Below are 71,416 nucleotides of genomic sequence, written 5' to 3' on the forward strand. Positions count from 1 at the left end.
TGATTATATACCTGTCATTCAAGCCACCGGTTTTATTCGCAATAGCTACAGCTCCATATCTCATGGAAATCATCTACAAAAGGATTTCCAAGATACTCTAGATAAATTATATCTCATGTAAAAGCAAAGACAACTCACCAGTGCAAAAAGTGGCGTTCTTGTTTTTGTCGTCTACACACAAATTGATCAAGAAACACGGTGCGGAGCATAGGATCCACTCACCATTGGTGCTTAATGGTCATCAGTGAAAACAAAATGGGATTATATTTTTCTGGACAATACCTATTTCACTATTTGTGCAAATCGCCAATAAACTCAAGCACCACATAGGATATGATGCATCAACTGTTATCATTGTTTGTTCTTTACCCATACAGTTTCAACCTATCCAAAATTTAGCCAAAGAGTGCAAGGAGCCATGGATTATACTTGTGTAAGACCACATGGCTAAAAAATTGATGGGATAATGAACATGTCAGACGCTACATATATGGAGTGGGAGAGAGCCTCATCATACTTCAGTGTTAATCGAATGTGAGGGTAACTCTGAAACTGTTTTGCAATACCCTCGAACTCCCTCTACAAAAGAAAGTAGTCGTGTTGAGAGTAAAAGATAAGTACATCTACGATAACCATATTACGAAAAGCTTTGCATTGAACAGCTATACTTTCGTGTTGAATATGCTGCCGAGTGCAAGAAGTCTGCAACCCCCTTTCTTTTAGGACATCTAAAACCCTTGGCTTCAAAGAACTCGGGCACGTTCTCCCGAGGACCTTGAATTGGTGACGATATATATGTCCGTCTGAAAGTAGAATAATATCATCGAAAAGATCATAAATTTCTGGTGTTGGCTGAAGTAGAGCAATTACTGCAGTTCCACCAAGAATGTGGACAGACTGCCGCAGGGAATTCACAATTTGGAGCTTTTCTACGTGAATTCAGAGGTGAAGAAAGAAGGTTTTCGGGGACTCGTGGGGTTTAGAATCTTATTTGTGGGGGACTCACCCGTTATAATTGTACTTTTTCCCTCTCCTAATTTTTTAGGTGGAGTAAAAGGGTACTTAAAATTTGCCTACGTGTACACCCTTAGAGACCAAGAAAAGGGACTGCTATCTTTATATATATTATTCATCAGGGGTATTACGAAAATATAGGATAGAAAAATGGAAGTTTGCATAATTCGAAAAAGATAAACATTTAAACCCAAAAAACCAATCGTCACAAACACTAAAAAAAAAACATTTCTTCTCCCGTCACTTATCGGATTCAACTCTAATAAAGAACCCCACCAATTATATGTACTCCAAACTCACATACTCATAGAAAAGCAAGGAAAAGTTGGTCACCGACAATTTGTGAATGCCTTTCAGATGCTGGGTGGCTCTCAAAGTAATATCCAATGTTATCAGACTCGGCTTGGCCCAGCACTAAACCGGTTAACTCGTTTAAGTAAGTAGATTGTTTAAGCTATTATTCATTTACTAGTTTTCGAACCCGTCCTAGGAACGGGTGTTGTTATATTATAGTGATCACTCATTCAATTTTTTTGCAGTGTGAAAACCCATAAAAAGAAACAACCCAGCTGCCGATTTCCCATTAATTATTCCTTAAATATTTGCTTTCAGTTTACGATTTCTACGATTTCCCGTTAATTATTATTTGAGGTTAGTTTGTTATTGTTGCATCCAGTTTTTAATTTCTCGTTAATTATTCTTGGAGATTAGTTTGTTGCATTTGTATCCTGTTTCGAAATCCTGTTAATTATTATTTTATATTAGTTCGATGCATTTGCATTCATTTTTCGACTTCTCGTTAATTATTGTCTGATGTTAGTTCAATGTACATCCAGTTTTCGATTTTCTATTAAGTATTCTCTGAATTTATAGTTCAATATAGTTACATCTAGTTTTTTATTTTTCATTAATTATTCTCTGAGGTTAGTTCTATGTATGCAGTTGTATCAAGAATTTTCCGTTAATTATTATTTAATGTTAATTCAATGATTTGCATTAAGTTTCTAATTTCCCATTAATTATTTTTTGAAGTTAGTTCAATGTAGTTACATCCAATTTCCAATTTTCAGTTAATTATTCTTTGAAGTTAGTTCAATGTAGTTACATCTAATTTTCGATTTCCCGTTAATTAATTTTTGAGGTTAGTTCGTTTGATGCATTTGCATTTATTTTCTGATTTCCTGTTAATTATTATTTGAGGTTTGTTCTATCCAGTTGCATCCAGAATTTTCCGTTCAATGTGTATGTAGTTACATCTAGTTTTCAATTTTTCGTTAATCACTCTTTGAGGTTAGTTGGATGCATTCGCATCGAGTTTCCGATTTCCCATTAATTCTTCTTTGAGGTTAGTTCGATGTATTTGTATTGCCCGAGTTCCAAAAGGATTGAAACCATCTGTTGTTAGTCCTAATTGAACATTACGAGCTTCAGCTGAAAAGTATTTATACTTCCGATTAATTAATTTCCAATTAGATGAGTTAATTGGATGCCCTATCTCTCCACCTTTCGATCGATTTTCCGAGTGGCAACACATATCCGATCCTTTGCCACCCATGGTACACTATACAACCTCTTTAACCTCTCCGTAATTGGAAAGTATCGGAGTATCTTTGCTAGAATCCTAATATGTTTCTTCCTTTGTTCGATATCAACATATTTATACCTCAACGCTCCACACGTAGTACAAGTATCCCTCCAATCATCATTATCTCTCCAAAATAGCATGCAATCATTCGAGCAAGCATCAATTTTCTCATATTTAAGGCCCAACTCTTTTATTAATTTTTTTGCCCTATAAGTATTCTCCGGAGTCTTGTTGTCACGTGGAAAAGCTACACGAAGTAATTCGAGGAGTCCCATAAAACTCTTGTCTGTCCACCCATGTGTAACCTTTAACCGAAACACTTTGACGACAAATTTCAAAACTGTAAAGTCCTCACAATCAGGATATAAGGGACTCAAAGCCTCATGAAAATTATCGGACTCAATTGTGTCAGACTCTTCCCCAACTATATGATCTTCCTTAACTATTCCTCGAGCACCATCTGTTGAACATTGATCAATAACAACATCCAAGTTATCACCGTCAAGTTCTTCTAGGACGGTACTGAATGCAACATTCTCCTCAAAAAAGGGGAAGTCCCCTCCCACCTCAAAATATAATTAGTGGAATTTGACCTTCCACCCCTTTCAAATGCCACACTTGGTGGCTGATTTGTCATTCTCCAAAATGTGTACTATTTGTAGAAGCCTTTTTGGTAACAATGCAATGTGACCACCTCATGGGTTAGTGCTCGACCCCTATTTCTGCAGTTATCGCATGGACATGGGATCACATCCTTGTGGTGACAGTTATCCCTTGCAAATTGTACAAATTGATTAACACCATGAATAAAACGATCGTCCTTTTTTGGTAGATCAATCCAACTTTTACTTTATCTATCACCCTAAACCCCTCCATATTGTAGTTCTTGCAATACGAATAAATAAAAAATAGTTAGAGTTGAAAATACAATGGTAGGTAAACCATACACATAATAGACCACCACATAAGTAAATAATGAACTCCACGCTGGGGAGAGACTAAAATAGCACAAGTACTATATCCGACAATCAATCTAACCTAGTTGCACCCATAAATTCAAATAAATTGGAAGCACACAAAAAAATGGATCGATTGAGGCATGCATAAGAAAAAAACAAACAATATTCTCACTTAAAAAAATAAATTGAAACTAGATAAAGAACAGTAACAACAAAGATGATATCGATCATATGCAACCAAGTAGGATATTATCTAGAAGAAATATAATTATACCGCCCACATTAGCAGCGTATTTGAGTTAACCCAATAGCAATATCTTAACTTGCATTCAGTATAATATAGAGTAGGAGCATCAAAATAAAAAAGAAGCAAGTAAAAAAAGGGTTCTCCTACTCACTTCTACCAACTACCACACACTTCAACAACATACTCGATATTAAAACGATTACTTCTTGAGACTACCGCGAACACTAGACTTTGGTTTAGAAAAAATATCAATAACAACAGTAGCATCCAAGTTACTAATCTTGGTATCGACAAATGGATTCTTAGGGTGCTTAGAATCATGATGAATTATTTGTATGTGAGACACTCTCACTTACAATATAATAAAATATTAAATTATTTATTCTAAAATGAATAACAAATGGGTATATTGGACCTTACAAAACATTGATTTGAATTTCATAAAAATGCCCAACACTTAGCTAATCAACACTACAACTTACTGCAATTAACATTCTGAACTACACCTTAGGCGACCGGATATAATAAATAGAGAACATAATGCAAGTACATCACGTCAACAAGTAGCAAATATCTATCATATAGTAAGTCATATACCAAACAAATGTGATTTTATTGAACTTAGTTATACCTAAAAAACTCAAACGACCAACACGATCCCATTTTAACTTAGAATCAGGACTAACATATAACAATAACACAACCCCATTTGGTGATAGAATCAGTACTAACAATATCTATAACCAAGAGAAGTAAAACAAAACAAATTTCAACTTTTCTAGAAAAAACCATTTCAAGTTAACACCAAACCAAAGATGGGAGAAAAACTCACCTTGATGTAAATGAAAAAAAACAATAATCCGGACCTGTTCACAACAAATATCATAAACCATGAGTGATATTATTTCATTTAAACTAAATTTTAACAAAACAAACCTTACAAACACTACATTTTCATCGAAATTGGTAAACACTAACTCTTAAAAAGAAAGAATTGTGAGAGGGGATAGAGAGACATGAGAAGAAAGACAAAGAACAATTATCTAGTGATTAAAGATGAAGTTTTTCTAAAAAAGATAACGATTTGGAGATGTTCGAAGTGAGATTAACAGAAGAAAAAAAAAATAGAGAAAGGGTTACTTGAGAGAGAGGGGGGTGGAGTGTCTATGTCACTGCGTGAGAGAGGAGAGGGAAAGAAAACCGAGACAGAGAGAGTATTTGTTGGGCGGTTTACATTAGGTAGAATTTTTGGGCCGGTTCATTTCGCGCTCCATCTATTTTTCATTACATCAACGGATAAGAAAAACACGGGTCTATATCAACAATCAATAGAGATAGAAACATGACCGTGGCCAAAAACCTAATTAAACTCAAACCGCACAGAAATTTGGCCACACTTGTCAAAAGTTTTAGCCACGACTAAAGCCCATGGTTATTATGCAACAGCCTATGACCGTGGCTAAAGCTAATCTGTACCTGTGGCCAAAAGTCATTTTTCTTGTAGTGTGACATGTGGGCAGTTGTATTGTAATAAATCGTTCATTTGAGAGTTGAGTAATGATACATACTCCATTTGAGAGTTAAAATATAGAGGTATTGAGAGTTGAGAAGTAGAGGAAAATTGAGTTGAGTTGAGTAAAGGAAAATTGAGTTGGATGTAGATAATTGGAGAAGGAGAGTATATTTTGATAGTGTATAGAGTTGCATAGTGCAAATTAGTTAGTTAAGGGGAATAGGAAGGTTACCACTATTTTTTATGGAGAGTGCCCTCTTAGAAAACACGGGTTTTAAGTTAGGACACAAATGTAATAACAAATTTCCGATCGGAGAGTGTCCTCTTAGAAATGGAGAATGTATTTAAGATGAAGGCCCAAAATATCGTCGATATATCCGATATATCGCCGATATATATATCATTTTTTTGGTACACCGATATGGATATATTCGATATATATCCACCGAATATTAAATCATTTTTTTCCGATATATATCAGAATTTCCGATATAACGATATATATCGATCGATATAGATGATATAAATTGTTGACTTTGACCGATATTGTTGACTTTGACCGATATATTGATGATATTTCCGATATAATCGACATACAAAACAAAAATTTTGACTGGTCAACAAAAAAAAAATATTTCTAATATTTCTGATATATCCGATATATATATCAGTTTTTGCGAATTTGATATTTTGAGCCTTGTTTAAGATTACCAAAAAATATTTCATGAGATTTTCATTAGAGTAGGTTACTCACTATCGGTTGGTTGGTAGTGTTGGGGGGTTTCATTTTTTCTGGTCGACCACTCAAAATGGCGATGTTAAGGAGGGTTTCTTCTTCTGCTACTCTCACTCCTATCTTGCATTCTCTTTCCTTGTTTCGTTTCAAAACTTCTACTACTACGTATTACCCACGTCAATCATCAAAAGACGACCTTCATTTTGATTTATTAGTAAATTTAGTAAGAAAAAGGTGTAAATCTGGAACACTTGAGCTTGACGAGGCATTGGGTTTCTTTAATGAGTTGATTCGGTATCGACCCTTGCCTTCCATTCACTCTTTCAATCAACTGCTAGGAGCCCTTGTCAAGACCAAACACTTTTCTATTGTTTTATCCATGCACAATGCAATGGCTTCCGCTGGAGTCCAACCGAGTATTGTGACGCTTAACACCTTGATCAATTGCTACTCTTGTATCGGTCGGGTGGATTTTGGGTTTGCTGTGTTGGGGAATATTCTAAAACGTGGGTTTCAACCGAATGCTTTTACTTTCAATTCTCTTCTCAAGGGTTTGTTTCTAGAGGGCAAATCAGCACCAGCTTTGGAATTGTTTGACAAAATAGCCCGAGATGAAGTCACTTATGGGGTTGTCATCAATTGGTTTTGCAAATCATTAAATTCAGAAACTGCCCTTCAACTGATGAGCTCAATGGAAAAGGAAAAACTTAAGCCTGATGTCCACATATACAATATGATCATTGACTGTCTTTGCAAGCAATATCAGGTGAATGACTCCGTCAATCTCTTTCAGGATATGATTGCTCGAGGAGTTGTCCCAAATGCCATTACTTTCACCTCTTTGATTCATGGACTATGCAGCATTCGTCAATTAGAAGGAGCCGTAAGTTTGTTTGAAGATATGTTGAAAAGAAGCATCTCACCAAATGTAGTAACATTCACCATTCTTGTTGATGCCCTTGGTAAAGAGGGTAGGACTAGTGAAGCACTTCAAGTGTTTGAACTGATGCTTCAAAGAGGTATAATGCCTGATGTCGTCGCATATACATCTTTGATTTATGGCCTATGCATCTCCAGTAATTTGAACAAGGCAACTGAATTGTTGCATGATATGATCAGTCGAGGAGTCTGGCCAAATGTGACAACATACAATATTTTGGTCGATACGTATTGCAAAGAAGGGGAGCTTAGTGAGGCACATCACCTATTAGAGGAGATGATTCAAAGAAATGTGGCGCCTGACACTATCACATACAACTCTTTGATGGATGGGTGTTGTTTGCAGGGTCGAATGGAAGAGGCTGGAAATGTTTTTGATTTAATGGTGGATGCTGGTCTAGAACCCGATATTGTTAGCTATAACACAATGATTAATGGTTATTGCAAGGCTAAGAGATTAGATGAGGCTATGCAACTTTATGAGAATTTGAAGTGCAAGTGTTTGAAACCTAATGTTGTTACATATAACACCCTTATTGGTGGGCTATGTAAGGTCGGGAGAGTTGTGGACGCAAAATTTTTTTTTGAAGACATGCAAACTCATGGACAAAGTCCAGATATTCTCACATATGGTACTTTAATAGAAGGTTTGTGTGCTAACAGTGGTCTTTCTGAAGCTATGGAATTGATTCATTTGATGGAAAGAAATGGGTTAAGAGCTGATGTTGTGATTTATAGCAGTATTATTCACCACATGTGCAGAGAAGGAAAGTTGTTGGAAGCAAAAGAACTATTTTACAGCCTTTCTTCAAAAGAGGTGCAACCCGACACCATAACATATACGACATTGATCAATAGCTATTGTAAAGAGGGGATGTTATATGATGCTCAAAGTTTGTTTCTTGAGATGGAAAAGAAGGGTGTGGCTCCAAATGACCATACTTTCAATATCATGGTTCAAGGATTTCTCAAGGAAAAAGATACTCAAAAGGCACTCCAATTTCATAAAGCAATGCTTGACAGGGGTTTCTCAGTGAATGCTGAAACCACATCTATGATACTACATGTGCTTGTGACAGATGATATGAACGATGAAGGTGGGGTTATTCTTCGTAAGTTCTTGTTGAGTGACAAATAAAGGCGTTAGTATGCATGTTGATTGATGGCTCAGTCTCCAAGGACTTATTCTTAATAACATATCCTCATGAAGATTCCAACCAATCCCACCAGGATGATAAAATCTGTAAGTTGCTATCTTCAATTCTTTTGCTAATTTATGTGTCAACAGAAAGTGTATACTTCTCTCCTGTCTCCATCCTATATTGTGTTTACTTTTTCATTTAGATTGTATTTATTCCTTGGTGTACATGTAATACCGAGGCTATTCAACTTGGGTCTTTTCTGGGATTCTGCATAGGTATTAATGAAAGACTGTATAGATCTTGTTTCTGTTTATAGGATACTATTAGCTCGTATACTAAGCGAGTTCTATGCTATACTAATATGTATATTATCACTTTTTCTTGAGATATCGTTTGAGTGCATAACAAGTCAACAAGTCAACATAATATCTATAGTAGTACAATTTATCACTTAGCTTGTCACGTGACATGTTTGATGTTCTATTAGGAGTTATCGAGAATATGTTTTGTATCTGTTTCGAGATTGATTATTTAGAAAACTGTGATATACTTTTCTTTTGGATGATTTCTTATGGTTAAAAGGATGTTGTTTGAATTTTCTTTGTTTTTGCCTTTTTTGGAGTTATGTAGCTAATCAACTATTGGAAAATTATGATGGAAAGAGGCTAGAGGACGATTCTGAAGCTAAAGCTACAACAGGAAGCAATGGTATTTGTTATGAAATTGTACTTACATTTCTTTCTAGTCTTTCAAGTTGATCAGATATACGCTGCTAACAGTAGAGAATGGGAATATATCAAACCATTAAGTAGACCATAGCACACTATCTAATTGTTCCTTTATACTGTTTGCACCACCCCACCTATTATTAAACCAGGTGAACTTTGAAACCCAAGTAGGTCTTTAATTGAGTCGTTTATGGATGTAGCATTGGGTTTTCTTAGGTTAAGACCTTTTCTTAGATGCTTTTGATTTCATTAAGAAGATTATGTCAGGCCTATTTTCCTAATAAGTCCTATTAGAATTAGAATTGCAGAGGGGAAGCCTATACCTCTGCAACTGTGGGCCAGCATTTTGGAGCATCAGTAGCTGATTTTGGCTCGGCCACGAAATCCTTTCAGTATGTGTATTGTATTCCGTGTTCCTCTTCAGTAGGATACAGACACAAAAAGTTTTGTGTTTTGTATATGTGAAAGATCAATATTATCTTGGTCGAACTGGGTTGGACTTTTTTTGGTGCATTTGTTTATATGAAGTTGAAAGGTTTTTGTGCAACTGAACTAGGCTTAGCATTAGGGGCCTTAGGTTTGGAATGGAATTAATGGTTAAGGACTACTTTTAGGCTAAACCCAAAGCTCCATGTATATATATTAGGGAGGGATAGAGCCACATTCTTATGCACATTATAGCCACATTTTCACATACAAATGAATTAAGGTCTGGTTTTGTGGAGATGATCTCCCACCATGAAGATCATTCTCACAAAAAATTATAATATTTGGATATGTCTAATCATGTAAAAATTAGTGTTCATTTTGAACTTTTCATCTAAAAGTTCAAAGTTTTTTTGAAAGCATGTTTTAAGGTTAGAATCCATATATATATTATAGAAAGCATATCCAAGGAATCAGGTTTTGACTCTGTATCAGTATGGATCCATGGTTCCTAGAGAGTGTTATAGACCCTTGGTTGGTAGCCTTGTAGGAAACCTACGCGAGGAGATTTGGTCAGCTCTTTCTCTCTTGGAAAGAGAATAGATACCCTGGACCTGACTGGTTTTTGCTCATTACTTAACAAAAAAACGTTGCCAGAGAATTAATTGTCAAGATGCTGTGAGCGGCTTTCTGAGATCTGGCTGAGTAATAAGAGTTGTCGACGTTATTTCATCTCCAAATGGGAGAAAAGCATATCTTCGTTGGAAAATTCAGTTTATTTCACACCACCTTAGTTTTTTTTAAGGCATTTATGAGGTATCGATGAATTAGAGTTGAAAATTCATTATGGAATCATTAATCCTTCTGTATGAGTATATCTGAGAGTTGGAAGCATAGCTGATCCTGTATTCTCTACATGAACGGTTATGGAAATTTATGAGAAAAGAATCAAAAGATTAAAATTTTCAGTATTGATATCGACCTTATAGAAGTCCACGATTTAGTGAGATGGGAGGTTATCTTCGATGTTACGAAAAATATTGATTTTGTCTGAGTTTGTGGATTTGGATTGATGTGACCTTGTTTGTGTATTACTCTATATATCTGCAGTAGCAGTCTCTGTGCTGTAAAAGCTAAAAAGTGCTCTAATAGGATGACCCATTACACATTTCCCTTTTTCTGATTTATGGTGAATCTTTGGAAGGACCGCTGCAAATTAATAGATCAGGAAAATTTAAACTCCGCTGGAAATGTATATATCCCATCTATGAAGCACCGACACGTCTCTAAGGGTGAAGTATCGGTGTCCGACACGGACACGCCCCGACACGCGTCCGATACGCGATTTGGACTTTGGAGTATCCGATTTTATAATTATTTTTTTTAATTTCCGACACGGGACACGCGCAAGGGACATGCGGGGGACACGCCCGAATAGTAATCTCAATTATACAAGATATTTTGAGAGAGAAAAAGAGGACAGCTTAGTTAGGTTTCATCCCCTCACATACGGGCCAAATATATATATATATTATTCAAATGTGTCCATGACGTATCCGTGTCCTATATTTTTGAAAAATACCGTGTCCGCGTATCCGTGTTGTGTCGTATTCATGTCGCGTGTCGGTATCCGTGCTTCCTAGTATCCCATTGTAGGATTTGTAGCTCACTTTTAATTTGGGTGTGACCTAATTCATTTTGTTCGTTGCCTACTGCCACAAGAGTAGAGCACAAATTAGATGATGCTAACAAGTTGCTTGCTACTTACTATGCACAAATTAGAGGTCACCGTCTCACGAGTATCTGTTTGGTTTGGCACTCAGACCTTCAGTTTGACTATTATGAATTATCAGCTACCCATTTACTTGGGGTTTCCTTTGTAGCAAAGAGCCCCTATGACCACCTATCATCATTATGGGAAGACTCCAAATGAACTCCACCACCAAAAATGAACTTACAAGATGAACTGAGGACTGATTTTTGGTGACGAAGTCTTCCCATAATGGAGAACCTCCTCAGAAAGTATCACCTCAAGTAGATATATATATTTAACCTTGTCAAGAGTAGATAAATTTATATCGTTGTAAGCAACTTTTGATGAGGTTCCACACAAGAAGTTTCTTGCCTAGTCTTAGGTTTATGAAGCTAATATGTTGAATAGATTTTCCTGCTTTTTTATCATGTAGGCCGCATATTTCTAATTATACCTTGTTTCCATGCCTTGATAAAGTTTTCTCCTTTTTTGCCCTTTTATTATTGGTAAAAATATTTAATCTGACTGGTTGTAATGCTATGATGATACTTATTGAGTTTAAATAGCTAATTGAGAGTAATATGTTGATGGATTCGTAGTTGGTCAACATGCACTCTTAATTTCCTTATATCATCGGAGTCGTATTTCTCTCTACTCCAGGTTTCACCTTCATATAAGTTCTTGAGACCTTGAAGTTGAGTGGACAGAAAAAGCTGATGCTAGTTGAATTATTAAAAAAAAGCTTGAATGATTCCATTAAAAAGATTATGTTAGTTATTATCCTAATGAGTCCCATTAGATTTTGAATTGCAGAGAGTAAGCCTATACCTCTGCAATTCCGGGACAGCATTGTGGAACACCAGTAGCTGATTTTGGCTCAGCCACAATAGCCTTTGAGTATCGCGTGTTGTATATCGTTTTGCTCTTCAGTAGGATACACTATACAGAGACTGAATCTTGTCATTGTGCCCGACTTTAACAAGCTTCTCCCGTGAATACTGCCCAAAAGTTACGTGAACAGGAATGAATATAATTTCTTTGTATCATTGTAGTTACATTTCTTTCTATTTCATTTGGGTTTCACTTTCACACAAACTATCTATCTTGTGAAGTTGAAAGCTTCTACTTTCTATTGCATTTTTTGCAAATGAAATCTCATATATGATCTTCTTTTAAAATTGGTATTAATGATTTTTTTCCCCTGTAGCTTCAGGTGTCCAGGCTCGACCTGATACAATTGCTCCTTTGGCCGGTCGTGGTTTTGGTGCTCTTATGGAAAAGAAGATAGATCTCATTTATGCAATTATAGAGGAGCACGCTGGATTGATTGAGGCGATTAATGAAATTGTGGAGAAGAAGAAAGCCATGGACGAGTCCCAAGCCATGGTTGAGTCTCGTTAATGCTTGTTTTTCATGGGCCGGGGTTGAACTCTTCAAGCATTCTGCAATGTTTTTTAATTGAATACTGGTGGATCTCTTGTGGGGGACCAACACTTGTAGTCTTACAGAGAACATATTTTGCTGTAACCTAAATCACCAAAAATATTGTTATACCTGCAAGGTTTTCCTGGTTTCAATTTTTTGGGACAGTGGTTTCTAGTTGTGCATACAGTTCATGTTTAACTGGCTTTCAGAACTTCAAATCCCCAACTCTCATGTGACAATTGAAAGTCATTATTGCACTGTATTTTCACCTGAACTTAGTTTTCTGAAAATTTGAGAAATCTTTCTAGTATAAATTCAGATTTCAGATGAATGAAACTCAAATGATAGTGGTTTCGTAGTTGTTCAAAAAGTAGTGTGCAATGACAAGAAGAGCACAGAGGATGTCATACTTGAGGAAACTATACGCCAATTCTCTCAAAATATATGCCAACATATCTGATCGACATATTCAGTAGGTCAAGAAGGAAAATGAAAATTATTGTTGGAGTTTACCCGAAATTATCCTTGAACCACTAAAACTTTGAACTCGTACATTTTCATTTTACGACCAATTCTCTCAAAAAATTATCCTTGAACTCTAAAATCTCAGTATCACTTAACCCGAAATATCAAATGAATACACAGAATGATGCAGGGCATTAATTATTATATAGAAAAGAAACAGCCAATGCGGAGTGACCGACTTCGGAATTGAGCCCCTACATCCACAGTGAAAAGCGAGAGGTCAACTTTTTTGGTCTATCACCAACACAGTTAACTGAGCAGAATGAGATCACTAATGTTCATTGCTGAATGCTTAAGAACAAACTCAGTGCAACCTGTGACCATTACAACAACCTGGGAGCTGAAGTTACAGATAATGAAGTCAAAGTTGCTCCGTTTGTAATGAAGGGCAACTAGGCCCCTATGTTCACTGCCAGCCAGCAAAAGGAATATGTTGAGTAACATTTTCACTGTCGAAGATATTTCTGTATCAAGACGGGTGGTGTACTTTCTACAGTAGGACAAATTTGAAGCCAGGTCATTAACTAACCGGTGTCGTTTCTCACAGAAAGAAAGACAATCGGTGATAAACACGACCCTTGACATACCATTTCTGCAAAACCTATAGTCTCAGAAAATTCCATCACTTTTTGTTTCAGATCATTCTTTAACTGTCTCACACAAACAACCAAGTAACACAGCTGCGCATTGTCCTCTGCAGTCTTGCGCCTCACATAGACTGGGAGAGCTGCACAAAAGGGAATATGATTATATGACAGACAAGATAATTTAGAAACTATATATAAACAATTATAAAACAAACTTAAACAACGACATTCCATCAACCAACTAACTAATTAACAACGATAACCACAAGGTGTATAAGGTAAACTAGGTTAAGATCTAAGTCCCAAGCTTGAGTTGAGATTTTGAACAAGATTCAGACTCTCAGGGTTCTTCATATATGGTCTTGCCAATCTTAATATGGTGGTCAAAATTGGAAAAGAGTGTTGATCTTGATCAAGAATACCAAAAGTACGAATAAGGCCTCGAGTTGAGATTTAGATCAGTATTAATCAGTCTCAGGGTTTTTCATCAATGGTCTGTCCTAGATGTATATATATCTTAATATGGTAGTCGAAATCGGAAAAGAGTGTTGTTCTTCCCCATTCTTGTTGTGCTTATGTTAAGGATAATACCGCTAAATATTCCAACTAATTAAACAGATTACATTAACACTTAAATCATTAGCAAGAAGCTAATTTTCCTAAAACCCAACCCGTAAATACACTCTAGTACAATAAACAAAGAGAATATGGGTGTACTCAAATACAGTAATGTATACTCATCATGCAACATCATCTTCCATATTGATAGACTCAACAAGAAAAGGTCCATGAATAATAAAGTGTAGAGAAAAAGGGCGTTTTTCTGCTTTTCACTGATCGGTAGCGACTTCATCATGTAGGTCCGAATGAATTACCCATGCCACCATTTTCGAGAAGAAGCCGCCAGCTTTCAAGGGGGAGCGCCCACAGTCTTTGTTTAAGGGCCTCGCTACAAGAATCAGCGATTTTTGTTTTTAGTATAAAAACAAAATCAGTTTTTTGGAAAACCTAACTTTTCCAAAAAGAAAGAAAGAGAGAGATTGTAAGAGAAAATTCTTAGTGAGTTGAGTGTTCATTCTTTTGTGAGTGAATTGAGAGCTCTTTGTAATCTGCTTACTCTGGACTTCAAGTAAAGCTTGGATCTCGCCAGGTGTGGATGTAGGCAAATTGTCGAACCACGATATATCCTTGTCTTGTGGTTGGTTCTCTTTTGCATTATTATATTTACTTTATATGCTTGTTAAATTGTTAATGAGAAGCGTTGGGATAGTACTTGGAGGGTATTGAAGTCTTGTCTAGTGTGAAGGATCAATCTTTGTGTAGGATTGATCCGCTTTGTTGTGGGTAACGTTGTTTCCGCAGCTTAATTATTCTACAACAATTGGTATCGGGCGAGGTATACGACTAGGATTTTGAGTTTTGGTAAAGAACCATAGTGCTTTCGAAATTTATGTAGACAAAGGTGTTCGATAAAATTCCTGAGTGAGATAATTTTTTAGGTTATTGTGTGTGACTTGAAAAAGGGGCTCCCAAGATGTCAAATGCTAGATTTAAAGTAGAGAAGTTTGATAAAGAAGCAAAGAAAAGATGGCGAGGGTGATGTCGAATGAGATGACTTCCACAAGCAAGTGGAAGGGGTAGTTCGAAGAAGCCTTTAAAACATGTCACGGTCTTCAATTGCAAAGAAAAGGGGCATCATCTATGTGATTGCTCTAGCCCAAAAAAGAGTAACAAGATGAGTGGTAAGTTTGAGAATGAGGATGTTAGTGAAGCAAGTCTTGCTTCCGCCCGATAGGGATGATGTAAGTCTTTTCGGTGTCTACACAAGACGACCACATGACCGATACATGGATTCTTGATTCCGGGTGTTCCTACCACATGTGTCCAAATAGGAAGTGGTTTGCTACCTATGAGAACTTGAGTGGAGGTTCCGTTTTGATGGGCAATGACGTTGCTTGTAAGACGGTTGGGATTGGAACTATACGGGTCAAGATGCATGATGGTGTAGTGAGGACTTTAACCGATGTAAGGCATGTTCCTGAGTTAAAGAAGAACCTTATTTCTCTTGGTACTTTGGATTCCAAAGGCCACAATTTTGTGGGAAATGGTGGAGTCCTAAAGATCCTTAGTGGCTCTCTAGTCATTATGAAGGGTCAAAGACATGGAAACTTGTATACTTTGTTGGGTAGTACAGTGATAGGTGATGTAGCAGTGGGTACATATAGTGATGATTCTGAGTGCACAAAATTGTGGCATATCGCCTTGGGCATATGAGCCACAAGGGATTGTCTGAGTTGTTATTACAAGCGAGTTTAGGGCTAAAAAAGACTTGGAGAAACCAAGTATGGAATTCTTGCGAAATTGGTCTATGGCGGTCTGGTCAAGAGTCAAGTTTGGTACAAGCAAGCACAAGACGAGAGACATCCTGGATTATGTGCATACGGATGTTTGGGGACCTTCTAGAGTGGCTTCTAAGGGAGGTAACCGGTATTATGTCTCTTTCATTGATGATTATACACGCTTATGTGTGGGTATATATCTTGAAGTCCAAGGATGAAGTTTTCGAGACATTTAAGAAGTGGAAGGCAAGGGTTGAGAATCGCGACGATAGGAAGGTGAAGACTTCTGCTATTCGACAATGGTACCGAAAGTATACCCATAGGCCTTTCAAGAGTTTTGTCTTGCTAATGGGGAATTGCCGGAATCGACAGATGAGGGGGCGCATACGCCAGAATGGGTTAGCGAGAGAATGAATCGCCGTTGTTGCTTGAGAAAGCTAGGTGTTTGCTTTCTAATGCCAATCTTGGCAAAAGAGTTAAAGGCGGATCACGATGGCCATGGCGTGTTACTTGTATAATAGATCACGGTTCCGCGATAGATCGCAAAACACCTTATGAGGTGTGGGCGGAAACCACCGTGATTATGGTACTTTGCGAGTGTTTGGATCTAGTGCTTACTACCACATGAATGATAGTAAACTTGATTCTAAAGCTAAGAAAGCAATATTCTTGGGCTATGCAAAGGGAGGAAAGGGATACGGATTGTGGTGTCTAGAGAACCACAAGTTCCTGGTCAGCAGTGAGGTTACCTTTGATGAGACTTCGATGCTTTTTTTTAGCAGGCCGGAGAAGGCTGGAAATAGTGGTGATTCTATACAATCTCAAGTGATTGAGATAGAAGCGTCTGAGGATGCTAAAGAGAGTGAGGTTCTTAGTGAAAGAACTATTCAACAAGAAGTAGAGTTACAACAACCTGAGCAGCAAGCTTTGGCTAGATCAAAGCCAAAGAGAAGCGTGAAACAAGTTATGAAGTACGGGCATGATAAGCCAGTGAAGCATTATGGTCAACCGGACTCGGTTGCCTACGCACTGAATATTGAAGATGATGAGCCAGATAGTTTCAAGGAAGCTGTTCGAGATACTCATTATAGAGATTGGGTGGTGGATATCGCGAGAAAATGGTGGAGGCTCGTGACAAGTTTTGTAATTTGGGAATTTGTTTCATTACTGGGGCAAAAAGGGTTTTGGGTTGTAGAAGGTTCTCTATGGAGTTGAGTTTCAACATTGGTTGGGGTACTCCACATATGGTGGAGGCTCATGCATTGTTGATTGATGCCTTTCGTAGGCATGGCCCTTTGTGGCGTGATTGCTCTTTGTGAGCATGACTCTGTGAAGATAGCTCTTTGTGAGCAAGACACTCTTTTGTGGGTGGCTCTTTGTGAGCATGACACTCTTTGTGGGTGGCTCTTTGTGAGAGCATGACACTCTTTGTGGGTGGCTCTTTGCAAGCATGACACTCTTTGTGGGTGGCTCTTGGTGAGCATGACACTCTTTTGTGGGTGGCTCTTTGTGAGCATGACACTCTTTGTGGGGTGGCTCTTTGTGAGCATGACACTCTTTGTGGGTGGCCCTTTGTGGGCATGCCCCCTGCCAGGCGGTTATTCGCGAAGTTACGGATGGATGTGCTCTTGTTGGATGTGTTCGCCCGGTTTTATGTGTTAAAACCTCACCGAGGTGGAGAATGTAGAAAAAGGCGTTTTTCCGCTTTTCACGGTCGAGGCCGCCCAGCCAAAAGCGACTTCGCCATGGTCCGATGAATTGGCGACGACCAGCCGAAGAAGCGCCAGCCCGCCTTCCCATTCAAAGGGAGCTACCCAGCGCCGTGTCTTTTGTTTGCGGGCCTCGCTACAGTAACCACGATTTTTTGTTTTTTTAGTATAAAAACAAAATCAGTTTTTTGGAAAACCTAACTTTTCCAAAAAGAAAGAAAGAGAGATTGTAAGAGAGAAATTCTTAGTGAGTTGAGTGTTCATTCTTTGTGAGTGAATTGAGAGCTCTTGTAATCTGTTACTCGGACTTCTAGTAAAGCTTGGATCTCGCCCGGTGTGGATGTAGGCAAATTGTCGAACCACGATATATCCTTGTCTTGTGGTTGGTTCTCTTTTTGCATTATTATATTTACTTTATATGCTTGTTAAATTGTTAATGAGAAGCGTTGGGATAGTACTTGGAGGGTATTGAAGTTTTGTCTAGTGTGAATGATCAATCTTTGTGTAGGATTGATCCGTTTGTTGTGGGTAACGTTGTTTCCGCAGTTAATTATTCACAACATAAAGGTTATCAAAATTGTCTACTATCATTACAAGAAGATGTATGGAAGCGTAGTTGCCTAAAATCAAAGGTCATATCACAACCACAAATTCTGCAATTCAGGCCACCATGTGCCTACACGGCTATAGGATACAAAGACCTTATAGCAAACTAAATTTTATAAATAAGCTTCATAGAGGGACTCCCTCCCAGTTGCAATTCGGCAAAACAATATCGAACGGCAACAAGATGAAGTTTGTTTTATTGGGGTTTTGACTTCCATACTAGCAATAGGGCACTAGAGGTCATCCCTGACTAACCCAATGCACAAAGAGCACGCATTGGCCGGTGTTCAATTTAAAGAGCACCCAGCTAGATTGTTGTTGTTACTCCTTATTAGCTATTGCCGATCTAACAAAGTTCACAGCCAGGTCCTCCACTGCCACCTTACTGACATCACTGCGGACACCTATATCAGCAACATACCTGCTCAGAAAGTACGTCCCAACTGTTAAGGTAGCTAACCCAACACGTTGTTGCCTTGACATATTCAGAGGAGAGGAAAGAAGTGCTGTGAATGTGGCACTAATAAGCGAACAAGCTTGACCAGTCATACCCATACGTGACTTGTCAAGAACTAGAAAACTTGTCTTGCAATAAAGTGCAAAGTCCTCGCTGTTATTTGGGAAAATGTCGAAGTTCCCAAATCCATTCTGAAAGCAGATACAATGCCCTGTGAATTACTGGTTCTGGGGGTCTGATGTTGCTGTAGTGCCGTTCCTCCTCGGACTTTGGCAATGAAAACAGACGGGGTGACGCCATATTCAAAGCAGTACAAGGATCCATTTCAAGGGAAGCAGTTCAAGCAAGAGAGGACTACACCACTGTTTTCTTGCCTGAAACCACAATTAGGGAAAGTTGGATAAGTAGATGGAAGCTTTGAACATGTATGACAGGAGCCACAGGAGGTTTCCATGCTTGAACTGCCATCTAGTTGGGGTGTAAAATGAACCACTTTGCCTTCACCAATATAAATACCTGAAAATGCATGGTTATGTATGGAGAAGCATTCACATAGAAACCATGATATGCAGAATAGGAAGCACAAAGCATTAATTTGTCTTACAACATTAACTATGTCAACCAAGTCTGTGCGGAGTCTCTTTTCCTTAACAGCTGGAAATAATTTAGAAAGAGACACTAACCATGGTTAAGTGTTCTGTATGTATTACAGCCTTAAAGACATTGATAGTAAGTTCTACCATTGCCTCTAGCAAAACTAGTCCTGAATTCAGTGCTGGAGAAGTTATCACCCCATCCTTTCACCATCTATGAGAAGATTAGGGAATATACAGTGGCTGAGAGCAACCGAATTATGTATAATAACTGTTAAGGTAGTTTATTGTATAGACTTCATAAAACCAAATAAGTTATGTGCTTCGCTTTGATATTTGTTTGTGTTGGTTACAAATTTTCCTGTGTTTTAAAAAAATGTGTTATATGTTATTATTGTTTTACAACTAATGGTCATTGGTTCACCATAACTTTAAGCCGTAAAATGTATTAATAAGTTGATATGTTCTAAAATACATTGCCTGTTATTAGAACTGCTTTTAAAGTGTTTGCTCTGTATTACGTAAAAAATAAAAAATATGTGCTGAAAATGTTTTCTGGAAGGGTTTGGTGGAAGAGAAAAGACACTCTTTGCCGTCGATTTCCTTCAGATCATTACATTTGCTTATAAAAAACATTTTTTTTTTTTTTTTAATGGCTTTGTATACACTGAATGGTTTTTGTTTTATTTTGAGATATAGTTTAAGGTAGGCGTAGTTTCATTTCTCTGTGAAGCGAAAACCGTCTTGGAGTTCTTGGGTTTATCAGTTAATTTGTTATAATCATATGATGTTTTTGTATTCTTTTGTTGGAATTGAGTTTTGTTTTTAAATTTCATTTTATCAAAGAATTTGGTTGGAGAATACCAGCAGTTTTAGGGTACGATATGTTTTGCTAATTAGTATAACCCATGTATTACAAATTCTCAATTCTCATGTTCGTTGCTATTCAGATTCGGCCTTCTGAAGTCTCATTGTTTCTTTTGGGATGTCGCCTTCTACAACAGTTTATAGTTGACATGTGTGTCAAAATTGAGACGATGAAAATGAGATTTTATCGGGATAATCAGCAAACTATTAGGTCCGAGTTGTACCAAGGCATTCAGGATGCACTAAACTCTGGGGAAACACATGCAGGTACTTATATTTTTTAATGTGTATAATAGCATTATATTCACATTGGTTTCCTTCATTTATATAAAATTAAGAATTTGACCTTATAATGAATAGGCAACATTGGCAAAAGGATAATACTCCCACCTTCTCATATTGGAAGCCCTCGGGATATGCATCGCCGCTATCAGGATGCAATGGCTTTGGTAAGGAGGTATGGGAAACCAGATTTATTTATAACTGTAACATGTAACTCATCATGGCATGCAATTACTCGAGAAACAGAAGTTGGCCAACGTACACAAGATAGACCTGATTTAACTACTAGAACATTCCATTCTATTTTAGAAGAACTTAAGCATGATTTGTTTCGAAGACATATTTTAGGTAGAGTTATTGCACAAGTTCATGTTATAGAATTTCAAAAAAGAGGGCTACCTCATGCTCATTTTCTGATCATCCTACATGAAAATGATAAAATACACAATCCTGAGGATATTGATAAAATAGTTTCTGCTGAAATTCCCGATCCCAATACTGAACCTGATTTGTATAGTGCAGTAAAAAATCATATGATGCATAATGCATGTGGAACTGTTAATAGGAGTGCAGTATGTATGAAAAATGGTAGATGTAGGAGTGGATTTCCTAAGTCATTTGCACCTTCGACTTCACATGGTACTGATTCATATGCTACATACATGAGACGTGATAATGGAAGACATGTTGGTATAGGAAAATACACGTTAGACAACCGTAATGTTGTTCCATACAATCCTTATTTGCTATTAAAATATAGCTGTCATATTAATGTTGAGATCTGTTCGAGCATCACTTCAGTTAAATATTTGTATAAATATGTTTATAAAGGACCCGATCGAGTGTCATTTGGAGTTAGTACTAGACCATATCCGAAAGAGGATGAGATTTCCACAGTTTGTTAATGCCGATGGATCTGCCCCCACGAGGCTTTTTACGATTGTATAAGTTTCCTTTAAATGGCATGTTTCCTTGAGGTTGTTTCCTTGCGGATACATTTGCCAAATAGGCAACAAGTTTCTTATTATAGTGGTGAACTTATTGAAGATATATTAGATGATGAGCACAGACCAAAACCATGCTTCTTGAGTTTTCAAAACCAATCTTATTAATGAGGAGGCGCGCCAATATCTTTACTTAGAGTTTCCTGAATATTTTTATTGGGATTCCACTCGTAGAGAATGGGTTCGTAGAAGTAATAAACGTAGAACAATTGGAAGGATTGCCACAGTTTCTCCTATGGAAGGAGAACGATATTATTTACGTATGTTATTGTTACATGTGAGAGGTCCCACTTCTTTCAATGCTTTGCTAACAGTTAATGGTGTGCCTGTTAGTACTTTTAAAGAATCAGCTGAAATACGGGGTTTGCTTGAGAATGATGACAACATTAGAAGTTGTTTAAGAGAGGCTGCAAGTACACATATGCCTCTTTCTTTAAGGAGATTGTTTGCCACCATTCTTCTTTATTGTCAGCCGAGTGGAGTAAGACAACTTTGGGATGAATTCTACCCATTTATGATTGAAGACTACGCTCCACGAAATGATAGAAATGGTAATACTGAATTATTCATTAATCGTCTTCTGAAAGACCTTGATCATATTTTGTCTGAAAAACAAAAAAGTACTTCTAATTTTGATTTGCCCGAAATGACTGGGGACATTGATGAAGATATTGAATTAACACGTCTTATTATTGAGGAGAGATCTATACAAATCCCTGATGAAGACCTTATGGCAATTGGGGAACTTAATGTTGAACAAAAGTAGGCTTTTGATAAGATCGTTTCAGTTGTTAAACAGAAACAAGAATCTATTTTTTTCATAGATGGTCCAGGAGGAACAGGAAAAACATTCTTATATAGAGTACTCCTTGCATCTCTAAGGAATGATAACCATATTGCAATAGCAACAGCGACATCGGGAATTGCAGCCATTGCATTACCTGAGGGAAGAACTGCACATTCGAGATTTAGCATCCCTATAACTATTGATTCATTGTCAATGTGTAACATTTCTAAACGATCTGCGCTTGCCAAGTTTTTGTGTTATGCAGATATACTTATATGGGATGAAGCAACTATGGCTCATAGACATGCATTTGAAGCTTTAGCTAGAACCTTAAAAGATATCACCGACTCTAATCTCCCTTTTGGCGGAAAGGTTATTGTTCTTGGCGGTGATTTTCGTCAGACGCTTTCTGTTGTCCCACGTTCTACTAGAGCTCAAGAGATAGACGCATGTGTTGTCAAGTCATTCTTCTGGCCAAAAGTTGAGGTAATTTCTTTAACACAAAATATGCGTGCAAGAACTGATCCAATGTTTGTTGATTTACTTTTGCGTATTGGCAATGGTAATGAGCCCTATATTGATGACGATAATATGATTAGATTGCCTGATGATATTGTCATACCTTGGGCTGGTGAACAATCAATAAACGATTTAATAGATTTTGTTTATCCTTCATTAAGTATTAATGGATGTAATGATAATTACATTATTGACAGAGCAATTTTAACACCGAGAAATGATATTGTTGATAAACTTAATAATAAGGTGATAGGCCTTTTCCCAGGAGAAGAAAAGACTTATTACTCATTTGATATTGTTCCGCCTGATCTTCAAAACTTATATCAACAAGAATTTTTAAATTCAATTGCACCAGGTGGCCTGCCACCGCATCGTTTAACTCTTAAAAAAGGTTGTCCAATCATGCTTCTTAGGAATATTAATCCAAGTATAGGATTCTATAATGGCACAAGATTAATTTGTCTACATTTTTATGATAATACTATATATGTTGAGATTTCATCTGGACAGTTTAGAGGTAAGAGAGAGTTTATACCGTGTATACCTCTCAAACCAAATGTGAATGAACAGATGCCATTTAGTTTTACTAGAAAACAATTTCCAATAAAACTTAGTTTTGCTTTAACTATTAATAAATCACAAGGACAAACTATTCGAAATGTAGGTATATATCTTCCTGATCATGTTTTCTCCCATGGGCAACTATATGTTGCATTGTCAAGGTGTGTTTCACGCAATAACATCAAGATATTGGTAAAAAATGGATCCTTAAATAGACGTGATGGAACTTATACCAGAAATATAGTGTATCGTGACGTCTTGCTTTCAGAATACGATGATATGAGTGATTAATATTGCAAGAAAATAATGTTTATTCCTCTGCTAGCTTTAATATTTGATTGTATGCAATGATTCCTATGTGTCTTCTTAACGTTTCGAGTTAACCCATGACTACTTACTATTTTTTTCCTTGTTTTATTATTTTTTTTCCTACATTTTTTCCTATATTTTACTATATAAAATATAATGTGCTCTCTTTACATAGTGGCGTTCAGTGAACAATTGTATGTATTTATTCCTATATGTCTCATTTTTAAAACATTTAACCCATGACTACCACCATAATTAATATAAAAAAGTTCTTAGCTCCGCCAATGCAAAATCCGTTCTTGCATTGCTGGTCCCAAGCCCAGATAAAGGAGGAGGGAAAACAACTTTACTATGCTTTTCTATGTTCTTAATTGTACAAAGTTGCCATCACACGACTAATAGCTACGCCTTGGTTTTGCCTACTTGGCTTCTCGACAATATACATCAAAATGGTATCTATGGTTGGTGTGCCTGTAACAACTTTCCTGATGTTGTTATGGATTTTCAACTACACATTTACGGTGGAAAAAATCAAATTAGACAAACTCAACATGCAAGTGTGGGCTATCCCAAGATATAGTTTTCATGTTAGCTGTCATATTTCTTCCAATCAGCTTTTATAACTGTGATTGTGATTAGTATTTTAAGCTTAATGGTTCTTGAACTGTGTGTGTACGTACATAGTACGAGTTAGAGTCTCAAAAAAAAACATATCAATAGCTTGATTGAGAAAGCTATCTGGTATTTGCATTGAAAGGAACACTTGACCTACTAAACCCGGGTTAGTTCTATAGTAGCATCTTAAACCAGATACGATTTCTTTTTGTAAGTTATTATGTGTCGATTAATTGCATTATACTTCTTTCAAAAGGGGGAGGACCTAAACAAAAATGGATGGACAAGTTCTTCATGTCCAGGAGCTGACAGTTGTGTTTGCAGAGGAAACTAGAAAAAAACCTGGTGAGATGAGGGCAAGGGAACGATAGGGGTAAAATTGGGATTTATGTTTTTTTTAAAAACTTTGATACTGTATTTTCCTAGGTTTGTTGCTATGGTTCATGATTTGTTTGATATGTGTGTTGTGCAAGAGTTGTGATGTACGAGCATATATAACCAATTAGATATATCGTAGAACAGCTGTTATGCTTAAGGAGCAAACCCTTGATGTGTATTTGGGATTTGATTTATGCGTTTCCATACGATCAGTGGATTGTCCTTTTTTGGAATTCAAGTGTGTATAGTTCTATTTGCCCATCATCTAATAAGTTTTCTTTATATTCTCCACGTGATTACCTCTTACTTTTAAACTGTGCGCAGTTTGTTCAAGATATACAAGTCATCACATCTGCCTTTTGTTACATTAACAATTGATTGTGACTCTGAAGAGGCCAATAGAGTCAATGGTGGCACAGAGGATGGGATACGGACAATGTTTTCAGACTTAACAAAATGCAGCATCCTTCTTAACACATGAATTATAGCATCGATACACATTGGCATTGCTCTAATCAATGCAAGATACCTGCAAGTAAGAAACATTACTCTACTCCTACAACCATGTTATGCATGTATTTAGTTCGAGCCTAACACCATCTCAGCTATTCGACATGCAGAAACTACCATCGTCCCGCATACCGTTAGTCATATGGAAAGCTATTGACACAGTTCTGGTTTATGGCTTGCAGCTTCATATGGTAAAAATGTGATTATCAAATTACTTAACACTCGCATTTGGCCTCGAAACAGTAGTTTCAATGATAGAGCAATGATACCAGTGCGCTTAGGACATAGACATAGCCATAGCCATAAACAAATACAGCATTGTGATGGAAGTCCTTGGCCATTGTGGTTATCTCAATGAAGCAGAAGCTGTTTTTGAAGATATGAAACAGAAGAATTAGGATCCAAATGAACCTGTGTACGGTCTCCTGTTAGATTTATGGGGAAAGGCTTGAAATGCTGATAAAGCTCGCAGATGGTTTTAGGCTATGGTTGACGCAGGCATTTGCCCTAATGTTCCCACATGCAATTCTCTTCTTAGTAAATTCCTTCGGCCACCCCGGTTCCTTGATGCTTATGAAGTGTTTCAGAGTATGCTGGCTTTGGGTCTGCAACCTTCTTTACAAACTTACAAGTTGCTCCTCAGCTGCTGTACAGACGGCATAATTCATGGTAATATGATGTTTGGTCGTGAGCTCATGACAATCACTGGCCATGCTGCTCATGCATTTCTGGTGTCCATGCCAGCTGCTGGACTACATGGCTCATGCCTCCAATTGTAACTTCAAGCTCGTAGGGGCTCGGTACTTCAGCAAAGGAATCAAAACTGGGGATATAGACATGTGTTTGTCATTGAAGGTTAAGCCGAGAGACTTTTAAGGCTATGGAACGCACACATCCTCAACAGTTGCAGATAAATCTGTAATCACTGCACCACTCCTTCGACTTTATGATAGAGAGGAGATATTTAAGAGAAATTTCAAAGAAAGAACGACTCTGCAACACAATGTTGAAAAAGGTATGGTGGCTACCATGCTGCTGGATGGTTGAACTTGGTGGATGAGTACTGGGAGCGAGGGAATATGCTCGAGAGTCCAAACTCCAGAATTATATCAATTCGATAATGATAGAATGTATTTGAACGTATTGTAGATGTCAACTGATTTCTGATTCACTTTCAGTTTAGAACGGATCTGACGTCAACTACTATTAATCACTGCAAGGATCGATGAACTGACTGGAATAGCTTGTATCCGCTTCATCAAGGCTGCAAGGTCTTCTTGAACTTGGTGAAAATCGGTCACTTTCTGATCAACTACTGTGGCATTGTTGGCTTTGTGCAAAGGTGGGCGTCCTGTTATATCCCAACAAAAATTAGAACTATGATTTGTGCGCCCACAATACTCACAAGGATAAAAACCGCCAATACCACGACCATGGCCACTCCCTTGGTTACGACCACCTCCACGTCCACGACCGGCTCTACCCACTCTACCTCCATTACCACTACCAGAGGAGGGGTTGTTATTGCTACTTGGAGGGATCAATAAAGCCGCATTGTCATTGTGCTTTGGAAGAAGTGCAGTAATACGAGAAAGACGAGAATAAGCTTTAGACAGAGTAGGGAGCTTAGATTCAGCTTGAACTTGGGCTTTCACATTAGCAAACTCGGGACGTAGCCCAGATAAGAATTTTGAGACTCAAAATTCCTCTCTTTGTTTCTTCAACTGATTTATGTTTGTAGTAAGTGGGTGATAAATATTCAGTTCTTCCCACTTGCTACGAAGAGAATTGTAATATTCAGAGATAGACATATCGCCTTGAGTGAGATCAAAGATGTTCTCATACAATTGAAAGATACGAGAAGTATCCTGAGATTGAGAGTATGATTCTTGTAGATATTCCCAAATTTCCTTAGAGGTTTTGAAAAACCGCACTGTCACACCCCGAATTTCGACAGAATTCGAAAAAAACTACATTTGCTCCCGACTCTTCGATCTTTGAGGTGTGACGCACTCTCAATTCCCAAAAACCCATAAACAGTTTAAATATGCGGATAATTAAAAACCAATAAAAATTTCAATTAAACAAAAGTCCTCTTCATTACAAAAATTCACAAATAAGATTAGGTTACAAATCTCTTTTTAACCCTCTTTAGTTATAAATACAACTGAAAATCTATATCACCTCAAGGGAAAACAAAACATATCCTGAAATGCAATGCTAACGCAAACCACAAGCAGCAACCAACCTTCTTCAACATGAAACTTGTCAAGACTTATAAACTATGTTCATTTAATAAACACACCCGATAAGCAAACATGCAAATCGGGTCAGCATTATAAAAATGCTGGTGTGAGTAGTCCTAAAATACAAATTATACTAATACAAATATATACACAATCTATAAGGCAGTTAGTTCCTCCACCGAGGCGCCTTAACTTCCAACAACTAATATGACATCCTTAAGTACAATAAGTAAGGCAGGTAGTTTCCCCCACTGAGGCGCCTTAACTTCCCACTAACCACACAACAAACCACACGCATAATAAAAAAACATTTAGTTCCTCTACGAGGCGCCTTAGGTTCTAACTAAACTAATAATCAGCCAAGCATATTCTATACTTACCTCATTTCATGCTCAATTACAGAGTGGGTCATCTCTGCTCAAGTAATTAGTTTGACCCACCCTTCTACAAAACCATATACAATAATATATTTAAAGATATATCCTTAACCAACATAATGCTTGAACCCAATATATTCAATAAAACATTGGCAGAATGCTTGAGTGATCACTATAATATAACAACACCCGTTCCTAGGACGGGTTCGAAAACTAGTATATATAATAGCAGTCCCTTTTGCTGCGCTATGAGGGTGTCCACGTTTGCAAATTTTAAGTACCATATTTACTCACGAAAAAAACGAAGAAAAAACTGGCGAACAACTTATAAAAAGTGTCCCACTTAAAATCGAAAACAACATTAACCCCCAAACTACTCAAGAATTGGAAACTCAAAAGTTAGAAACTCTGATCAAAGCTAAACCTAAAAAACACTACGATTTAAACCAAAAAAAAAAACTTTGATACAGAAAAATCCTTTGTACGCTCCGCCCTCCCAACTTCTCTCTCTCTCATCTCTCCTCTCACAACTAGACAAGAGAACACATTCTACGTGTACAACAATCCATGATCAAAGTGCTCCAAGTAACTAGCGGGTCTTGCTGGGTGTCATGGCGTGCTCTGAAGGGTGCCACATGTAGATTGGGGTCTTAAGAATTCTTTGATTATTGTTTGAAGGTGCTTGGTGGGAAGGTCTTGGATGACGGAAGGATGGTTCTTTTGAGGTTTTATGGATTAGTGTTGTAGTGCCACATATAAGACTTAGGTTTGAGTCTTACTATACTCTATTTCAGTTTTTTTTAAGATAAATAATAAAAAAATACACTATTTCCATATAATTTTATTGGAACTAGACCAGACCCGAATCCGATAATGTCCAACGGGACCTAGACTAGGACTTGGACCTTCTAAATGTAAATACAATTTGGACCGGACTTGGACATAAGTGAGTCCTGTTCAAGTCCGGCCCGTTGACAGCCCTAATTAAAAACAAGAAATTGCTAGAGGAGAAGAAGATTACACGGGTAGTTTCTTCTGTTTGAACTTTTACTTTTCCATTCTGCCGCCCCGTTCAAGTGGCGTAATATGACTTTGGAATATCAAATGTCGGTAAAGTTTGGAATATCAAGTGGCCAGTGGGTCACTCTTGTTTTTGTTTTTGTTTCGTTGGATGTCTACCATGGCTCATCTATCTCATAACATCTCTACCACCTCCTTACCATGACTCTAAGTATGTGTCTGATCTCATTATACACTCCTCTAGAAGTTGGAACATCCCTCTTCTCAACTATCTCTTTGACACTCACACTAGTCAGTTAATCCAAAATATTTATCTTTCTAAGTATCAATTAGAAGATAAAATCAAGTGGAATCTGACTAAAAATGGCAAACACTCTGTCAAATCTATGTATCATAACATCAGTGCACACACATCATCCAGCACTCATACAAAAAGCAATCTTGCTTTTTGGAAAAAAACAAACTGCCCCCGAGCATCTCTGCATGCATGGAAATGTTATTATGACTGTCTCCCTAATAGAGTCCACCTGGCAAAAATTTTCTTTATCCCTGATAAATCTTGTCTTCTCTGCAACATGCAGCCTGAAAGTATACATCACCTCCTCTTATGTTGTCCTGTTACCAGAAACTTATGGTACTTTTCTCCATGGCATCTCAAATTATCTGTTTTTGAAAATTTACACATCACACAATGGATAGACCTATGGTTTAATCCACCATCAACATGGCCTATAGAACCGGACATCTGGACTGAGTTCTGTCTCTATCTAAATCGCCATATATGGCTTGAAAGATGCAATGTCTTGCATACCAAAATGCAACCTAACTTGTTTAAACTGCAGATGTTAGTCAACAAGTTCTTCCAATTACCTACTCACTTGGAAGTCAAAACTCCTATAATTCTGAAGGGCCCAGTGATTCCCAAACAGGCATTTTGGACTCCACCATATTCCAATTTCTTCAAACTCAACACTGATGCTTCCTTTGTTAAAGGGAAACAATCTAGCTATGGCTATGTACTTCGAAATTCTAAGGGTGATTTTATTGCTGCAGGACTTGGGCATGGGTGGGACCTCACAGCAGAAGATGCAGAAAGCCAAGGAATGCTCCAAGCAATCATTTGGAGCAGGAAGTTCAGACTAATGCAACTGGAAGTTGAGACTGACTGCAAAAATGTCAGCTCTTTTTTGGAGAAGGGACAAGCCAATATCTCTTGGACTTCTCAACTATACCTTAATGATGCACTATCTAATTTGTCATTACTAGACAAAGTTAGCTTTAAATGGGTCAGCAGGACATGTAACAAAACTGCTCACACCATAGCTGTTTTTGGGAAACTACACTCTAACTCTGCAGAATGGATACTAAACCTCCCTGTATGGCTTAGGGACATTCTGCGAGAGGATCGAGTGACTGTAAATCCAACCTCTGTAATACTTCCTTCTTAATATATATATACATGATGATGACTATCAAAAAAAAAAAAAAAAATCTCATGATTGTCCAGAACAGTGGTAAATGTCAATCTTAAAAAGCAAATATTCTTGGCACGATTTTGGGACACATCTAAATAAGCTAATAATAGCCTTCTATCGATTTTTCGAGAATTATTATATCATTGAATTAGGGGCATGGCATTAAGGGAAGGAAGCAGAAAGCCATCATATTCCTGAAGTTAACGAACTGAATATAAACTTAGGTGGGGAGTACTACGCTACTCTTTTTTCACACTCGTATTGACAATTTGACACTTAAGGCCATTTTGCTTAGGAGTAGAAAACAGAGAACTTAAGCACAAAAACACAATCTACTAACAGGATTGAATGTATTACTTCAAACCAGATCTTTATCAAGTATGTCTATTAATGTGCTTCCGTTGAATAACATATATAAGTGGACTTCAATCTGAGCGTTCCTGCACCTTCACTGCCTCATACACAGCTGAGAAATCATTGTCCCCTAAACCCAGGCTTCTGGCCTTCTTAAAAGCCTACACAAGATATGGAAAAAGGAAGTCTGAGAATATAAAATTATTAAGCTGTAAAAACATTGGTTCTTATAATAGATAAAAAAAAATTAATTACTTAGAGGCATTCACTGCAAAATGACTATTTTTCCTATTGTAGGAACAATTGGTACCCTAGCAGAAAATTCAAGCAACTGAACCTCCAGGTCACTTTTTTGTGTTATTTGTGTATTTGCTGCTTTCTCCTAGTATTCTAGAGGTCTTGATTTAGTGAGGCCAAATTGAAGCAGAGGAAACAAAAAAAAAAGATGGAACAAAACCTCGTTAGCTGCAGCGGCAACTGGCATTGATACTGCAGTCTCATCTCCAAGAGCAAGAGCCAACCTCATATCCTTCTGCTGATGCTTTAACGGAAAAGCAGGTGGGTAACTGTTCTGGATCATTCCTGGTCCTTTCATCTTGAACATTGGATTAGCCATGCCACCCAAGTCCTACAAGATAGAAACATAGGATGGTTGGCAATGTTTTAGTTAGAACTTATCGAGTTCAAGGAATTACTATCTTACCAATACATCAAGTAACGTTTGCTGGCTCAGTCCACTTTTGTCTGCTAGAACAAGGCCCTCTGAGAATGCATTCATCATACTGTATACCAAGAGAATGTAATTAATGATGGAATATCACTAATAAGATTCAGCGAGTAGCTGTAAGGAACAAAATTGACTATACAACCATGGCTGAGCCAAAATCGACTATACAACCAATAAGTAACTCCATAATCTACAAATCCAACCAAAGAGTATGCTACTCGCTAGCTTCTATGTAATAGTCACAATATGTTTTGTTTTGAAGAGAAACACTACCTGCCCATGATCATATTCACAACGAGTTTCATTTTTGCTCCATTCCCAACTTCCCCTAAATAGAAAGACTTCTTTCCCATGACATCAAAAGCAGGGATTGCTTCCTCGTACAGTGACTGCAGTAGCACCAGGTAAGAAGAGCACATTACAGGATATCATATCCTAGAAATGTAATGCAAGTGAAACTTTAGGCCTGTATTGACTTACCTTCTCCCCAGCAGCAAGAATAACAAGTTGTCCATCTTCAGCAGGTTTTTTGCTACCGGAAACTGGAGCTTCAAGGAAGTATCCACCTTTTTTGGTAATTGCCTGTGGATACCATATAAAATACTGCATGCTCACTATTCGTTTTCATTCTAGCTGAACCCATAAGTTGTCTTGGATGCTACGCAAGAAAATGGTAGATTATTACATGAGGGTGCTAATTACTAGGCAAACTTCTGTCTTGGAAGTGGCTTCATTCACTGGTTAACCTTTCAATTGCCTTATCTTAACAAAATCTAGTAGCCCTATTCAGCTATCAGAAGTTTGTTCTCAGGGACGAGGCAGGGAGCAAAGCGTTAGGTTTCTCAACTAACGCCTTGGGGCCGCCTTTGACAATGACTTGCCACTGTTTTCACTATGATTAGTGCCTTGGTCTCCAGGAGCCACCTTATTTTAGCCACTATAATCAGAAGTACGCCTTGGTCTCGGTGGCTCCTTGCACCCTTTCTGACAGCATATTCACAACCTCATTCAGTTATAATGTGCAAAAGGAGCACTTGAGATTCAGCTTAAAAAAATGGATGGTAATTTATAGATCATAAGTAAACCTCGTATGAACTCTTATTATCCAATCTGTATGCAACTGAAATGAGAGCTTCTTAAAGTAAATGAGTTAATCCTTCATACAAATAATCAGACATATCAACTTTCAAAATGAAACCTCATTTTAGCCAATTTTCGAAACTTGGGATTTTGGAATCAAATTAATATATAAGAGCAAGTTGAATAATGGTGTAATATAGAAGATCTGAGAATTAAAAACTTTAAAAAATCAAACCAAATTAGGATTGCCATTGGCATGCAAGTTTTACCTCACTGATCTTCGACGAAGTATCGGCATCAACTGTTGACATGTCAATGTAGCATTTTCCCTCTCCTATTTGCTCAAGCACACCATCTTTGTCAAAAACCACCTGCAAATCTTCCAAAAGTTGCAACTTGGTGACCCGTACGAAAACATTTGATGTGACAAAAAGTAGAAAACAAATAATTTCTCACAAACCGAGAGAGCAGCAGATGGATCAGATAGCATTCCAATTGTGTACTTGCACTTCTTGACTACTTCTGCAGGGGTTGATCCAACAGAAGCACCATGCTCGAGAAGCTCATCGCACTGCAAAAGTTATATAAAGTTGTGAAGATGATTTGATGAAAGAAGGTAAAACGATTCTATAAAACTATAAACAATGATATTTGGGTACATACATATAAGCGAACATTCTGCTGATGATAACATTGCTTAAGATGTACTTCAAGCAAAAAAAACTAAAGTAACACATTGGTCATTATATTAAATAGCATACTATTCCTTCAATATTTTTACAGCTCAGACATGAAACTGCACAAATTTTAGCACTTCATGTACGACCTACAGACCATCTGCTCATTGAATCCCCCCCCTCCCCCCCCAATCCCTCTCCGAGACAAGATAACCACCATTGCAAGTCCAGGTCTGTGACATGATAGACGAAACTATTGGTGACTTACAACTGCACAAAGAATTACCTATCCTACATTCTTTGAGAATTATCATTCTAGCATATTTTTGCTAATTCTTTAGAAGTTACAACTCCATATTTCCAAGACTTGTACAACCAAACACAAACTGCTAAACTCCCAAAATGATTGTAATTAATACTTTTGTCCACTTGGTCAAGTTCACGAAACAGATAAGTAGAGATCATGGATAGTCCAACATGTTCCACTTTGACACACATGATGCGCTGTTAAAAAGCATTTAATTAAACACCTACATATTACATTATGTCCTTTAAGGTTGTTACGGTGGCACGGTGCCGTCTTGGTATATATCCATACAACTACAACATCATAACATGAAGTAGATTCAGACCAAATTCCACCAAAATCATGTACATGCAAACTTTTGCTTCATACCAAGGGTATGCTGCTCATAAATCACACATAGTATATACATAACAAAGGTAATTCTCTAAATTAGCAAATAATATAATAAGATTAAAAAACACGCACAGAAAAGTGATAAGAGTGATTGACCTTAGATAGAGTTCTGTTCCAGACAGTGAGTTTAAATCCATGGCGTAGGAGATTAAGGGCCATGGCTTTCCCCATTATCCCTAATCCTAAGAATCCCACCTCCATATTCCTTGTTGACTATTTGAGGCTTACTGAAAATATAATTGGTGTTGTTCTAACTTCTTCTTAGTATAAATCGAAATGAAGTTCGTGTGTGTTTTTTTTTTATGTTCTTTAGTTTTGTGTTAAAAAAGATTCCTCAGTCATTCCAAGATTATAAAATGGATTCGGTCAGTGTCTTCCACGTAAGTGTTTTCTTGTCTTATATTTCTTGGGCCCCACTAGTATGGATTAGTTGTTTGGCCAGCGAATAGAAAGCCTGAAATTAATGATTAGCTATTAAATACTTTTTAGCCTATAATCTTTCTTGCCACTTTAATCTCTTGCTAAAAAAAATATTTTTAAAGATGAATAAAAAAAATACATAACTCCATTGTTGTATTCCACTCTCACTTTTCTCACTAGAAAGTAGGCCCGTGCATACGCACTAGCTATTTTAAAATTTTGTTTAACAATCATAACTATACATATATAAATTTTCTAACAAATCGTGATTCCTATTTTTGTCGCTAACCCGTTTTAATTTCATAATAAATTGGTTTAATTAAGTTTTAAAAATCTGTTTTCTAATTGGGAGAGAGATCCCATTTTAATTTAAAAGTGTGATTTCCGTTTCTAATAGAATAATGATTCTCGTTTTAATTAAAAGTGTTAGATTTTTCTTTTTCTATATGGGAGGAATTTCTATTGTAATAGAAGAAAGATTCCCGTTTTAATTAGAAATGTTAAAATTTCTCTTTTCAATAGTCATAATTCCTATTTTAATAGAAATTGATGATGTGAAATTTTAAGAGAGCTAGAAAAATATCCCTTGTGGGAGTTTTAATATTAAGATATAGATGTAAAAAAACCTATTTTATATTATAAATAAATAACATAACAATTTATTGACATTGTGGTAGATTTAATGCCTTACAATCTTCCCATCAGGCATAAAAGGGTTAGTAGACTTATTATGACATTAACATCTCCAACAATCATATACGCGGCACATCAAGAAGGCCCATTTCCATTAAGTTCTCCAAAGTGAGATTATATGTGTTTTTAGCGTATAGTAGAGTCTCTAAGACTTCCCGACTTCCCCATTGGATGGTTTGAACTTCTCTATTAGTTTTATGGTATCTGACAACACATAAAAAAAAAGTGTAAATGTTTTTTGTTTTTTTTAATTGATAAATAGACTGATCGATCAAGAACCTCACCATGAAATATTACTTAATTTTTTTTATCCAATCAAGAACTATAATAATAACAAACAATTTTAAGAGTATAAAGAAAGATCCTTGTTCTCACCATGAACAATAGGAAGATAGTGCATCCACCTAGTCAGTGAGTAGTCACAAATCCTAAGCATGTGAGCACAGGTGGGCATTGGGTCAAACGGGGCCGACATCATCCTCTGGTTAATGACTACAATAACATATCTGCGAGAGTGCTTAGGTATGAGATTGGCTGGAAGATGGATGAATACAGTTTGAAGCTGTTGGAAAATAACAATCTGTTTTGGTATGATTTCTCATCTTGATTTTTTTTTTTTTTTTTAATATCAAATTGGATAGATAGTCTGTCGAATTCAGCATGATGTGGAGCAACCTTTTAAGAAAAACAAGCGAGACCTTGTACTAGATGCCAATAATGATCTAATGTGATATTTCTACAGTTTCACATCATTAGAGGTGAGTGAGGTCACTTGAGTTCATGGTGCCAATTGATATTTAGTTTTTTGCTATAGTGGAATTTATCCATGATGTGAAACTTAAGTGACCTCACTCATATCTAATGATGTGAAAATGTAGAAATATCGTATTAGATCATTATCGTATTATAACATTATCACACTAGAACATTGTGAACCTCACTCTTAAAATTGTTTGTTATTATTGTAGTTCTTGATTGGATAAAACAAATTAAGTAATATTTCATGGTGAGGTCCGATCCCCGGTCGATCAGGACCGATTAAAAAAAACAAAAAACATTTATTTATTTTATTTATTATGATTTTTTTAAATAATTTTTTTATTAATGCTGATAACGAATTTTACAAATAATTAAGACAAGCGTGCAACAAACTGCCCCACAAGTTCTTTATGAATAACAAATTCTATCACCTATTTCTATATTAAAGCAGAATACTTCTTATGTGGACAATCTCTTTTCTAGGTGGTGTATTCTTGAGACATAGGTATGCCACATAGACACTCTTCATTAATCATAAGAAATTTCCTAATATAATATGACCTCTTAATCTTAAGAAGTTTCCTAATACAACACAACTCTAATTAGGGGTGTCAATGGGTACCCGATTACCCGGAACCGAAATCGAATATTCGGGTTATGGGTCTTAAAAAGTTAAACTCATTTAAAACGGGTCATTAAAAACCGAACTGATAAAGAACTGAATAGTAAAAAACTCGTAGGTACAGAAATCGAAACCGAAACCGATTAGTATGATTTCGATATATCAAATTTAGTATTATATTACATTTAAGATAATCAAACTAATACATTATAATATAAAATATGTTTTTTACGTGTACAAATTTATTAAATATATATAGCAGTGAATGTGTGTTGTTAAATATATGTGTATGCACGTAAAATATATCAAAATAACAAATATATGTGATTGCACGTGTACACGATCGAGTTAATAAAAGGAAACAAATATATGTGTATACACGTAAAAAAAAAATCAAATTTTTGGGGTTAGATATCTGATTATTTTAATTTCTATATCAAGGCTTGAAATTATCACATGTATGAATGGTAAATGTTTTAACGCGTACGATTGATATATATTTATAGATTGATATAAATATGATTGTTGATACATTACTAATTATACATAAAATATTATCATGTAGGAAAAGAAAAAAACAAAAACAAGTTTTAGTGTTTAAATGATTGAAATTGTTTAATAATCACAATAAATAATAAAAACCCGAAATTAGAATCAAAATCGTAGGTTTTGATAGTTTTGGGTTGAGTTCTATAATTCTCATACTAAAATCATTGATTAAACAATCCATAAACAACCAACCTAAAAATGAAATCCAAGATGCCTTTATATAAGAAAAATACTACTAAATCTAATTGGAAACCAAATAGGAAACTATCTAATTCCTATTCATAATTGAATTAGAAAACAAAATAAAATATAAACTACTAATTAATTAATAATCTATCCTATTATCAGAGTATTTTCTTAATTTGCCTGGATCTTATATATTGACTGTTAGTGGTACATTGATTGTGTGAAAGATTGGTTCGTATCTAAAGGGAGCATATTGATATTTAAAAGAACCATTTTCCCCATTTTAACAGAATATTGTCAGCAGCCCAGCTTGCATCATTTTTTTTTGGTGCGACTTTCTTTCACTTGAAGTCCAAAGACATTGTTGATATGCATTTTTTTCCCCCTATTTTAGTAACTTGTTTACTGTTATGGCTTCAGATGGTGTGTCTTTTGGTAGTGATGTCTGTCTTTTGTCTTTCTTCCCGCTGTGAAACCCGGTTATGAACTTTGGCTGGAATGGGATCGTAACAAGTTGTTTGAATTTAAGGTGATGTTTCAAAAGTTGGCTGTGGAGGATGGCATTGTAGAAGTATCTGATATTTCAGTTAAAGAGGAGTCTAAAATTTGCTAAAGGTCATAAGTTATCTCTAACAACCTCCAACCATGTAGTTTACTGGTCTTTGTACTTGCATATGATAATTACCAAATAAATTTCAGCGTGTACATTTGGATATTACTTGATCACTTTTTGATAATCACACAAAAGTTTCAGTAAATTGTTGACAAAGCTATGGCGCCTATCATCATACAATGTTTAACTTTAGTTCCTGAGTTAGATACTTACAACTGTAAAAGGTCTGTATTCTGTCCTGCAGAATGGACAGAATACAAGTATCACCTGATGGTTTTTGTTGTTGTTTACCTCAAAATAAGTTATGGATCAGTCTGAGGAGAATTCTTTAGGTAAGACCAATAAATGTAATTGGAAGTAATACAAGTTTGAAAGTTAATCATTCTTTTTTAGCTTGTTGTGAGCTTGTATTGTCGAAACTCGAAAGTAAGATGAAACTACTATGACTAAGCCATAAGCACTAATCCACAAACAATCCAGTAATCAGTGGCACGATAGAGTATTATTGCGTGCTTAGTATGCAGGCTCATTTTTTGTAAGTACTATGGTGGAAGCATGGAATATTCTCTTACGTGTGGAAATTGTAAGAATTAGGTGAAGTAACTTAAATGGATGACTTATGGAGTTGGTGAGCTTCTCTGTGTAGTTGAAGGAATGATGGTTAGGACTAGAACGTATTCCAGTAGATGGAAACATAAGTGAGATATCAACTTTCTAAATTACTTTTATTTTTTCTAAATATGTTTTGATCTCAATAACTCTATGAATTAATGTGCAATTGTTTTTAATAATTTGGCGTCCTGTTTTATTTACAGAGTGCATCAAGTGCCCTAGGGTTTGGATCTCAATTAGCAATACAGCTAGCAGAGCGCTTGGAAACGCAAGGTTTCATCAGGTTTTCTTGTGTCCTCTTCATTATACCTTTTTCGGTTGTTTTTTTGTTTTTTTTTGTCTCCTTTCTTTTAATGTATGTGGAGTGAGCCTAACTATGCCATCTTTTTTATATGATCTACACATATATTGTTGTCTTGATGTAGTTGGAGTTTTTCTGCAAATGGTGATCAGATTCTTGTGTGTGAATACTGAATAGTGATAGCATTTTATAGTTATCCGTGTATTCAAGAATAACCCAAGTCCCATAATTTTGTTATAATCTACGTCATATTGACACAGATATGCGTTTCGGTGTCCGAGTGTCCGACATGGCGACCTATATGAAGTGAGACACTGGGCCACAGCTAATTGAAAAGAAAAATATTATTATTTTTAAGTTGCACTTGCACACCAATTTTTGTGTTCAAGGCCTTGCGCCTCCTTACAAATAAATAAATATGAAATTGGCATATCATGGAGTTGTAACTATGTTAATAGGTTATTTTCTTCGTAGTTTATGTTAATTGGCATATCTTAGTATTTTAGTATTTGAAAACGTATGCACAATGTGTCCGTGTGTCTGACATGAGTGTTTGTGTGTTTGGCATGGATTTTCTTAAGAACATGAAGTGTCCATGTTACTTGGGTTATAGTAGATAAGATGAGTTTTCCTACTGCTCATGGTCATGGTGCTGTGGGTTATCCTATTAAGAATTTTGACGTCCAGCTGCAGCAATTAATTTCGTGCTCCATTTGTTCTCTCTAAGTTTTCTACTTACAAAATTTGTCCTTCAGCCACGAGTGGGAACTGATGCAGGTGATTATCCTCCAATTACTCCAATGCGTTCAGCAACTGAGGACATGTTAGGGAATGATGCATGGTGATTATACCAGTACATATGTCAACATTTCATTGGGACAGTAAGTCCTGATTGCAAGTATTTAAGGTATTAATGACTTGTGATAATAACTCAATAACTCAATTGCGTTTAAATGCTGTGAACTTCTTCGTAGCTAACACCCCTCGTCATGCTCATTTCAGAACAAAAGTTGAATTTTCTACTGGCAGGGAAGTGTTTTACTATACGGGTCAGCATGGTATATCGAAAGGTTTCACGTGTATTATGCCTTGGTTGGCAGTCGATGAGAAGAATCTACCTCAGTTAGCAAAGGGAGAAAAAATGGAAATTTCAAAAGTCGAACTCTATGAGGTAAAAGTCGAAAACTTTGTTTCAGGGATCTTACTGGTCCTTGCCCTATATTTGTGACTCTGTTGAAAGTAATACTGGTATGCAATAGAAATTTGTCAAAAATAGCTGAATTCGTATAGCTGCACAGTAACTCAATAATATGTTATGCCATCCTTCAAGCGTACAACCGCCTTTTTAGCGAAGTCTTTTTAGAATGGAAGTGCTAATGATATATGTATTTGTAGGGGAACACATCACCTCCAGATTACCTCAGTGAGAAAAAAATGGGATAGGCACAGATGCATCCATACCTGTCTATATAAACAACATTTGTGAGCGCAATTTTGTGCAGCTATAGAGTCTTTTCATACTGTCGTATATCTGTTGACTCAGCACTTACCTTTAATCATTGTTATAATGAGCACAGCAGGTGCATTTCTTCTTTTTGGACATCTGAATTGATGTAGAGTCATTTTACGTCATATCACCTTTAAATGTTTAACTTTTCTTTCAAACTGAAGGTACATGCGGGAAGGAGATTGGTGCCTACTACACTGGGAATTACCCTGATAAGGGGATATCAAACTATTGATCCAGACCTCTGTTTGCCAGATATCTGCAGCTTTATCGAGCAACAGATCACCCTAATTGCTAAGGGCCAAGCAAACCATTCCTGTGTCGTGGAACATGTACTGCAGCAATTCAGACAGAAGTACTCTTATTTTGTTAAGCAGGTAACATTTATTTCAATCTGTTAAGCAGGGGAGTTTACTTGCAGATGTTGGTGTCATTGCAAAACGCCCTGTGATATAGTTACCAAGTCCTTGCAAAACTGTCTTTGGAGCACACTTGGTTACGGTTATAAACAAAGATACATTGGAGGAAATATATCTTTTATCTACATGCATTTCTATATTACTTCCAATTCCCAAATACTATCTTGGTACAAATTTCACATACCACGAGTTTCTCTCAATTAGCTGTACGTTATTGGTTTTATACTTCGAGTGTTGTCGAGGTAAATCATCAATTTATTGTATGACAAGTCAGGTAAGCTTTCAAGCATGCAATGTCTTAAAAAAAGCATTCATTATGCTCTTACTGGTTGTTGAGATGTATAGTTTAGTATAGTCCCACCTGGGACATTGAAAGCCTTGCATAACAATATATAAACTCTTGGGCCTCTCCACTCATTGTCAATTGATTTTGGGTTGGATGCTCCAAAGCTTAAGATGGTATCGGAGCAGGCTATTGTGTTTGGTCGTAAGGCCCGTTTACTTCACGTCATTCCAGTATGTTTATTTGTCTACGTGTTAGGCTCAAGTGATGCCACACATGAGGGGGCGTGTTGAGATGTATAGTATAGTCCATCATGGGACATTGAAAGCCTTGAATAATAATACATAAGTTCCTTGGACTCTCCACTCATTGCCAATTATAAAATGGGAATATCCTTATACACTTAACTAGAAAAAATTCAACTGGACCGTACTTCTTATCTGCCATGTATGGTATGGAATACCTATTTATGTGTTCTTATTATACTTCACTGTGCGACAATCTAGAATGAAAGGTGTTGAAATATGCGTACCTGAGCGTATAAATATAATATCGTGTGATGAATGGCATTGAAATAAGTAGAATTTGTTGTACTGTTATTTTCGTTCATATGGTCATAATCATATGAAGTATGAACTATTGATTGAATTTGATAATTGATGGTGAAGTATTATGAATATTAGTGCTTACATCTCTCTGTCTCTCACTCATGCAGATTGAGAACATGAATGCCTTATTTGAAGCACAGTTTCCTCCATTAGCTGATTCTGGCCGTTTACTTACCAAATGTGGAAAATGTACTCGGTACATGAAGTATATTTCCGTCCAGCCATCACGTCTGTATTGTGGCACATGTGAGGAGGTTTACAATCTTCCTCAGAAGGGCACTATAAAGGTAATGCTGATTGATGAGTCCTATCCACCTTTGCTTTTTGTTTCTGGAAATTACTAAAATCACCTAATGGTAGAAGAAAGAAATGTGCATGTTTGACAACACTTTTGAACCATCTTGCATGCAAGAAAAAACATTATTCAGGGTTCTCTATCAGACTGTTAAGTTGATAGCCCACTTCTAGGATGACGCAATCTAAATTGCAGTCTTCTGATTTTTCTGAAGTTCTAGTCAATGGCTGATCATATGATTTAGTGCCATACTATATTTTGTTTGAACGTTTTCATTTTCAGTACAATTTTATTCACATGGACATGCTTTGTTATATGAATGATGTGCCTGAATTGATGATGAACAATGTTGTTAGTTGTCACCTATCATTACATCGTTTATGTGTGGAAAATGAGGACCTTGGATACTGGTAGAGAAAATATAGTTTTTGTTGCTACTTTTGAAACATTACACACTTCCATTTAGTCCATAATTCATGTTATTTTTTGTTCGTTGTTCGCTGCTTCTTTTTGTTTTTTGTTTTGTTTGTTTGTTATCACATTCTTGATGAACTGATGATATGCTTCTGCAGCTATACAAGGAACTTGTTTGTCCTCTTGACAACTTTGAGCTATTGATCTTCTCCATGGCTGGTCCAGAAGGCAAGTCATTCCCTCTCTGTCCTTACTGCTACAATAATCCTCCATTTGAAGGGATAGACACGCTTTTTAGCAACAGTAAGACTAGTAGTTCAGGCAAGATCGGCAAGGGAGCTGGAATGCCGTGCTTCATGTGCTCACATCCTACTTGTCAACACTCTGTAATAGTGCAAGGAGTCTGTGCCTGCCCTGAGTGTGATGGTACTCTTGTCCTTGATCCAGTAAGTGGTCCTAAATGGCACCTTTATTGCAACATGTGCAACTGCCTTGTCTTCCTCCCTCAGGGTGCTCATTGGATCTCAACTACAAGAGATAGATGCGTGGAGTGTGACTCAATAATCTTGTAAGTGGATTTCAATAAGAAGACAACACCATTAAGTGATGGAGCCACTTTGCATAGTAGGTGCATTCTCTGCGATGACCTACTGCATTCCCTTGTGGAAATGAAGCACGGCTAGTCATTCTATAAGCGCACCGGGGGAAGAGGGAGAGGAAGGGGCAGAGGCGGGAAAAGGGAAGACCCAAAGATGAGCTTCAGAGATTTTTGAGTGAGCTACAGAGATTTGAGTAGCAGTTATTGCTATTTGGTTTGATCTTCAAGCAGTGGATTTTTTCACTGACATCTGTGGACGTGGTGGACAATTTCTTTTCATAGAATTTTTTTGGTCCTTGTCCACAATGTTCGATATACTCAGACATTGTATATGGAAATGTTGTGCACGTAAAAGGGTAAATACAAGCCTCTCGTGTTTTCTGAAAGATGTTTGTGAAACATCCTTCCTGCAGGCAGTGAATCAGGCAGCATGTTTTTTCAGTTGACAAGTATTAGCTACTTGATTGGTGATGTCGAACCTGTTTTTCTGACGGAAGAGAAATGCAATTAGAGATGGCAATTTGTTTAGACGTCAGTGTATACTAGAGATACCCCGCAACTTGTTTAGCTGTCAGTGTAGATTAGAGATCCCCAAGAAGTCGGAATGTCAACTTGTTTAGACGTCAGCGTAAATTTAGGAGATTTTAGGTGGAAGCTGAATTAAGTAACCTCTAGTGTAAGCACATTTCAAGAATAAAAGAAGGGAGGAAAGTTGTTCTTTTCAGTAGCTTCTGTTTTGGTAGTTTTGCTTTTTCTTTTGGTTCAATGACTTCACCCATATATGTGTATATAACTTAACAATTCAATGGTTGATTGCTATTCACATTTTAGTTAATAAAGCTCTTTGGTGCAAACTGGCAGAACGGCAAAACAAATATCGTTGGTTGATATGACATCTTCAAATTCGTCAAAAAATAGTCACATGTCTATTATCAAATTGACTGTATTTGCTGAGTGCTGACATTTCATCCATCCTTCACATAATTGAATTTCAAACTTGTTACTTGCCCCCAAAGCTCCAGGACATTTCAAACTTGAAGTCTTGAACACTGCCTACAGTCAGGGCCGGCCCTGAACTTTGAGGGGCCCAAGGCGAGTTTCTTAAAATGGGCCTATATTATTGAGAAAAAAAAACAAGTCTTTTATACAGTGTTCTAAAAACGGCAGTAGTGATTGGGAGAGGCGCTAACGCCAGACCTTCTTAGCAGGCGATCTGGATGGATTAAAGCGCTAGGCAGTTTTTTTCCCTAATATATATAGTAATACGCACATATACTACAAGAAATGAAAAAAATTATTTACCATAACTCAAAAAATAAACACATACAAATATACTTATTACAAAAATGCATAATAGTTGAGAAATATTGACTTCATATAAAAACATACTCTTTGTTATAGTGGCATATAATTTACATTAGATTTAAGTCTTTTAAACTCATTCAAATCTTAAGCTTCTGCTACGCCTTTTATTTTTCGACGTTTAATCATTCAAAAAAAAAAAAAAAACGACCGCCTAGACTCACCTACTTTTAATTGCCTAATCGGTCCGTCTAGACCCGCCTAGTCGGTCCACCGATTTTTAAACGAGGGCTGGGCTCAGTCGGTTGGGCACCACCTAAAGCGCTAGACCGCTGGACCGAATTTTAGAACAATGCTTTTATAAGATGGGACGTGGGCCAATGTTTGAGTGGACTGGACTGAATAACCTTGAGTCCTTTACATCTTTATATATATATAATAGCAGTCCCTTTTAGAGCAATATGAGGCTATCCACGTCATCAGGGGGATTACGAGAAAGGTGGAGAAAAAAACTGCCGAATAAAAAAAAAAATAGAAGTAAAAAACTCTTTGATGGGTTAACTAAACCCTTCGTACGCTTCCGCCTCTCTCTCTCTCTCCTCCCATCACATCTATCTCCCTCACAATACTAAATACCCCGTCTCTTACTCTTCCAAAATCCAACAAATCAAAACTTCTTGATCTATGGAGATTCCTTTATATGAAATCAAGATGCTTAGAAAGTGAAGGTGAAGTAGATTTCAAAGAAAAATAGGAACAGTGTCGAGTCATTCTTACTTAAACAGAAAAATCATGGCATCCTTTATCTTACCCAAATGAAGCTAGGGCTGAGGAATTGAAAAAAGTGAAGCAAGCAGTTCGACCTACAAATGTTCAGAGGCAAAAAGCAAGGGCATGCTGTGAATGTGCGTTCGGGTGGTGGCGGTGGAAATCAAAAGAGTAGTGGTTCTAAGGATGGTGGAGATAAAGATTCATCCTAAGGGCTTAAATTGGAGAATGGAATATCCAATGGGCATGAAAGCAGAGTTGAATATCATGTGAATTGTGAATCAAAGAAAAAAATGGAAATGGGAGTTCTGAAGCTGGGGTGTTTGATGTAAATAAGCTTCAGAAGCTAAGAACCAAAGGTGGAAAGAAAACTGATACTGAATTTTTTTTATTTCCCGCATACATTTTTGTTCTTGAAAAATTATTGTCAGACGTATTTTAAAAATGGTTGTGTTCTTTGAATATGGAGTAGTATGAAATTGCTTAAGGACTGAGGAACAAGCTTACAGATGTACCTCTCAAACTTAAATGGTTATCTGGAGTAGAAAATTTGTATATTACTGACAAAGAAATATCCATCTTCTTGGTTTTAAGGTATTCGATAGTTTTTCATTTTCTTTGATAATTCATTATATTATTAATACGAAGAATTCAAGTGATTGATTTTGGTTTGGAGCATTGTTTTTAATAGTAATCAATTCGTTGAAGTTGTTGTGCGGTGTAATTATAAGACCATGGTAAAGGATCTTGGCGTGAAGGGCGTGCTGATAATGATGGAAGACAGAATAATCTTTACACCTAATAATCCTACTTCTGTGAAGCTTACCATTGGGTTAGAATCAGTCCAAAAGCACCTATTTAACATGAAGGGGAACCACAAAGAAGCTATTCTAAATCTTATACTAGAAACTACTATCAATGGGGGACGTTGCAATTTTGAGTTTGAAAATTTCTCTGAGCACGATGGGGCTGTGAATTTATCAGCAAGTTCCTTACTAATAAGCTTCAATCTAAGAAATCATGTCGGAAGGATCCCAAACCAGTTTCTGAGATATTTTTTGATGAACAACTTAGTACTGCTGGGATGGATTTTCGTATGAAGCTGCTTGAAGAGAATAATGAGTTGCAGAAATTACACAAACAATTTGTAATCAGTGGTGTACGTGTTGTCAGAATCTGAATTTTGGGTAACAAGAAAGGAGTTGCTTTCTACTGATGCCAGCAAGGCTATGAAACAATAAGTAAGGTTTAAAAGTGCTATGATTACAGATATCAATCCAGTGATAGATGGGAGGGGCAACAAAGTCACTTTTAACTTGACACCGGGGATCATTGATCAAATATTCGCTGGAAAACCAGCCATTCACAAGGCATATATGAAATTTGTCCCTTACAAGTTCTTAGAAGTTGAGTTTTGGACAAAATATTGTCAAGCAAAGTATCTATACAGGGAAAGCAATGTTGCTACTGTTGTGGCTGCAGCTGATAATGATGAGGTGATTGCTTCTTTTTTTAAGGGTGATGAAACGTTAGCAATGATTCTCGGCAGAAGCTCAAGCGAGTTGATCCAACCTTAGACATGGAAGCTGATCAAGGCGATGATTACATGCATCGTGATGAAAGTTAAGGAGATATTGACTTAGAGTGTGATGAGTACAATCTCTCACATAATTTTAACCAGCATGCAGTAGTTGTTCTTCAAGGAAGAGCCGAACATGTTGCATTAGGAAACACTTAGATCAGAAGCAACGAAGCACTTTCTAGGTCCAAACAGGGGTGAGTTGGATGAGAGTGCAACTCAAGCAAAAAGGATGGAAATGGTCTACCGGATGGTTGCAATTGAAGATTTGCGGGATCCTCATCATAAGCTTCCGTTTGCACCTCTTTCTATTAAGGATCCTCGACAATATTATGATTCTCGGCATGCAAACGCTGTTAGAAATGTGGGAGGATGCAGAATTCAGCACAAAACCAATCAGTCCACGACTTGAACACTTTCGGCATACTTGCGGTTTTTGCAAAATCTTATTTCATATATGAGATAAAATGGGTTTAGTGATCCTATTGTAAGGCCTGATGTTGCACTTAAGGTTCTAATAGACTGGACTCAACATCACTCAAGTACCAAGTATCACATTGGCAAGTGCCCTCGGGAGAATGTCCTTGACCGACTACTAGAGGGAAATAAAGAGGAAGCCCCGTGATCACTCGGCATCTACACAAGAATTCTTGAAGCACTTACGGTCATCCTATCCAATTCGACAAGTTACCACTACACTAAGGTAAGCAGATTAATTGGCGATTATTTCGGAGATATATCTTAAGCTCTGAGGATAAATATCTCAACTAAGATATATATATATATATATATATATATATATATATATATATATATATATATATATATATATATATATATATATATCAACTATCTGATCAGATTTTAGGCATCAAATATCTCAACTATATATAGCATATAATATGTCATTTAATCTAAACACCAATTCAACAATTAGGTTTTCCTTTAAATGCATTCCTCATTTGTCAAGGGCCGGTCTACCTTTAATCAATTTAATTTGGTAATACTAATGGGTGTTTCAACAGTCATGTTCCTAATATTCTTCGTTTTAGAGTTGGTATCATTGCTTTCATTATTCATTTTTTCTTAACAATCATTATTTTTTATAAAATATTGTGTTTAGGGATTTTCACACGGCACCTTTTACCCAATAATATTGTAAGTGTTCACCTAAATTGGTGTCTCTTCATTTGCAGGGCTTTGAAGAGGCAATATTTTGTTCGCCTAAATCTTAAGCAAGGCCTTGACATAAACAAGAGAGGTGAAAAAGGCTTTTCTGGTCTCAAAAGCTTTTCGTTTAGGTTGACCTTTGAGGGTTTGACTAAGTTTTCTACATAACAGATCAAGTAGTGGCAACATAGCCATAACCGTCAACATTCACAACCCAAGTAATAATCTATCCTTATAAACAATGGTATTTTTATTTTCAATCAGTAGTTGTCTTCCTACAGATTTTATGTCTCATAATTGAATGTGTTTTAATATTGTTTTATAAACTCTTATGTAGCATGGAGGTAGTTTCTTTGCAATTCAGCAAGTTGCTCTATGCATGCCTCCCGTAGCTATGTGAGAAATGTTGACTGGAACCTTCTTCGTCATCGACTTTCTAATTTGATGGACAATCAATGTGAGAACAACTTAACGTTTCCCCCAATACCTAATGTTTATGAAGTAAGGTTTCTTCTTCTTCTTTTTTCGGCGCATCTCAAAAAAATTGTAAACATGTAACATGCTCTAAGATATATTAGGTTGAAAATGTGTGGGTTTAAATTTTACCACTTTCATATCATATGCAAAATGTAAACAGTTTTGCCTAATTAGAAAAATAGATTAACCGATTAGAGAATATATCAACCAGGTTTAGGTACTGAAGCTTTCAAGGGGGGTTTTTTTTTATAGATAATAATGCTGTACTTCTTTTCATGATAATTGCTCAAGTTTGACGGGTTATTTGTTGTTAGATCGAGATAATGCTATCTCTCGGCCTAAGTTTAGGCTATGTTTGCTTACATTTTACTTGCCGATGAATGGATTATTAAGTACATTTGGTGTGGTATTAATGTTAGGTGTTGCAATGACAAATGCTAACTAATGTGGCGGCCATCGCGATAATCACGATGAAGGCTTATTAGTACTAATGGGCATTGGAATGTTCATCTACAAATAGGTTCAGCAATACATTTATGTTACAAGAGCAATAAACATTAAATCTCACTTTTGGTCAGATCTACCTCGGGTGAGCTCTCTCCTTTTCTTAATAATATAATTATCCTTTTATTTGTTCAGTATCAACCTAAGCATTCATTAAAACTTAGTACCAATGTACAGTGGGATATCCCAAAACCTTGAGATGAAAATTTTGACACTAACCCAGTTGTTTATAATTGCATGTATGGTGTTGTCATACCAAATATTAGTCTATAGATTAACGAGTTGATGCATTATGAGTGCGATAATAATATTTTAATAAAGTTAGTGGAAGTTGAATGGTGTAATTGTTATTTAACTTATGGTTGTAAATCAATTAAATAGCGCATGATTTTTCTTTGCATGTGCTTTAGTCAAGAGACTTATTTTGTTGTGAATTAAAATGAGTATTCAACGGGAATGGAGTGTACTTTTTTTACTTGACTTCGTCCTCAAAATTAGAAACTAGATAGTTTAAGTGCCTACTAATTAGCGAGTAATAGCTGGCTACTTGACCGATCCTATTAGCTATCTCATTACTACAATGCGTTGTTCTATAAATTGTTACTAATTCGTTATATTTTTTAACAACAATTATGACTTAATTTTATAGAAAGAGCAAGGTAAATTAATTGATCTGGAAGATTTGAAGCCATGCTATCTCTCTAATTGAAAAGGTGAGGTGTACGTACTGTCAGTTGTGCTAATGTGATTCTTTATTCTTTCTAAAATCTATTGATTAACCACGTAATTTTTTTGTTGCCTTTGTGAACTATTTGTATAATGAACATTTTGTTAACCTTTAGACTTATTATTGTGTTTATAAGCTATCTTTCATTTCTTTTGGACATGCATATACATAATTTGTTAGGAGAATCTGATGGTACAAAATGTATGTATTTTTTGGAAGCTTAAATGGGATTTAGGAATGAAGTCCGAGCGAAGAAAATAATGAGGGGAAGAAGGCTTCACCGAACTATCATTGAAATCTAGGCTCCTATATTGAAATCTACTATTTCGATCCAGAGTCGTCCTCCCCACCCTACAAATGAACAATTTTTCTGTAAGCAAAAGCTGGTATTGCTACAACTATGGAAGGGTGAGAAGAAGAAGATCTACCGGACCTGGTTCATGAAGAGGATAAGTAATTACCTCAGCAAGGTGGAAATCAATGCGATTTCATCCATATAATAATGCAGGTCTCAGTGATACTTTCGAAATGATACAAACGGCACCAATGGTTGGTTTTTCATCATAATCGATGGGTAGTTCATTGGTCGACACTTTGGCAATCCTGAAATTACACAAAAGATACTCAGAAGCGTTTGAATTGGTTGTATTTGACCAATAACAAATATTTTACACTTGGCTCACCTAATATAACAACGACTGTAATGGCAAGTATAGTGTTTGTCTTTTTGTTATTACAAAATTATTGAAAAAAAAAAATCACAATTTGATATTAGCTTTGGCGTTACTGGAAAATATAATATTCCGATCTCATACATAATACATAGCTCCGCATTATTACAAATAACTATGTAAATATGATATTATATACTCATTACCAAATTTATAAGCAAATGTTCGTAGATTTTTATCTTAGTAATTATAAGAAAATGCTAAGAATATTTAGCAAATACTTCTAAATTTTTTTTGTTTCTAAACTCATAGATATCTTTATGATTAAGCAGCTGCAGAGCTCAATAAATCCAACAATGAATCCCCACCACTCGATTTCATCTAATCTAGCACACCATACAGAAATCTGGGGTATGTTTTCATCTTTAACGTCCACAACGTTTTAGCTAGGTGGTTATTCTCATTTCTAGCTCATGTATGTTGTGAAGAATATTAAACACGAAAAACATTGTGAAACAGGTATAAGACGACATTAGAGTTGGTAGTGAAGATATTGCGAAGTAAATCACAAGCGGCGGAGTTCCTGGTGGCCTTTGCAAGGATCCAATTATCCAAGACATGGTGCATAAGTAATAATAACATTTTGATTGGATTAGGGGGGAATCATTCGCTCCTTTTTATGGCTTATCAATTAGATCTTCAAATAAGTAACGATGATGAGAATCTTAGGAACTGTTTTCTATTCATTGAATTGGTCATCCATTATTAAAATTGATGAAGTGAAGTTGTATATATAAGCCTTTTGAGATTGAGTTGCAAAGAAGAAATAGTTAGGGACTAGGAAGAGAACAATTTGAACCTGCACCGAAAGGTATAAAAAGAAAAGGGACCTTATATTGCTTAATTATACTTCTTATTTATTTTATATCTTGCATTTGAATCTTATATTGTTTTTAATTACTTAGTTTTTCTCTATTGGATTGCTTTGCTAAATGGTACGTTCGCAGTTGAAGTTTGAACTTTGAACACTTTTGATACTTCTTATAGCATTATATACACATAGTAAAGTGTTTCTTGGTTGTTTGCAGATTGATTAAACATATCTAAAACCAAAATTTAGCACTATCAATACTATGGTTGGTGCTCTTTTGGATCTGGAAAAGCATCTCTACTCATTGTATGAATTTTGTCCGTCCTACTTCATGCAATTTATGGATGAAATTGGTTTTGGTTAATTGATTTTGTTTTTTTATATATTTTTGCATTTATATAAGTTATGCAAGCTTCATATAAGTTATGCCATCTCTGAAAATTTGATTATTTTTTTTTTGTCAGCAATGGTATATCCAAGAAATAAAGTTTGGAATGCAATGATTGTATGACATGCAGCTTAAGATATACACAATGCAAGAGCTTATGCATGTTTTAATTGATGCTGCCATTGACAGATCATCAGGACAAGGAGCCGCTCACAGAAAACATCAAGCTAGATATGTGGAAGAGGTAGAACTTAAAGTTGCCCAAGTGGGCTTAATATGTACGTATTAAAAAAAATTGGTTGTGCATGAGGTGAAAGTCAGAGGTGTTTAGGGTTACATGTTATGGATATATATCTACACACCACTCATTTAGGATTGGGTGAAGAAATGATATCTAATAATCAAAAGATTTTTACTAATATAAGAAGCAAGTGTTTGAACGCATTCATTGCATCCCTTGAGCTAATCATGGGAAATATAATCTATGAACATAACAAATATATCTGAACAAGTCTTCTTGAAACCTTGAGCTACTTCCAGTGTTTTTCAGCATTCGAATTCATCCTTAATCTACTCTTAAGAATTCTGGGGGTGGGGTGTGATAGTTTATGAGTTACGACATGCAAATCTTCGGGGAAAAGGAAGAAAATAGTATTGCAAAGCTACATAACATACTGAGTCTCCTCAATGGGTAAATATTCCTTAAGATAAACATGCAATAGAGATTTAGGATAATTATTTAAGTTCCCAAAAGTTCGAGTGACAAATAAAATTCATTATTGACACATGCAATTAACCATTGAGACAAAAAAAAAAATTCCACCTATTACATAAAATATACTACGGTGAGTAAAGTTAAAACCCCCATCAATTAGGAACCAACGTGAAAGTATTCGAATAAATTAATATAAGTCTGCCATACAGCTCAGTGCGATAATTATCTATAGTAAAAATACAATTTCAAAATCAACTAAAGAAGATACATTTAGCAAAAGTGTCATGTGTTAAACGATCAATTTTTTCAAGCATTACAATAAATAAATAAATTATTGACAGAAGCAAATCCTTCCTGCACACTCAAATCAATTATTCATAAAATAATAATAATAATAATAATCTGTAAAAAGCAAATAAGGAAATTTGCAGTACAATCAACGATGGGCAGATGCAGATGAAGGTATTATCAGTGAATTTTTTAAAAGAATAAAGTGTGAGTTTACACGTGTTATCTTTCGGTGGAATAAATCAAATCTTACCACGTGTTCATTATACAAACAAATGGGCTTATGCATTAAGCACATCAAACAACATTAAAAGCCTAAAAATTGACAACCCAGAAATAATAGATTTGAAAAAAAAAAAAAAAAAACAGGCCCGACCACATTAATTGTACGGGTTGAAAAACAATAATAATTTTAAAATCAGAAACCCAAGCAATGGATTATACTTCAAAAATCAATACATAGATTATTAATTCACTTGGACTTTGGCCTATTTAACCATTAACAGTCAATGTACATATATTATTTTTTCAAGTGGACTTTGGGGCCTTTGGATTGTTAACTATCAATATAGCAGGCCCAACCTATAAGTATTTTTTTAAATTTTACCAAAAAAAATTAAATAAAATGTATTTTTAATTACCGTTACAAAATATATAATAGAAAGTAAATAAAATAATAATAATGGCAAAGCCATAATGAAAAAAATTGCTATTAGATAACACATAGAATAAATAGTAGAAATAAATAAAATAAAAAACAATGCATTTCACAAGCTAAACACGCTAACAAGTGTCTAAACATATTTAATTAAATAAATAAATAAATATATATATATGCACATTTCTTCATGACAATCAACAAGCTCATTCTGATCATGGAACAAAACTCATTAATGGAATTAATTGTGTTCGAACTAAAGTATTCTACCACTAATGAATCGTGTGACGTATACAAGTATTGTTTTCTTTTCATTTTAGTTAAATAAAATTGTAGGGAAAAAAAATCAAAAAAGACAATGTTAATGATTATTTATTAATGAAATAATTAAAAATAACCTTTTATGAAAACAATATTATAAAACGCAACCCGTTTGTAGGACGGGTTCAAAAACTAGTGTGGTCTAGTGGGTATAAAATTATACTTGGGGGCCCAAAATTTAACCAACAAGCTGGGGGCCCTAGGCGGCCGCCTAGTTGGCCTGCCCTCAGAGCCGGCCCTGCCTACAGTATACTAACATTTTCCAGAAAAATATGAGCATGTTTACCGCGGTCAGAAAAGTGTACCGCCAGAAGTGTTTCTTAAAATCAATAAATTTTCCGTGCAAATTCTGGTGAAGGGTTTTGAGACCATGAAGTTAATATCTGGTAAAATTCTGGTAAATTTTCCAGCCATGAAGTGACCAATATCGTCTCTTATGACACAATCAGCTCCAGCTGGTCCCGAGTTCCCAATGCAAAATTCATCAGAATTCAGTTTGAACCAAACCCAAAGGTGGGAAATACCACATTACCATTACAGAGGTGTTTTTCAACTTTGGGCTCTGATCTTCTATACAAAAAGCTTTGCTTATATCTTCCACCAATCTTCTAATTCGGAAAAGACATTGCATGGGGCTCGGCTTCTTGCTTTTAAATCTATTCTCATTACAATCTTTCCAAATTTGCCATAAACCCACTGTAAAGGTTATAATTAAACCATCATCTTGCTGCCAAAAGAGTATGTAAAATCTCTTAAATCCACCGTTCTAAAACCTTTTGGTGGAAGTTAAGACCCAATGAAACTTCCTTGCCCAAAAGGACAGTGGATAAAAAGATGTAACTGTGACTCGTCGGAATCGATATCGCAGAATGCACATGTTTCATCCACCACGAACTTGCATCTTCTACGGAGTTCAGTAGTTGGTATCACTTGGTTTAGGCCCTGCCACAAGAAGAATTTCATTTTTTGCGGTAATTTCTGCTTCCAAATCTTACTGAAGATAGTTAACCCTTTCAAGTAAGATTAAATTGAGTGATTACATTGGCCATCTAAAAAAACGCACACACATATGTTTATCACTTACAAGTTATGACAAAGCAAGATAGACAATTTGAATAAAATTACACCATATGGGAGATTCAAGTTAACTTTTGAACTGTTTGAATTACTTTTGTACTGGCTAGTCTGGATAAAATAGAAAAAATTTCTGCCTCTAATATGGTACAGTAAAAGAAATGTGAATTGTGAAACTGCAGTCACAAACAAGTTATCAGTGAAGTTGAGACCAATTTATCGACCACACAAATTAATATATAGATTACAGCATTTTGAACCATGAAAAGTTAGTCGATAAAATGGTTCTTAACATTTACTTAGAAGTTTTACAATCTGTGGAAATGAAAGTTACATAAATTACACGAGAGTAAAATACAAAGTGAAGAAAAAAAGAAGCGCATTATCAAATGGACCGGACCTGATATGGACCAGAACGAGAATTGATCATATGAGAAGGAATACCAGCAGCAGACACGCCCATAACTGGGACAGTATAATAAGTCTGCATCATGATCCGTTGTTGTAAAGTTTCAAGCGTAGTACCAGCTTCAACAAGATCTTTCACCACTGAATCATAATAGCTCTTTAGTTTCTTCAACATGCACGCATACTTCAGCCTCAACCACTTTAACTTCAAAAGCCTCACTATGTAAAATCCGTTCTTTTTCTTCTTACCGCCTAAACGTATTGCTTTTACTTGTACTTTTCTTTTTCTAGCTCTTTGGAAAAATGAGCTCTTTCGTGACTTGGTGATGGGGTTTTCATGGTTGTTAAGAGTGATTTCTTCTTCTACAGCCATGGGATGGAATGAATGAGCTTTGAGTGCTCTAGAGAAGTATATATCATAAATGAAAGTTGACCACAAAATGTGGTGCAAGCACAAGAGAGGGTAAAAAGCATCTTTGCGTGGGGCCTAATTGTTAGCTAAAACTTGGAAGAGACACTATTTGTCAATAGATAATAGGGATCCCTTGATAATAATGTTACGGGCCTGGTTTGGATTTGTTTCAAGGCCTGGGCTACCACGAGAATATCCTCATATTGTTTCAATAGAATTGATTCAGATGCAAAATGCATTGCTTGGTTTCCATATGGCATTAGCATCAGTGCATCACACATTCACAGTTTCACACTATTGATTTGAGCTAGATCTCAAATTGCAAGTTCGAATGATTTTTATGAGAGGGCAAGTTAGAATGATTCCGGGACTTAATACTCTTGATTTCAACCAAACGTTTAAAACTGCCACAACAAAACACTGGGAATAAAATTAACATAGGAGACATAGGTTTATGCTAGCTACCAAAATGGAAATTTGCTCTCAACCCACCAGACACGTACACCTCACCAATTTTTTCATAATCAAGCCGTTATAGGTAGAGCCTCACAAGTTGACCGTATAGGCCCAATCATCAGGGTTGTGAAAGGTGAGCGAGGGTTAACTTTCGAGACTGCCCTCAAACTGGATCCTCAGTATGCATACATTGATATTATGCAAGTCAACTTCACCAAAAAAAAAATATTATGCACCTGCTACAGTGAAAGTGATGGCTTGAATGTGAAACACCAGCCCAATCCAGTTCCCAAATATAGCCCGGCCCAATCTATTTTGAAACATTATGCGCCAAGCGTTGGCAGAACATTCTTAGCCAAATTCAAAAATTCAAAAAGTGATAAAGATTCCTTTATACAATTTTTTCAATCATATTTAGAAAAACACTATCACATATTTTCATAACGGCTACAATATCTCTTTGTAACATCTCAAAAATATAACGGGATATTTACTTAACAAATATAGCGAGACATTTATTTATGTTGTTATTTCTCAAAAATACTACTATACATTGCTACATAACAAATAACAACACCACACATGACATATTTTATTTTGACAAATACTTTAGCTAATCTGAGAGTTCTGCTTAACATTTTATAATAACATTCAAAACAACAATTATAACATTTATCGAATGAATCCTCACCGAAATATCACAAAAATAGTAAGAAAATGTTGCATAATAAATGATAGCATTTCAAAGAACACAATTACGACATTTAACAAACAATATAACATAATTGCCTAAAGAGTAACACGATAGCCTTTAACAATATTAGGTAACACACTAAGAAATATAAAGTGCATGTCCCAACCATTAATAAATTTATCATCTTAACATTTAAACATTTACATAATGTCATCTACGCCAATAAAAACAAAAGTTAATCATACTCAAATAAAATAACATTTACTATATAGATTGCTATGAAATTAAGAATTATCCTATATATTAATGATATCATTCAAGCAAACAACTAGCAATTGTAATATCAATATAATATTTAATGCAACACAAAAATCACGGCTACTCACATTTTTGTTTTTTGGCAAAAAGATTTCACGATGAGAATATGAGAATGAAGTTGAGATCGGTTGGCAGATGGAAGAGTACAGTCTGAGTCAGTTGCTAAATACAATTTCTCAACTATCTTTATATTTAGCAACCTCATATTTTGATAAGAAATCATGTCAAATATCAACAATCTATTTCTAACACCACCTTCCCACAAATAATTTTTTTTAATCCTAAATGTTTTCTTCATGTCTTTTATAATACTAGAATTATCTTCGATATTATTGGTAAAGGGTGTCAAGACAAAAGTAGACAAACCATAAATTAAAGCAGCAGATTATGTCTTTTTCATGAAAGTCGTGTTTAACGATTTTTTGAAAACCTCAACATTTCTATCATCCATATTAGATTTTGTAAAATTTAGTATTGGAATCGAAAGCATTCTAAAAAACGAAGGTTTTTGAATCGGTAAAACACTTTTTCTTATTTATTATCAACTATTTAAAAGGTTTTTGCGACATCTTTAAATATCATTAAATTTATATTTTTGATCACTAGTATTAAATATATTGTTTTAGAAAATTAAAGTTGATTAATAGACATTAAATTTTTGGAGAATAAAACTGATTTTGTTGACTAGTAAAAACTAACATGTTTGTTTATTTATCTATCTTGTTTTACTTAAAAATCTAGTTTGTGAACATGCATTTACATTTTTTTTTTAACTTTTTGTAGGAGGTGTTGCAGCTAACTACCAGCGGCAGTGGTATTTCTTCACTTTTGTTTCTAGTGCTGTTCTCGGTGATCATAAGGTTGTTCCCGAAATTGGGTGTTGGAAAATCCAATGGCGAGATATACTAGTTCGTGACCAGAACAACCGATCTTATGGGGTTTTATGAAATTGGGTTATTTATGAGGAGGGCAAGAAAACTTCCTGGGTGTTAAACGAGTTCAGTATACGTCAATTAGAGTTTAACGGCATGGTAAGTATTTGTACTCGTGCTTTCCATGTGTTAGATTTGGTTTAAATTGTGCTAATTTAACCATATTTGTGGAACAGTACTTTGGTTGGACCGTATGCCTAATAAAGCAGAGCGAGCTTGTGAGCACTCGAATAAGAAGCTAAGACCATTAATTGTTCTAGAGAATGCTTCCTCGCAATCTAGCAGTATATCTAATGTTGCGTATAAGCCTTCACGTAAGGTAGCCGGTATGAAGAATGAAGATAGGCGTAGTAATAAATCAGAAGAGGAAGAGTTTTCAAACACTGTTAGTGATTTTGCATAATCAGATCGGAGGCATAGTAATAGTTTTGATTAGCATTTTGCTCTCATTAATGTTTAAGTTTTATTTAAAAATGTTGTTTCTCATGCCTAATTAGGGTTTTGGGTGTGTGTGTAAATATCAGCTTCTTTTGTTTTGTATACGTAGTAATAGTTTTGGTTAGTAGAGATAAAATGGTTTTTTGTTTTTTGTTTTTTGTTTTTTGTTTTTTGTTTTTTGTTTTTTGTTTTAATTGATAAATAGACTAATTGACTGGGGACCTCACCATGAAATATTACTTAATCTGTTTTATCCAATCAAGAACTACAACAATAACAAACAATTTTAAGAGTATGAAGGAAGATCCTTATTCTCACCATAAACAGAAGGAAGAGAGTGCATCCACCCAGTCCGTGAGTAGTCACAAATCCGTACTAGAGTATCGTTCTAATCGCGTGTCTGCATAACATGCACGCCAAACAAATTGTAGATGCAAAATTAAAAACTAAACATAAGACAGATAAAATGGATAAATTCCACTTTAGCAAAAAAACTAAATATCAATTGTCATATTCCCTAGCAAACTTAAGTGACCTCACTCACTTCTAATGATGTGAAACTGTAGAAATATTGCATTAGATCATTAGTGGCATCTAGGACTGCCTTGATTTTTTTAGAGGAAGAACAAGATCAGGTGTTTTTTCTCAATAACACATCTGCCGCCTTTTCTACCCTATGTATTTATAGCAGAAAGTCCTGTGTTCTGTTAACTACCCAGCGTGTTTCTAAATATGATTTAGAAATCTTACTATATTAGAAAAGTATGGGGTAGGAGGAATAGTATTTTGGTGTCACATTTGTGTCTGTCACAGGGGCAAAACGGTAATTACCTGATTTCAAGAGACTTACAAAAACCAAAATTGATGGCATAATAGTAAATATTTGAGTGTTTAAGTCTTAAAGATAAAAACGGTGGGCCAAGCATTATAGTGTCCACACATAATTTTTTTTTTTTTGTCATTTCGGTTTTTTTATCTCGGGCCTACTAGAATAAAATAATTAAAAATATATAAAAGAGAGAGACGGACAGACAGTGTTTTTGTTTTCCTCTCTCTCCACCGGGGGCCCCATATATCTTAGATAACCCTAAAGGTAGTGGGGAAAGAGGGGAGGTGGAGAGAGAGGAGAGATGAGTTTGTGGTGGGGAGAAAGAGAGTTATGTTTGGTTGAGAAGGAAGGAGGGAGGAGAGGAGAGTGAGAGTGAAAAATGAAGGAGGGAGATTGAGGCATGTATAAATCATTCTTGGGTGTGAGTAGTTTGTGAGAAACGGTTTGGAGGAGAGATTGGGAGAGGTTGGAGGCGAAGAGCGGGGAAAAATGAGAAGAGAAGGGGGGGTACGGTCAGAGATACAAAATAAGAGTTATTTGTTGAGTACAGACAGACACATGGGAGAGTGACACGTATGAAGTGGTTTTTTATGAAAGTGTTGAATAGCGACCTCACGCTCACGGACTAAATATTTTTTGCTCACGTGCATAGCATGTGCTGTTTGCTAGTTGTATTAAGGAATCTCTATATTTAGAATCAAAGTTCAGCGACACTTTTAGCATTCTTGATTGGAATGGATTGGGCCAGACAATACCTAGGAACCGGTTTGGGCTGCTGTTTCAAATTCAAGCCCGCACTTTCGCTTCATTCGTCCTGGAGCTGCTACAGTTGCGTTGCCATATGCCCACATCTATAATTCTATTTACACGTTGACTTGCATAATATATATATCAATTAATGCTTGCCGTGGTTATGTGGATGTGAGGATTCATTCATTTTGAGGGCAGACTCAAAAGCCCTTGTTCTCACCTTTCCCAAGCCTGAAGATTGGGCCTATCCGGTTAACTTTTGAGGTTCTGCCTATAACGGCTTGATCATGCAAATTGGTGAGGTGTCTGGTGGGTTGAGAGCAAATGTCCATTTTGGTAGTTAGCAGTCTAGCACAACCTATGTCTCCTATGTTAATTTTGTTCCCAGTGTTTTTGTAGCGGCAGTCCCGGAATCATGCTCCTTAATGAAAATCGATCGAACTTGCAGCCAGCTCGAATCAATAGTATGATGCTAATGCCCTATTGGAACCAAGCAGTCCATTTTTGCTGAATTAATTATTTTGAAAATTGAAATCTCTATAGGAACAAATCCATTCTTATTGAACAAACCCAACCCCATGCCATAGAGTCCGAATTTGTAGACACAAACAGCAGTTTTCTATTATTTAACAGTTTTTTTTTGGCAGTTTTAACAGTTTTTTTGGGCAGCACTCCACCAATTACCAGATGATGTTTTGTGGACAGCAAACAGTTGCTTGTCCACAAACATATTTCGATGCCCATAACATTGAAACCCCATCACTATCAATTACCGAAAAAATAGTGTCTGTTCCAAGTTTTAAGCCAACAATTAGGCCCCACGCAAAGATGCTTTTTACCTCTTTTGTACTTCCACGATTCCACCACATTTATTTATAATCTGGGGATATATATATATATATATATATATATATATACACTTCTCTAGAGCAATCAAAGCTCATTCATTGCGTCCCTCTGTCTCTCCACATCCCATGGCTGTAGAAGAAGAAAACACTCTTAACAACCATGAAAACCCCATCACCAAGTCACGAAAGAGCTCATTTTTCCGAAGAGCTGGGAAAAAAAAAGTACAAGTAAACGCAATACGTTTAGGCGGTAAGAAGAAAAAGAATGGGTTTTACATAGTGAGGCTTTTGAAGTTAAAGTGGTTAAGGCTGAAGTATGCGTGCATGTTGAAGAAACTAAAGAGCTATTATGATTCAGTGGTGAAAGATCTTGTTGAAGCTGGTGCTACGCTTGAAACTTTACAACAACGGATCATGATGCAGGCTTATTTGACTGTCCCAGTTATGGGCGTGTCTGCTGCTGGTATTCCTTCTCATATGATCAATCCTCGTTCTGGTCCATATCAGGTCCGGTCCATTTGATAATGCGCTTATTTTTATCTTCCTTTTCTTCCCTTTGTATTTTACTCTCGTGTAATTTATGTAACTTTCATTTTCACAGATTGTAAAACTTCTAAGTAAATGTTAAGAACCATTTTCTTGAGAAACTTTCATGGTTCAATGTGCTGTAATCTATATATTAATTTGTGCGGTCGATAAATTGGTCTCAAGTCCATTGATAACTTGTTCGTGAGCAGTTTCACAATTCACATTTCTTTTACTGTACCAAATTTAATAGCAGGGTAGATCTGCATATTAGAGGCAGATATTTTTTGTATTTGATCCAGACAAAGCCAGTACAAAAGTAATTCAACAACATTGAAATTGAAATGGACAGTTCAAAAATTAACTTGTATCTCCCATATGGCGTAATTTTATTCAAATTGTTTATCTTGCTTTGTTGTAACTCGTAAGTGATAAGCATATGTGTGTGCGTTTTTTCAGACGGCCAATGTAATCACTCAGTTTAATCTTACTTGAAAACATCTACAGGTGAGTCTATTTTGATCAGGACCAACGGTTTTTGGAAGTATTATATCATTTTAGGGAATAGAGTTGCAATTTTTGTGCCTAATTAAACTAGTGAACATGTGAAATGTGCAGCAGTGCATAAGATGTCTTCCTTATTCATCCAATCCAACAAGAAAAGGAAAAAAAAAATGAGTTCCTAATATTATTCTATTCCAAAGTATAAATTTGTATACCAGTTAAAAACTGCAGGCACGGTTTAGTTTCATAAAAAAAACTAATTATGACCACCGAGAACTCGAGGAGCACGAAGCACGTCACAATTCAGAACTCAATAACAACTTATCATTATAAAACAAGCGATCACGTGTTTCAACAACACAAATCTTTTTAATTATAGTGGCTTAGTGCAATCGCCAATCGTAGACATTATTCAATTATGATCGTTTTACTCAATGGATTGAATATTTGAATCATGTTATCCATATTCTCCATTTTCTATTTGGACTTCTGTTACATCTGGCGCAGATATTGCATTTGCCTCACAAGCAGGGGATACAACTAAGATTCGTTGCTTATATATAATGTAGCTTGTGTGCCACATTGTGGAGTTTTCTTTGGGCTTAATAATAACTCAAGTGAATAGGGGGTACATGTGAATAGCTTGTGTGCCCCCTTATTTGAGATATCTCCTCCAAAGATCTCAAAATCTTTTATACCCAATCCACCAAGTAGCTGGTTACCATGAAATAAGGTTAAGCAATATCAAGACAAACACCGATCACTTCACTTGAAAATCCGACTAATATTGAGTCCAGAAGATGAATTAGTTATATGAAAAAATGAAAAGATCCAACACAATTGCTATAGATATATTATTTTTGATTTAGAGTTAAATACAGACATGATTTGCTTGTATTGGGAATCACTATAACTATTCTCAGTTTCTCACGACCAGTTACCAAAGAAAAACTATTTTCACAATCAATAATAAGTTTTCAAAAGACAACAAAAAAAAAACCAAAAACACCCCAAAATCAAGAACGCTTTGAGAATTTGACACTAATATGTGCCACTGTGCCAGGCTTCCGCCCGCAATGCATGCCACCCGGCCAACAGGAGCTGCTTGCCCATTAAGGGAATCTTTATTTACCGTTAGTACAACCCAACTAAATGGCCCAGGCCTTTCTTCCTCCAAGAAAATAATCTAGTGGACTGATTTCGGACCAAAACAATTCTAGAAGGACAAATTCCAACATCAAGTAGTTCACAAACTCACAATTTCAATTTTAGTAACCCTCAATACTCAAGGACAAAATAAACATTTTTTTTTTTTTTTTAAATACTTGTTTTACCCACTCCATGTTACTATAGTTATAAAGCAAAGCATATAAATTTTTATTTATTTTTAAATACTAGTTTCACCCTTATGTATTATATTTATAAAACAGATAAATTTGGTGATTGTTCATACCCAAATAGGTGAATATACCTTATACACTATATGCTCTGTTTGGTTCGATGTATTTACATGCAATTGCACCTAATTCCATGTAACCACCCACAAAACAGTGTTTGGTAGCAAAATGCAAATAAGCGGTTGATGCAACAAGTTGCAATTATATGCACTATATAAGTAGTTTCCATGACATCCACTTGCATCCAAAAAAGTTGTGTAAATAGATGCAAACACAATAGAGGTGCTTTCTCTTATTTAAGATGTGAAAAAAAGTAGTGGGATAATATAACTAACTTTATAAGATGTGAAAAAAAGTAGTGGGATAATATAACCAATTTTACATTTTACATCCTTTTGTCTTGGGTTTACCAAACACAAATAAATTGGATGCAATGCAATCAGATGCAATACAATCACATGCCATTTGCAACTATTTGTCATTTGCAAGTCGGTACACCGAACCAAACAGAGCATATATTGATGTATGAACAATGTTCATATCCCAAATATGTGTAAACAATGATTGTTCATACTTTAGTAGGTGTTCATACCTGATCATACATTAGGTCCACGTAAGTAACTTAAGTTATTGGACTAACATCACAAACCACACCATTACTTTTCTTTTTTCTTATTGTTTTAACAATTACAAATAAAAAATGAAATAAAAATGAGATAAACGAAACAAAAAAACAAAGAGGGAAATCACTCTTCTCCACATCTTCGACTGGAAATGCGTGGTCTCTTTCTCCGGGGAGGGAATTAGGCTGATCATTTTTCTTTCATTTCATTGAAAAGGTATCCAAACGACTTTGATAGTCTTATACGTACAAAAAATTTGAATGAATGGTTGTTGAAAGTGCAAATCTTGTGCATAACAAATCACCGGAAAAAACAAAAATCTGTAGAGGGGGGGACGTCGAAGAAGCTATAATTAAAGTGACAACACATCTACTTGTTCTTTCTCTAACAATTGACTTTCATGGAAGTGAAATGATGGGTGTTGGGTTTTGTGATTGGGAAAAGATTTGTGCTTGTGTGATCTAGATTATGAGATTGGTGAACAGTGTGATTTTGGTTTTGGTTCATTTATTTTATTTTTATTTAGTCTAAATAAAACAAAAAGAAAAGTGATAGTGTGGTTTGTGTTGTTAGTGGAGTAACTTATGTTGTTTACGTGGACCAACCAGATTTTGATGTCCTCTGGATAGGTATTTGGTGTGACAATGGCAGAGCCAGGGGGGTCCCAAGGTACACCCTGGCGCACCCTCAAATTTCCTTAACAAAATATATATATTTCACTACAAACCTTTGCTTGGTCAGTGACAAAAAAGAAAGACCAGCATCTCTTTTAGTGATGTAAGAAAATATGTTTAAAACAAGAAAAAACAAGAGCTAGTGAATGAGGGAGAGTTGAGTTGGTAGACCCGAACTTGATCGTGCCTCATTTTCCCAGTGAGGAGGATGATGACATCATCTTTCTTTTAAATCAAGTCTTAAGTTGGGCAGCCCACGCCCATATATATCAAGTCTTAAGCCCATACAACTGTTAAAAGTTCATGGACCCTACTAGAATGTAATTCCTTCCGGCCCACACATCATTAAATCATATTCGGGCCTTATTTCATTTTGACCGATCATACTAAGCATACTAACTATCCAACCCATTTACTAGAGTAATAATAAAAATAAAAATAAAAGCCAACAAGGAAAAAAAATAAAAGGAAAATATCTTCTTTACAATTATTAATTACTCTACTTAAAGATATCTCGTGGACTCATTTTACTACGGAGGAGCATGAAGAGTGTATACGCATTGTATTGAGATATTGCTAGACTAGAAGTTGTATGTTCAGCTCACGCTTTAAGATTTGTAGGAATGACGCAAAAATAAAGTAAAATCTATTTGTTGTTGATTTGGATTCTATAAAAAAAAAAAAAAAAGAGCGTGACAGTTACTCCTAGAAAGTAAAGTAGATGCGAGTTTTGATCTAATACTTCCAAATTTAAAATTTTGTTACCTAAGCTATAATATGATTTTGTAATTGATAACATGCACTACAAAAAAATTGTTATTTGTATAATAGTATTAAAAAAACAAATAAAATAAAACGATAGACTCACAAATATTAAACTTAATAGAAAAACAAGAAAAACGCGTATACGTTTTAATTGAATTTGTGCTAAAAAATTTGTAATGCTAATCGGCTCACAAATAAATTCTTGGCTCCGCCACGGGGTGTGTGTCTACAAATTCATCCTCAATCCAGTGAATCCACTATCACTCCACTAATCAACAACTAAGGTCTTGGGGACAGCAAATAGTTGCCTATCCACAAACTTATTCTGCCTATCATTATTGACATTGACCTTTCATCTGAAGTGTTAAGGGCCTAAGGCCTACATAACCATAACAAAATTTCTCTTGAAATCAACTTTGAAGGGCTGAAAATCCCAGAGTGCAATGCCGACAGTCTCCGTATGTTTTAACTCAAAACCTTGAAATACCAAAGTACTCATACTCAATACTCAAAATAAAGCAAAAGGCCAAGGACACATCTGACCAAAACACCAGATTAAAAGAAATCGTACGGTCAGAAATCGTCAGCAAGTCAGATTTGCTGGCGGCAATTATTCTTACTTCCCAAAATGCCACTAAATCAAAAGTTCAATTTTGGTCTACTAGATTCCTTCCTTCTCACTTTCGAGGATGAACCAAAAGTACACTACAAGTCTACACGACACACGCTTTCATACATATTACATACTAAAACTTCCAACACAAAAAACATCTTTCTCTTTCATTAAAAAAATGGCATGTCCTGAAAACTCTATTCAGTTCAACGCAACACTTTGTGCATGCAAACCAGGCTATTTCTTCAACACCACATCAAAAAACTGTACTTTATTTACATCTTCACCCAATGACTGGATCATTGACAGTGGAGTAGATTACTCTATATCTTTTCCAAGGACCATCTTTTCTTTTGACTCAATTAAGAAGTTTACACAGTCCCAAGCTGTTTTTCTTGAAGCTACACTTGCTTTGCTTCTTTCTTGGTTGTTTTTCTGTTTTGTTGTCAGGTATGGGAAGCTTGGTGATGGGAATACATATTGGTTTCGTGTTAGGTGGTGGATTAGTCGCTTGGATGTTTGTTATGCTACTCGACATTGGTTGGTAAGTTTTCTGATTTCAGCTTTTTCTTTATAATGCTTGTAGAAGTAAGCTTTGGAATGATTGGTTCATTAGTGCAAAGTTTTGGACTTGAATTATAAAGTTTTGTTTCATTCCTCAAGTTCAATTATGTTTAAGAAAGAAATACATGTTAACTCTCAGCATTCATTTGTCTTTGACTATTTAGAAATCAGTAAGCATTTATACGATTACGGTGTAGATTGCGTAGTTTGAGCTGATTTAGTGGTCAATTTGAGTCAATGTAGTCATCCATTTTTCGTGCAACTTTTACTAGGGGCGAAATCGGGGTGAAGTTATTTCTCTTTATAGGTGTATCTTACTCTGCCTAAGCGAGTTTACTATGCCTACTTGTGTCCTACTTGTATCATTGAGACGATAGTAAGTCCAACTTTGATTTTACTCAGTGGGTTAGGATAGTGCTTACTCCTAAAATAGGACCTAATATTTACTAGTTGGGCAAATCGATGCTACTAAGAGTTATACTTGTTAAGTGTCTGTGTATAGTTTTCAAATTAGAGCCCCTTAGCAGAGAAGTTATAAAGACTAGGTTTGGCTGCAATAGTTGTGGTTGTTAGAGTTGTATCACTAGCAGTGCCGTTGGTTGTGAGAGTTGTATCACTAGAAGTTATAAAGACTATGTGTATGCATGATGCTAACTTTTAAGGCATGAACTTTAAAAGTGCGAAGGGCGATGTAATTGGTTTATCCTCATGCTATTAGCAAAGATGGTGATCCAACTTCTCCCTACTAGGCAGTAGGTGGTCTTAAAACCGATCGCCCAATCTTTAAACATCAGCCGAGTAAGGATACGTTTTAGAGTGTAGGTAACAAGTTTTCATGGTGTTTTTGTTCCTTCATTTTAGTTATTTGGGTTTTCCTAGCCTCTTTCTATTGTCTGTAAGTGGCCCATTTTTTTTCATGTAGGATGATCAGAAAGTTGTGAAGAAGCGGAAAACAGAGCTTGGCGGAACTTTCTCTATAGCAAGCTGGATTCTTTTTATTGGGTTGTTGGCTGCGTGAGTTGTTAATGACACTCTCTTTTAAATATTTTATTCTGTTCTGTTGGAAAATGCCTGAAGCCCTGAACTATGACTAGAAAACAGGAAAAAATTACAAGTGAGAGAAAACATGAAAACCTTGTAAAGTACTGTTTCGTTTTTCCTTTTCACTTATAATCAAAGCAACATGATTTTTTTTCCCTGTAGGTTGCTTTACCAGATTATATCAAAAAGGAGTGTTGAGGTGCATAATGTGAGAGCAACAAATGGGCCTGATTTAGCCTCCTTCGTCAATGACATGGAGTTCAATATAACTACCATTTCTAGTATGAGCTGTTCTCATTTACGCGGTCTTGGTACTCTAGTGGCTGGGACTCCAGGTTCCATTGACTATAAAGCTTCCCCATTGTCAATCTTTGCAAATTACTCTTGCCACAACACCAGCCGTGGACCAACAATAACGATTAGATGCATTAACTGCAAGATGGTTCGAGATGACTTGTATATTTCGTGGCAGTTTATTGATCTTCCCAACGATCCTGCCACTGCAGTGGGTTTTCAGTTTAACTTTACGTCAAAGAACCATCGAGATAAAAAACGTATGAGCCTTGTCAGTGGGATGGTGAAGAATGGAAGCAGTATGGAAGACAGACCGATGACGTTTCGAGGGCTGGATGTTAATATTTTGAAGTTTCATTTGTTTCCACGAATATATCGAAACTTACATGATTTAAGGCTTATCCAGCCTCTTTTCCATGAATTTATTCGGGTTCATCTTTTTCTTGGCACAAGTGAGCTCCAAGCCTCACTTCAAAGATCCCAAGATGGATTAATCAATACCACATTGGTTGTCAATTTTCTCTCTTCCTACATTATTGAAATTGACACACAAAACATTTTGGGGCCAGGTAAGAAGATTTTCCGTGTTGCCAGTATCTGCTTTATTTGGTATCTGTTAGTATATCCGTCTTAACTCGTACCATTGCTTCTCTTGGATGGTGAACACTTATACAGGGATGGTGCCCATATTTTATTACTTTATTTTCATGTCGTTACATGTGTTCTGTCATCTACCAGATCTTTAGCATCATGATCAGCTATGCAACTGGAAGACACAAAGTAATTTAGTACATTAAATGCATTATGAGAAACAACCATATTATTATATAATCAATATCTTTATTTTATTATAAAATAATTGATTTCACATGTCATAAGTTACTTTGGTTAGGAAAGTTGGATCGGTTTATTGACTATCCTCCCTGGCATTCTTTCTGCATGAGTTATTTTATGGCAGTTTGCTGGTTTCTTTCGTACTAGATATAAATCTTCAGACATTTGAATCTCTCTCTCTCTAGAATATATACTATTTAAATTTGGAGGATGCAGTCTAGGGGGATACTATTTATTCATGCTCAACCTTCATAGTCTTCACGAGTAATCTGATATCGATTTATTGTTTGTTAATGCAGTGAGCTTCCTCGCTGATCTTGGTGGTCTCTATGCCATAAGTTTTACCATTTTCTTTTACTTTTTGATGCAAGTAAGTTATTTTCCCCCCCTTAACTTGCTCTCCTTTTTTTAACCTACATTTGTCGTTTTCTTACCTGTTTAATTTGAGTGATACTGTTAAAATCAATTGTTTCAAGTGTTGATTCTGATGGACATACTCTCATTTCTTTAGCCCCCAACCTCTTTGGCTCTGCCATCATAAGGCCTCCTCTAGCACTTAATTTTTTTTTTTTGTCATGGAGCCTCATTTCTGTTTTGGTTCAATCTTCATCGTTTAGATTCAATCTATGCTAGATGATTGCTTTTTAGTTTGACATCATCTATGCTCAGTAGGCCTCATATTGATAAACTTCAACCACTATCACCATTTTTCATCATTTAATTTCAAATATTAAGGTCAAATTCTTCCCCTAATGTTTTTTACTCTTTCTAAGTGCGAGTACAGGTTCAAGAAGCTACGCCATGAAGATAGTGTGTTGCAAAACATTAGAAGTCGAAAGAAAGCTAAAAAATGTTGGGATAAGGTGCTTATTTTTACTTATAAATTAATAGTGAAACTTTGCTCTTTATTTCTTTGATTGGGACTATTGATAAAAAAAAACATTTCTTTGATTTGAGCTGATATTTTATTTAATTATTTGTAAAGTTGAGGAAGTATGTGGTGTACACATGGGGCTGTAGCTTTCTGGAAGATACCAACCAAACCAATGGACAAGATCCATTGTGTGGATGTATGGGGGTTGGATCTAAATCGTCGCACAAAAGAAGCCAACGCATCCAAATGGACACTATCAGCTTTAACAAAACAGGCAAGCTACCTATTAAAACGGTAACTCCTTTCACCCCATACTGCTGCCAATGTTTATCCTTTAACCCTTTTCTTTCCAACTCAGCAAAGTGAAGAAAACATCTTTTTCTCATTCCCAGGATACATGTCCGAAACCCATCCATTCAGAGAGAGTGAAATCATGTTCAGCAGGAGCCAGTGCAGATCTTAGAAGTGGCCTACCCTGTTCAGAGGTACAGCATGTGAGTTAATATTCTGTGTTTCTGGTTTTTGGCGTTTTGTTACAGTTTCGTCTATAGATTGTGCTCATTACACATTGTCGTTAAGTATTGTAGAGTCTGATTGTTTCCATGTGTTTCCATGGTAAGTGCGAAGGTTGCATTTGGCTACGGTTACATGTTCAGTATTTCCTTAAGAGTTCATAGCATATGTACACCAAACTAGTGCAGAGCAGTGGGCATGATCAAGGATAAGTAAGACCCAACCAAAAACTTGCTTCACTCAAGGAATTATAATCTCCAGAGCAGGAGCATGTAGACCGCAATAACTGTAAATTTCTTTTTAAAGACTTTAAAAATAATTCATTTAAGATGGAGATTTTTTATCCTAGGCCCCATGTGTGCTATACTGCGAACAGAAGTAGCTTAGAATTAAAGGAATACCACTTGCAACGTAGCTTTCGTGGTAGTTGACCCTAATTGGATAATTTGAATTCTCGCTTCAAGTATCTTAATAATTGTCTTTTAATGTGTATCTTGTTTATTATGAAGGATATTGGTCACGAAGATCCCGGCCCTGAGATGGACAAGAGCAGAAATTTAGTTGGTTCCTATCAGGGTGAAGTGTCTCAGCTTCGTGTATCCCTCCCCAATGATAGTACTCTTCCATTGCCACCTGTTCTAGGTAACAACTAATAATCATTTATGCAATTAGATATTTAGATTATATGTTTTGCTATCGATCGAGTTTAAGTCCCCTTTTTTCATATATCGAATTTCCAAAAGTTTATATCAAGTTTTTCGAAATAATCGATTATGACTTTTGACCAATTGTTAATAATTTAATCTATCCGATATATCCGAGATATATCGGGAGAGATTTATGCTGATATCCGAATTTTAGAAATTTTGAATTTGGTCACCAAAAAAACGGATATATCTCGGTTTTTGGGTACTTATTATTAACCGATATCGAATTTTGGGCCTTGATTTAGATTATATGTTTTGCTATCATTTAAGTCTGACCAAGTCAAGTTTGGACATCTCCTTTTTGAGATTTATGCTGTATAACTGGGTTATTATTAGGGAGGGTTTCACATCTGTATACTACTGGATTAGGGATAATTATAGGAATGACCAGCTATAGTATTGTGTCGATGCATCCTCACTTAAGTGGCGATAATATCTCCATCGTTACAAAATAGTGAAAATACCAAATTTTATTTCACATTCTGTTAGTTGTTTGTTTACTAATATCGTTTCTGGCCCTTGCAGAATATAAGACTGATTCTGAGACGAACATTATGGACATCCAGCGGAATCTCCGCGATCTCTACGATTATAATGTCTTGCTGAGGGAGAAGTTCATTGCTTCTCAGTCTAAGCTGGAAGATTTAACAAAGAAAACTTCAGATCGATAATGTAAAGGCCATACATAACTTCAATGGTAGTGTAAATACTCGTCCTTTTATTGAACGAAGCTTCACTCCCACGAAGATTTTTTGCCAGTAGCCAAATTTCTTTATTTTTTTTGATTTGCAGGCAAGTTGTTACCCCTTACGAAGGGGCTTAGCTTGTCTCAGATGTTTCTCCAACCCGGACTTTTTATTCCTGTGTTAGTACATCTTTCTGCCCAAATTTGTTTCCCAGAACGGCGATATGGGCGTACATGAGTACCTGACCATGTACCCGGGAAATGAGTGTTAGCATAACTAGAGAAATTTCTGCACGTAATGATTTGTTGTAATTGTGGTGGAGGCGTGGAGGCTTATTGTAATAGTTCTACTTCCTAGTCTATACTCTATACGTACAAGAAAATCGAGTTAATAAATGTTGTTTTTGTAAAATAATGAATGTTGTGTTCGTAAATTATTTCTATGATTAATACAGTGATATTCTTTTTCTTACTTCTGCGTACCATCCTCGTTAACCATGGACTTATCACGTTTGCAGAGGCCGCCGATGTGAACCCACTTGGGTCAAACGAGAC

The 71,416-nt window shown here is 36.0% G+C and overlaps 6 protein-coding genes, 1 long non-coding RNA gene and 2 pseudogenes across 18 annotated transcripts; 7 read left to right on the forward strand and 2 right to left on the reverse strand.

Moving 5' to 3' along the window:
- Nucleotides 1-6,074: 6,074 nt before the first annotated feature.
- On the forward strand, nt 6,075-12,745 carry LOC147500690 (uncharacterized). 7 transcript variants are annotated; one of them, XM_086562313.1, is made up of 3 exons: nt 6,075-8,236; nt 8,758-9,255; nt 12,250-12,745. In XM_086562313.1, exon 1 carries the CDS (start codon nt 6,128-6,130, stop codon nt 8,129-8,131), a length of 2,004 nt encoding a protein of 667 aa, XP_086418439.1. In that variant the 5' UTR covers nt 6,075-6,127; the 3' UTR covers nt 8,132-8,236; nt 8,758-9,255; nt 12,250-12,745. The 7 variants fall into 7 exon arrangements, with proteins under 7 accessions (XP_086418439.1, XP_086418437.1, XP_086418440.1 ...); XM_086562311.1 differs by having other exon boundaries at nt 8,758-8,843; XM_086562314.1 differs by having other exon boundaries at nt 8,758-8,843; nt 12,256-12,745.
- Nucleotides 12,746-18,329: 5,584 nt separating this feature from the next.
- LOC147500691 (protein LEAD-SENSITIVE 1 pseudogene) lies at nt 18,330-19,535 on the reverse strand (annotated as a pseudogene).
- A 785-nt stretch (nt 19,536-20,320) lies between these two features.
- Nucleotides 20,321-25,894, forward strand: LOC147500692 (uncharacterized). Its single transcript, XM_086563669.1, has 6 exons — nt 20,321-20,417; nt 20,511-21,122; nt 21,751-22,187; nt 22,236-23,259; nt 25,298-25,386; nt 25,598-25,894. Exons 1-6 carry the CDS (start codon nt 20,321-20,323, stop codon nt 25,892-25,894), a joined length of 2,556 nt encoding a protein of 851 aa, XP_086419795.1.
- A 3,679-nt stretch (nt 25,895-29,573) lies between these two features.
- On the forward strand, nt 29,574-30,206 carry LOC147500693 (uncharacterized). The gene has a single exon (XM_086563670.1). It carries the CDS (start codon nt 29,574-29,576, stop codon nt 30,204-30,206), a length of 633 nt encoding a protein of 210 aa, XP_086419796.1.
- Nucleotides 30,207-30,546: 340 nt separating this feature from the next.
- Nucleotides 30,547-34,260, reverse strand: GLYR1 (glyoxylate reductase 1). Its single transcript, XM_086562318.1, has 8 exons — nt 33,868-34,260; nt 32,855-32,965; nt 32,664-32,765; nt 31,795-31,896; nt 31,588-31,703; nt 31,291-31,369; nt 31,045-31,215; nt 30,547-30,748 (listed from the first exon to the last, which is right to left on the reverse strand). Exons 1-8 carry the CDS (start codon nt 33,970-33,972, stop codon nt 30,659-30,661), a joined length of 876 nt encoding a protein of 291 aa, XP_086418444.1. The 5' UTR covers nt 33,973-34,260; the 3' UTR covers nt 30,547-30,658.
- A 3,642-nt stretch (nt 34,261-37,902) lies between these two features.
- Nucleotides 37,903-43,374, forward strand: LOC147500695 (DNA topoisomerase 3-beta-like; annotated as a pseudogene). The gene is made up of 8 exons (XR_015196493.1): nt 37,903-37,945; nt 38,429-38,508; nt 39,282-39,433; nt 39,529-39,697; nt 39,922-40,026; nt 40,196-40,410; nt 41,451-41,630; nt 42,211-43,374. The product of XR_015196493.1 is annotated as a DNA topoisomerase 3-beta-like (transcript).
- A 5,053-nt stretch (nt 43,375-48,427) lies between these two features.
- LOC147500696 (uncharacterized) lies at nt 48,428-51,534 on the forward strand. 2 transcript variants are annotated; one of them, XR_015194733.1, is made up of 6 exons: nt 48,428-48,535; nt 49,100-49,163; nt 50,181-50,259; nt 50,368-50,477; nt 50,937-51,025; nt 51,184-51,534. It is a non-coding gene; the product is annotated as an uncharacterized LOC147500696 (long non-coding RNA). The 2 variants fall into 2 exon arrangements; XR_015194732.1 differs by lacking the exons at nt 50,937-51,025; nt 51,184-51,534 and having other exon boundaries at nt 50,368-50,871.
- An 8,840-nt stretch (nt 51,535-60,374) lies between these two features.
- On the forward strand, nt 60,375-60,770 carry LOC147500697 (uncharacterized). Its single transcript, XM_086563671.1, has one exon. The coding sequence runs from the start codon at nt 60,375-60,377 to the stop codon at nt 60,768-60,770; it is 396 nt and encodes a 131-aa protein (XP_086419797.1).
- Nucleotides 60,771-65,422: 4,652 nt separating this feature from the next.
- LOC147500698 (uncharacterized) lies at nt 65,423-71,333 on the forward strand. Of its 4 annotated transcripts, none has more exons than XM_086562320.1 (10): nt 65,423-65,893; nt 66,836-66,927; nt 67,117-67,817; nt 68,382-68,452; nt 68,856-68,945; nt 69,068-69,250; nt 69,349-69,450; nt 69,979-70,111; nt 70,702-70,873; nt 70,969-71,333. In XM_086562320.1, the coding sequence occupies exons 1-9, from the start codon at nt 65,426-65,428 to the stop codon at nt 70,845-70,847; spliced, it is 1,986 nt and encodes a 661-aa protein (XP_086418446.1). In that variant the 5' UTR covers nt 65,423-65,425; the 3' UTR covers nt 70,848-70,873; nt 70,969-71,333. The 4 variants fall into 4 exon arrangements, with proteins under 4 accessions (XP_086418446.1, XP_086418448.1, XP_086418445.1 ...); XM_086562322.1 differs by having other exon boundaries at nt 69,349-69,441; XM_086562319.1 differs by having other exon boundaries at nt 65,424-65,893; nt 70,702-71,333.
- Nucleotides 71,334-71,416: the final 83 nt, after the last annotated feature.

Source organism: Coptis chinensis, chromosome 5 (genome assembly GCF_015680905.1).
Source record: "Coptis chinensis isolate HL-2020 chromosome 5, ASM1568090v1, whole genome shotgun sequence".
Lineage (NCBI taxonomy): Eukaryota > Viridiplantae > Streptophyta > Magnoliopsida > Ranunculales > Ranunculaceae > Coptis > Coptis chinensis.

Coding starts and splice junctions, on each gene's coding strand:
- GLYR1 (XM_086562318.1), bottom strand. CDS start 33,972: ATGGAGGTGGGATTCTTAGGATTAGGGATAATGGGGAAAGCCATGGCC. Junction 32,766..32,854: donor ATCCATCTGCTGCTCTCTCG/GTTTGTGAGAAA, acceptor GAAGATTTGCAG/GTGGTTTTTGACAAAGATGG. Junction 31,897..32,663: donor CTTCGTCGAAGATCAGTGAG/GTAAAACTTGCA, acceptor TGGTATCCACAG/GCAATTACCAAAAAAGGTGG.
- LOC147500690 (XM_086562313.1), top strand. CDS start 6,128: ATGGCGATGTTAAGGAGGGTTTCTTCTTCTGCTACTCTCACTCCTATC.
- LOC147500693 (XM_086563670.1), top strand. CDS start 29,574: ATGCAACCTAACTTGTTTAAACTGCAGATGTTAGTCAACAAGTTCTTC.
- LOC147500692 (XM_086563669.1), top strand. CDS start 20,321: ATGAAAATGAGATTTTATCGGGATAATCAGCAAACTATTAGGTCCGAG. Junction 21,123..21,750: donor TGATAATGGAAGACATGTTG/GTATAGGAAAAT, acceptor CTTTGCTAACAG/TTAATGGTGTGCCTGTTAGT. Junction 23,260..25,297: donor TTCATCTGGACAGTTTAGAG/GTAAGAGAGAGT, acceptor TATGGCTTGCAG/CTTCATATGGTAAAAATGTG.
- LOC147500697 (XM_086563671.1), top strand. CDS start 60,375: ATGGCTGTAGAAGAAGAAAACACTCTTAACAACCATGAAAACCCCATC.
- LOC147500698 (XM_086562320.1), top strand. CDS start 65,426: ATGAACCAAAAGTACACTACAAGTCTACACGACACACGCTTTCATACA. Junction 67,818..68,381: donor ACAAAACATTTTGGGGCCAG/GTAAGAAGATTT, acceptor TTGTTAATGCAG/TGAGCTTCCTCGCTGATCTT. Junction 68,946..69,067: donor CTAAAAAATGTTGGGATAAG/GTGCTTATTTTT, acceptor TTATTTGTAAAG/TTGAGGAAGTATGTGGTGTA.